The 69,638-nt window shown below is 42.6% G+C and overlaps 7 protein-coding genes and 1 non-coding gene across 10 annotated transcripts; 2 read left to right on the top strand and 6 right to left on the bottom strand.

The window, feature by feature from the left end:
* Positions 1-787: 787 nt before the first annotated feature.
* pygo2 (pygopus homolog 2 (Drosophila)) lies at positions 788-5,476 on the bottom strand. 3 transcript variants are annotated; one of them, XM_030789016.1, is made up of 4 exons: positions 5,404-5,476; positions 4,487-4,552; positions 3,649-3,701; positions 788-3,320 (listed from the first exon to the last, which is right to left on the bottom strand). In XM_030789016.1, exons 2-4 carry the CDS (start codon positions 4,542-4,544, stop codon positions 1,674-1,676), a joined length of 1,758 nt encoding a protein of 585 aa, XP_030644876.1. In that variant the 5' UTR covers positions 4,545-4,552; positions 5,404-5,476; the 3' UTR covers positions 788-1,673. The 3 variants fall into 3 exon arrangements, with proteins under 3 accessions (XP_030644876.1, XP_030644878.1, XP_030644877.1); XM_030789018.1 differs by lacking the exon at positions 4,487-4,552 and having other exon boundaries at positions 5,404-5,461; XM_030789017.1 differs by lacking the exon at positions 5,404-5,476 and having other exon boundaries at positions 4,487-4,554.
* Positions 5,477-28,445: 22,969 nt separating this feature from the next.
* On the bottom strand, positions 28,446-30,257 carry s100s (S100 calcium binding protein S). The gene is made up of 3 exons (XM_030788585.1): positions 30,235-30,257; positions 29,739-29,892; positions 28,446-28,655 (listed from the first exon to the last, which is right to left on the bottom strand). The coding sequence occupies exons 1-3, from the start codon at positions 30,255-30,257 to the stop codon at positions 28,446-28,448; spliced, it is 387 nt and encodes a 128-aa protein (XP_030644445.1).
* Positions 30,258-36,367: 6,110 nt separating this feature from the next.
* Positions 36,368-43,835, bottom strand: s100u (S100 calcium binding protein U). The gene is made up of 3 exons (XM_030789244.1): positions 43,732-43,835; positions 37,593-37,724; positions 36,368-36,778 (listed from the first exon to the last, which is right to left on the bottom strand). Exons 2-3 carry the CDS (start codon positions 37,710-37,712, stop codon positions 36,395-36,397), a joined length of 504 nt encoding a protein of 167 aa, XP_030645104.1. The 5' UTR covers positions 37,713-37,724; positions 43,732-43,835; the 3' UTR covers positions 36,368-36,394.
* Positions 43,836-45,281: 1,446 nt separating this feature from the next.
* Positions 45,282-46,204, bottom strand: s100a11 (S100 calcium binding protein A11). Its single transcript, XM_030788584.1, has 2 exons — positions 46,076-46,204; positions 45,282-45,416 (listed from the first exon to the last, which is right to left on the bottom strand). Exons 1-2 carry the CDS (start codon positions 46,202-46,204, stop codon positions 45,282-45,284), a joined length of 264 nt encoding a protein of 87 aa, XP_030644444.1.
* A 5,625-nt stretch (positions 46,205-51,829) lies between these two features.
* pbxip1a (pre-B-cell leukemia homeobox interacting protein 1a) lies at positions 51,830-58,347 on the bottom strand. The gene is made up of 6 exons (XM_030789364.1): positions 58,091-58,347; positions 57,750-57,980; positions 55,521-55,552; positions 55,033-55,095; positions 53,728-53,890; positions 51,830-53,154 (listed from the first exon to the last, which is right to left on the bottom strand). Exons 1-6 carry the CDS (start codon positions 58,338-58,340, stop codon positions 52,094-52,096), a joined length of 1,800 nt encoding a protein of 599 aa, XP_030645224.1. The 5' UTR covers positions 58,341-58,347; the 3' UTR covers positions 51,830-52,093.
* Positions 58,348-58,366: 19 nt separating this feature from the next.
* On the bottom strand, positions 58,367-62,454 carry LOC115824855 (fibrous sheath CABYR-binding protein-like). The gene is made up of 6 exons (XM_030788583.1): positions 62,374-62,454; positions 60,528-60,642; positions 60,217-60,301; positions 59,589-59,692; positions 58,434-58,988; positions 58,367-58,372 (listed from the first exon to the last, which is right to left on the bottom strand). The coding sequence occupies exons 2-6, from the start codon at positions 60,591-60,593 to the stop codon at positions 58,367-58,369; spliced, it is 816 nt and encodes a 271-aa protein (XP_030644443.1). The 5' UTR covers positions 60,594-60,642; positions 62,374-62,454.
* Positions 62,455-63,652: 1,198 nt separating this feature from the next.
* On the top strand, positions 63,653-63,724 carry trnah-gug (transfer RNA histidin (anticodon GUG)). The gene has a single exon. It is a non-coding gene; the product is annotated as a tRNA-His (tRNA).
* A 1,690-nt stretch (positions 63,725-65,414) lies between these two features.
* Positions 65,415-67,606, top strand: cks1b (CDC28 protein kinase regulatory subunit 1B). Its single transcript, XM_030789404.1, has 3 exons — positions 65,415-65,494; positions 65,610-65,737; positions 67,554-67,606. Exons 1-3 carry the CDS (start codon positions 65,436-65,438, stop codon positions 67,604-67,606), a joined length of 240 nt encoding a protein of 79 aa, XP_030645264.1. The 5' UTR covers positions 65,415-65,435.
* Positions 67,607-69,638: the final 2,032 nt, after the last annotated feature.

Below are 69,638 nucleotides of genomic sequence, written 5' to 3'. Positions count from 1 at the left end.
TACTCACCTCTATCACACCATTTATTCACCTCTATCACACCATTTATTCACCTCTATTACACCATTTATTATCCTCTGTGTTGTGTCGAGTAACAGAGATGGCAGGGGCTCGTCTTGTTTGGGAAAAGTAAGGCATTCAGGTCAAGCAGAGTTCTGGGCTCTACAGTCGTTCGCACACAGAAAACGCATTTCTTTTGGACGTGTTTCAGACTGGATCTTTGGACATGACATAGTTTCCGATAATTAAAAAAAACCTACTTTGTCATTTTGAAAAGAAATTGTTACCAACTTCAGCATGACTGTTTGGTAATTCTAGCTTCAAAGCTGTAGAATAAATGCCAGGGAAACCCTGGGAGAATAAAAATTATGGAAAGAATATAAAATATTTAATGAAAATAAAAGTGATTTGGCTTCTGAGGCCAACTTAAAAATGTCTTCACTTGAACAACACGGAATCTCACTGCTGCCTGTTTCAGATGTCATTGCATCATTCCTCCAAAAGATGGCGCCACCACAAATACATTGAGCAACACAAAACCAATTGGAAGAAATGACTGGCAACGTAAACAGTGCTGTGGGATGGACAGTGGAAAAAACGAACACTCATTTCATTCCACCACCTTATTTGGTCCAGTTTGCAGTCTTTCTACAGAGGCTAAAAACAAACAAAATGTCTGATTTCACATGCAATGCCACACTTTCACTTCTCTCAGTATAAATACAGAGATCACGTGTCTCCATGTATGTACTTTATTATAAAACGGGTGAAAGTGTATAGACTCGACAACAAAACGGCGGGCACATCTCTGGGCACTAGAGCTTTTGCATTCCTAGGTGGACAGACATATCATTCAAGTACAAATTTTTTTTTTTTCCACATATGTACAAGTCCATCCGCCAGTCCTTTGTTTATTTTTCTCTTTCTTTTTTTAACAGGAGCGGATAAGTTCCATTTGGAATCACCTGCAATGAGATGGCACCATTCAGAGGAGGAAACGTTAACACACACACATACGCACGCACGCACGCGCGCACGTAGTACGGTTCAGGATGGCCGTCTTCTGTCAGCCGGTCAGTGGGAACGTCAGTGCTGAAGCCTCTGTGTCGTTCGGTGTTGAGGTAGTGAACTGGTATCAGTGCTTTGCTGGCCGATGAGTCAGTTTCTGTACGTGTGGGGGAAGCCTGAGTTGACCGACTTCCTGGGCCAATAACAATGAAGTTCTGATCAGCACGTTAGCATGATAGCATTGTGACACACTCAAGGCTGACACAATCACAGGCATCAAGTTTTGAGCTCTTCTTCAGAGAGGATGGTGGGCTTATGCAGAATTTTTAACTGTCTAAAAATCACATCACAGAATAATAATTACACAAACTTTACTTGGCCACGAAGTATGCAAGCATGCGACGGTATCGAAGAAGTACGCCTAAAACGTCCTCTGCACTCAGCTCTGAGAGAGCAACCTGCTGAGAAAAGAAAAGGACCACTGAAAATGTTTACATGGAGTACGACTTCTCCAGAAACAAGTCCATTTCTGTCCATGTTGTGTGAGAGTCAAAGTCTTCCATTCTTTCTCTGTCATCCATATGTATCAGTCCTCAAAGCTACCTAGATCCTGAAGCATCTGTCCGTCAGTTTTTTTTTTTGTTTTTTTTGTCCCCTGTCCGGTTTCTCAGCCGTCATTGGCTGCCACTAACTGTCCAAGTCCCTGGCGTATGTACACCGGCTGGATCTCCTTGGTCTTAAGGCAGAAGTCGCAGGCCCAGACGGCGGCGCTCTCCCTGGTCAGCAGTCCGTACGCGGGCTCGGTCAGGCCGCTGCAGTCTCTGTGGAACCAGCGCTGGCACGACGCTTCACACAAAATCGCCTCTTGATCGTCGTGCACCTCTGAGAGGCAGAGGCCGCACGGGAACACCATCCCTCCGCCCAGCTTCTGCGGGCCAGGGGCCGGGCCGGCGCCGGGCGGAGGGGCGGGGCCGGGCGGCAGCGGGGACTGGGTGTTGGGCGTGGCGGTGGAGTTGGACGGAGGATTGGGGTTGTTCCCGGGGGTGTTCCCTCCACTGCTGTTGTTCATGTTGTTCTGATTTGAATTGGGCGGTTGGTTGGGCAGTGGGCCTGCACCAGGGGCATTGCCTTGCTGGTTGTAGGGCGTGGACCCCAGGGCGGAGTTGGGTGGTGTTGGCTGCTGTTGATTGGATGAGCTGTTGGAGGCGGGACCGCCGGTTGCATTGGGCGGCTGATGCTGATTGGGTGGCACCTGCTGAGGCTGTGGACCATTCAGAGGGCCAGTAGGGGAAGAGTTTGGGTTGGGGGGTGGGGGGACAGACGGTGGCTGACTGGGTGTGTTGGGGTTGGGCTGTTGGACGTCGGGGTGGCCGGGAAAACCTCCGACAGGCTGAGGGGGTCCTGAGGCTGGGGACGGACCCGGGGTGGCGTTATTGGAAGGGGGACCGGAGGGATTCATGTTAGCCGGCTGCTGCTGAGGAGGCCCAGGCTGTTGGCTGCCTGAACCTCCCCCAAAGTTCTTGCCGTCCTCGCTGCCTGGAGGGCTCGACCCAGGGTAGGGACCATCCTGGGGAGGGAACTGTCCCTGTGGGGGCACGCCTGGATGGCCACCGACCATGTTTCCACCACCTCCACCCGCTCCCAGACCTCCCATCATCCCACCTGGCATGCCCCCCATAGGGTTCATGGGGCCGTGGGGGGGGCCGCGTGGACCTGGGCCGCCGGGCAGGGGGGGGCTGTTAAATGGGTGACCACCCTGCCCATGCTGAGGATGCTGCTGGTGCATCCCAAATCGCGGGTGGGGAGGACCTCCTCCTCCTCCGGGTCCACCGGGTCCCCCCATCCCACCAGGCGACAGCATGGGGTTGAAGCCTTGTCCTGGGTGCATAGAAGGGCTGAAATTCGGACCCATGTTAAAGTGTGACGGCCCGCCTGGAGGAAACCCACCGCCACCACCCCCTCCGCCCCCGCCTCCAAATCCTGGCATTCCCCCAAAGCCCAGCGGATTGTGTGGTCCGGCGTTGGGGGGCGGGGCTACAAAAGGAGGTCTCCGACCGGCCTGAGGACCACCTGGTCCTCCAGGCCCACCCATAAACCCCATTCCTCCTCCAATACGACCACCTCCTCCATATCCTCCTCCTCCTCCTCCACTGCTGGCTCCTGGGCTGGGCAGGAAAGGGGTTCCCGGGCCACCTGCCCCACTAGGACGTGATGGAGGGCCAAAGTCATCGTCAAATGGGTTGGAGGCCACCAGGTGGTCTACCATAGGAGTTGGAGGGGGCGCAAATTCTGACAGATGGGAGAATGCAGTCCCCTGAAATAGAGAGATCACAGTAGAGAAGGGGAGAAAAGGAGACGACAACAAAGAACCCAGGGAGCTGACATTCCATAAAAATAATTAGTTATCAAAAAATGAACAAACTGTACGATACTTTGGTCTACAGTATAGGGGCATTCTATGTGGCGGTGTAATCCGAGGTGAGATGACCTGAACCTCAGTGTTCACATCAACTGCTGTACGTATATGCATAGGGAGAAGATGCTGGATGACATTCTCAACACTGATGCTCTTCCTCCAGAGGAAGAAAAGTGAGCCAATGCGTAGAGGCTGTGTGGGATGAGTGCACCTCTCTGGTCCTTACCTGTGCATTAGATTTCCTCTTCTTTTTCTCTGGACTGGACTTCATTTGGGAACCTAGACATGGTAAGAGAGAGAGAGAGAGAGAGAGAGAGAGAGAGAGAGAGAGAGAGAGAGAGAGTAATAAAATGATTCATGGCTCACCACACAAATTTAGCCTAACTGGCACAAGTCTTGTCATGTCTTATCTTGTCTAAGTAACTTTTTTTTTTTTTAAATTTCAGACATGGTTCACAACCATGGTCTGTGTGATCCGGATTATTGGCTATGACAAGAATGACTCATCAAACCTCTCTGCTGATGCACAGAAATGATCTGCTGAGGGAACAAGGCAAACTATAGCTATATGGAACAACAAATACAGCTGAAATGAATTCACCATTGCTTAGTACAACATGCTCTATTGCCAAGCTCAAACTTGTCTGTATCGGTCCTTGATTAAAAACAACTGGGGACATTTGAAGAGTAGAACAAAGGGTGACAGAATCACGATACAAATAGCTCGACATGTATTTACAGTTGCAACCTTGCACAGTTGTGGACTGACTGAACAGTGATGCAGCAGTATCGCAACCCGAACGTGTTCATCAGGGACAACAAAACGACGCACCAGGATGAGGTTCGTTTAGAGTTAGGTGACAGGTGAGAGGCGGAGGAGGGGGTAGACAGAATACTTGAGAGAGCGCTCTTATGAACCACGCAGAAAGCACAGGACAGATTCTCCGAAAGCAAGACCACCGAACATTCAGGGGCGTGCGGACAGGAAAAGGTAAAATCTTGCAGCAATAATTTACTGTGGGTTCCGCTCGGACACAAAAATGCGTCGACGGACATATGCCTACCTTTGCCTCGTTTTCCTTGACCTTGTCCAGCCAGTAGTCTCCCCGGTTCGGCAGCCATTAAAATGACTGTCAGTGCGTTGCCATGTCACCGTTCATATGCAAAGAAAAAGTGTACAATTGACGAATACTCTTATATGTCCATTACTACCAGTCATTGATTGTAGAATACCGAAATAGCGATCGATTTACTTTGGGTACCGCTCTTTCTAACTGGCAACCGTAACGTTACCATTTAATTCATATTACTGACGTTTTGACTTGACAAGCATTGTTAATAACAAACGGCAGTTAACATATTGATATAGAAACGTGGATCTTGCAGATCTAGCCCAGGGTCCACCTAACGTGAGATGCGTATATTATGAACGGACAACTGTCTAGGATAAGTCGTGAAAAGACGGCAAGCGTACACCTATTGGTTCGGGGTAATTCGAATGAGAGCTGAGGCAGCCCAAGCCTGCAACACACACAACGGTTCCCTCTTTTTTTTTCCTCCATATGATATGATTACTTGCAGCTGTGTCAGAGGTTTGAAAGCTAGCCGTATCGCTACCTGGACACCGTCTAATAAAGCCCAGGCTTTTGTTTTTAGGTGTAGTATTTCTATTTTATTATAAGAATTACTTTTCGATCGCTTGAGCTTAACAGTTGAACTGCTCAAGGTTTATTTTCGTAGCAGATAAGTAGTCGCACTTAACACAAAGGTACTTTATAAAGGAACTACTGAATTAGCTAGCAAATCTAACGTTAGCGATGTAAAGCGAGTTTGCTAACCAGCTAACGTTAGCTATCCTAGCTTAGTCAATGGCTGTTCACTATCTCTGTTGGACACTCAAGTATTCAGGAAACCTTACGCTTTCCTCGTTAAAAACAATCAGTTCATTACAAGATAAGCAATCAAAGTCAAATACACTTACAATCAGATTTAGTCCAAAAGCACGAAATTGGCCATGTTAATTACGACCTACTGTCGCTACCCGCACAAAGAGGGGCAGATGGGGTTCACGCGCACCCGGGATGGTTAAAAAATAGGGGTGTCTTTGTGTAATCGACATTATTTAGATGTGTATATACAGTATTTAAGTCATGACAACATGATCAGTTTGCTTTCACAATTGTTAGGTCTACAGTTAATCGAAAAAATGTCTATATTTACTTATGCGAGTTTATTGTTTTCAGCTTGGCCCTATTTTTTCGAGAGTGGTGCAGTCGAGATCGGACCACTTGTAATTCTCTGTATAGGGACTTGTTCGCGGGCATCAGTACTTGCGCAAATTCTGCCATGAACTCGTCCAACAGAAGGGGCCAGGCGCTGTCCGCACGCAATACAAAACTGACACTTTTTAAATCGCAAGATAGTTAGAACCTCTGTGAGTGAGATTCATATGGTTAACTGCTGGTAAGAACAGAGGAACTCGATGAAGCAGAGGAAAGATGACCATATTAAGAGAGTAAGGAAAGGCGGCCACTTTTGCATTGCCAACACTGAAGAAAAAAGTTACCGTTTGTGAAAAGCTACTTTGTGAAAGTTTCTGTTCATACAACCTTTATCTATCTCAACAAAAATTCAGCCAAATGTATATGCACAATGCCATTATTTAAATAAGTGACTGCGGAAATAAGTGAGTAAGTAAATAAATAAATAAGTAAATAAATTAAGCACAGTTTCAGCAGGTAGGCATTTCCAAAGAGGGGAAATTACCTTTCCTGTTCAAGTAATGCATCGTATTCAATGCAAATACAGAAAGGGTCCAATCAGTGCAGCTTCCAGGTTCCATTTTTAAAACAAACAAACACACAAACAAACAAAATACTTCTTTTGGAAAACGTTACAGCTTAGCTTGCTACGTATATATGTGTGGATGTTTTAACCGTGGATGTATGCTGTATGGATGTATCTCCGTTGGGTGTATATCGTGTATATTTATGTATATTTATTCATGTTAAATGTTAGGTGTATACCGTGTTTTTGTGGGGTACATCGTGTTTACATAATCATGTGTGAGGCTCTGTACAAACCGGGGCGATAAATTTCCTTGCAAAAGGACAATAAAGAATCTATCTATATATCTGGTCTGAGTACAGTCTCTTGCTTGTGTTAGTTTAGCTATTAATATGGGCTAAACAGATATTAATTAACTTCTCTACGTGCTTATATGATGCTTATTTCAGCTACTTAAAATCATTATTATTTTCACAAATGTTGTATGAAACTTCCCACCTTCGGAGTCTTACTATCCATATTTAACTAACCACCTATATCTTAAGTCTGTGTGACTCTTTTTCAGACTTATTAATTGGTTTAGCGTGTCAAAGTGATAAAATTCATTACATTTACACACCACCTTGTACAATCTATCATCACAACAGTCAAGAAACACATAACAGCTTGCCTTTATAAATTTGTCTTTCAGTATTTCTGACCTTTTTAGCCTTAATAATTGCAAAGAATGAAGGTAATTACAATTATGCTATGTGTTAGCATTAATTCAACCAGTTTTCTAACGCTGTCATACTTTAATGCAGTTTTGTACTGGAACACTGTAATTATTGTTTGTTTGATAGGATGTGTGTGTGTGTGTGTGTGTGTGTGTGTGTGTGTGTGTTTGGGGGAGGGGGGGGGGGGTTAGCTGCAGTTAGCTACAACAGACCCAAATAGTTTTGACATAAATCACATTTTTTAGTATTTGTGTGCATTTCCAGTCCTACACAGATTCTCATTTCTGATTGTCTAAACTGAAGCAGCTATGTGTTTTTTTTGGGAGGAGGAATCATAACAATGAGGCCATGTCTTCCTGGAGGGGTCAGTCTTAAACTAAAAAGGTGTCAGTTTTTTAGTCTTACACAGCTATCTGTTATTATGGCCAAGTATTCCATTCTGAATCCAAACATCTCAGATTTTAGTTGCCAGTAAGCTCTAATGAGTCACAAGTCAGGTCATATTAATGAGGCTTATGCAGTGTTTTAAAACACTGTAAGTTCTTGCAGGGTAAGAACAGTGTAACTATTGATCCCTTGAGTTTTCAATAAATTTCCTGCAGATATTACCCAGATATTGGGCCGTAAAACAACCCAGGTGACCTTGCGTTTTGTAATGACTTTCCTGCTCCCTCTGTATGATTAGCCATACTCCGTGTACCAGTGAGTATTTATGTGAAACTACTAGTTTTTAACTCTGTGGCAGTAATTGACATATGCCTGGACTGAGTCCCTGGAGGTTTTCTACATTGGTCTATATCTATGCAGCCTACAAGTACTTAAATGAAGAGTCTACAGACAAGCATCTTTGTAAACGTTCTGTAGCTGTTCTACTACATGTTCTGCACTCTGGAACCTGATAGTAATCTGTATCCAGACAAGAATGGACCTGTATGCAGTACATCACCCTTCTGTAAGTCTTTTGTAAGGAAGCCTGGAAGAACTGCAGGTAGTATACTGAAGGCCACAGATTTCCTCTGAAGTCAGCTACACCAGGAGGCTGCTGAAGAAACTGTGAATGAATGCACTTTGTACAATATTGTGCCACCCTGAGGGTTACTATTCATTTACCTATTGATAATCATATTACCTGTTGGTAGTGAGATTACATATTACATAACATGACATAATATACTATAGTCCTGGTTATGTTTTTTCATGTAATTGCTTTAACTTAATAACCTTAACTCTCACATTAAATTTAAAATGATCCATGAAAAGTTTAGTGGAGAGGGTCGTAAAAGTGACGAGAAGATATCCTCAGTGTGTGTATGGATTTTTTTTTTTCTTGCTTACCCATCAGTTTACTGAGGATGAATTGTTGTAACAGTGCCAAATCCTGGAGTTCCACTTCCTCAGGCTTTCCCGCTGTATAACGACATGGTGAACATCCTCACGGAAAGCCACAATCACAGATTCTCAAAGACAATTTTCCGTAAAATCCATCCAACCCATCCTTACACTGAAAGTGTACAATTCCATCCAGTCTTCAGGAAACTTCAGGAAATCAACAGAGACTAAATTGATTTGTATGCATTACTTTATTAATCTTTTAAAGAATTTATTTAAATATTATTTTAGAGAAATTTTATTGCTTGGTCTCCAGTGAATGCTGCTCCTGTCAGCTAAGATACATATAGTATGTGAAAAGATCCAAATGGAAGCTGTCATGGGATAAGATGGACTATCAAAGCAGTGTAATAATTCCACAGTGAACAAAAACGAATCATGTTCTCAGAGATGCTCTTTAAGGGTCTTTCATTTAAGCGTTCTTGGCAGGAATCATGTTCTACAGTAGCAGTCTAATGTTGTAGCTGTTGGGTAAAAAAACAGAAACTACAAAGCGATGATATCACTCTTTGGAGTGATGAATGGAAAGAGCTGAGTTTCTTTTGGGCGCACCCCTAAGACGTTTCACCTGTTTTGTCTGATTATATGAAAGGAAAGAAGTTGACATTTTACATTCACAGTGAAAGTGTGATAGTAGTATTATTTCATGAGACCTGCATTGGAAACTACAGTTATTCTTTTCAAACAGAGCCTCAGAGGAACTACAGCAGAACAAAATGTTGGTGGTGACACATCTGTTTTTCAAGAAAATGAAGCAGTGATTACAAGCTTAATAACGTAATAACGTCATAACAGTTACTACGCAGGCAATGAGAAATTTAAATGTAAAAATTTAAACAAATCTTGAATATGAAGCTTAAATGAGTATTCTAAGTGGTGCAGCGAAATAAACAAATCCAACCATTCACAGTGAGTACGAAATTAAAACTAGTATTCTTGTCACCATGTTCTCTTTGACTGTGACTCAAAAAATCCAAAAGACTCTTGAGTTATTCTCTCTCTCTCTCTCTCTCTCTCTCTCTCCCCCTCTCTCTCACTCCCTCATTCTCTCTCTCTCTCTCTCTCTCTCCCCCTCTCTCTCACTCCCTCGTTCTCTCTCTCTCTCTCTCTCTCTCTCTCTCTCTCTCTCCCTCTCTCTCTCTCTCTCCCTCACTCTCACTCCCTTGTTCTCTCTCTCTCTCTCCACTGTGGACAGTGCTTCCCCTCCTCTCCCATCCACCAGATGAAAAGAACAGAATAATGTCTCACAGTTCCTTCTGCACTCTAAATACTGAACCACAGATCCAACACCTTTGGGCAAGGTGTGACACCACGGTTTTCACAAGATTAAATCTTCCACAATGAGAGAATTATGGATATGTCCTGAAAAAAGCAAGCTTTCTGGGTTCTTTTCATTCACTCTAAAGGTAATACAAAAAGGCCCAGGGTTAGTATTTTTGAGCAAGTATGCAGACATGACTAGCATAACTTTATTATTATTAACACTATCATTATCATCAGTATTATCATCATCAATATTATCATTATTCATGAACCATTCCTATCTCTGTGATTTACTCTGGATGATCAAACTTGCTCCTGCCCAGGATTTGTTACTTCAGAGTATAATCTCTTCAAAGTATAACCTCATCAGTGCTTGATTTGACTCATGCGTCATGGGAGTGATGCCCAAATTATGGTAGTGGTGTGTGTGTGTGTGTGCGCGCGCGCGCATGTGTGTGTTATGTAAGGCAGTATAAAGTATAAAGATCAAGAATGTCAATCAAAACCACAGTTAAAACAAAGTGCACCTAATTTTATAAACTCAAACATAAATATGTGCACACACACTTTTCCAATTTTCCAACACATAACAGACCACAACAGTTTTTCTGGGTTTGCCTGTTCTTCCCTGTCTGTCTTCTTGGCAGCTGACATCTGATGACCCTCTTTCAGCCAGGAAAGTACAAAGCATTTTGGGCCAAACTACTCCAGTGGAGGGTCATTGATGTCAATGAACAGGACAGATGATAGGCGTTTGGGCCTAAAGCAATTTCCACTCATGTCTGTGGTGTGCCGCTGCTGCTGGACTGGACTAAACTGGCCTTAGTTGAGCTCCTCTTTGACTCTGCTCTGTATGATGCAACAGTTTGCTTTGCGTACATTCTTAGAAAAATGAAACTGAAACATAGGGAAATAAAAAAACCCAAAAGACATTTCACAATATAAATTTATGCTGAGGAGAATAGCATAAATTCAGTTATCAGAGACCAAAATAGCATTTAGCTATGTGGAGCTCATTCATTCATTCATTCATTCATTCATTCAGCATAGACCCAAACAACAAGTTCATCATCAGTGAGATTACCCTCTTTTGTTTGATCCATTTCTTAGAAGACTGTTTATAAACTTTAATGAATAACACCGCTGCAGCTACTGAAGATCGCGGTCATGCTTTGGTCATCTTACTGAATTTGACTATACAATTTACGACACACACCTTCGTCATTTCTGATCTAAGTTACCACTGGAGATGACACTTCACTGCCAACAGCCAGCAGTGTCATTGCTTCATTTGAAGATAACACATTCATAAACCTAATTAAAGATTATGTGCATAATTTTACTGTACAATTTAATCTAATTTTGCACAGAGAAAACAATAGTAAAAACAATGCTGAAGGTATATTGTGGTTATATTTGGCGATTTTACTGAATGCTCTACACAGCGGATGTAAAATTAACAAACGTAAAATGAACTCTGACCGTTTATGTGGGTGTACTCACAGCACTGTGACCACATGTAGACTGAAAAAGAATAAACTCTTTGTTTTAGTGAACTCATCTATCTCAGCCATTAGTCTGGTGTTTATTACAATCTCCTGAATGTAGAGGATCTGTTCTCCTACAGAGGGCGCTAAAGCACCTCAAAGAATATATGACAAACTCTCACACTTGATTTAACTGTAACAGTGCAACAAATGTAACAGTGAATTTCGCATACAAGTCTAGATTAAGCAGTAACAGACCTGTTCAAAACTTTAGCATGGCTCAGTAGAACAACACTGAATCTCAAAGGTTTTGACATAGGATTAGGTTAAGGTAGCATTGATATGGTAATAGCCAGCAAAAATGCTGCTGATTGTTGGTAAATCATGTGGAATCCCCTGGAAATGATCTGTACAAATCTGTATAAGCTTAACTTTATTTTACCTCCTCTGCATGCCCGAGAAGGGATGACTTGTTATGAGGAGGAAACTTAAATTTAGGTAACAAGACGCTTTGGAATATCTAGGATGACCTCAAAAGGAACAAAAGAGGCAGGGGTACTTAAACAGAACAAATCAGGGCTTGATTAACACAAACAATCAATAATTCACTGAATGAATCAAAGAGGTATGATGGGTCTCCTTTGAAATACTACAACAAGTTCCTCACCAGTTTGCTCCATTTTTGAACCCCTGCTAGACCGTACGGCGGAGGAATCTGAGATGAGGTGGGAGAATTGCATCGCCTGACGGGTCCAGGACAGCAGTATTTCACCAGGATCAGCAGAAAAAACACTGTCAGAGACGACAAATGAAGATCAACCAAAAACGCTTAAACTCACTGTTGCTTCCTGTCATCCCAGAGGTTCCAGTCCCTGTTCCCATTACTTCAGGGACTCCACATCTAGTTCCTGCTCCTGACCCAGTTGCAGCAGGGGCTTCTGTCACTGGGGGGTCTGGCTCCAGATTGTTGTGCTAGTCATGATGTGTGCTCTGGACCTGGTCATGGCAGGGGAATTTTGCTATGATGGGGGGGCCAAGCTACAGATCCAGTCACCACAGGAACACCAACCTCAGATGTGGAGACTCTGGATACCCACATCTGTCGCCTCTTCAGTTCAGTGGGGTAAAACCAGAGTTCCATAAACTTAGGCTGGTTTGTGGCCCCCTTGTTTGGTGAAGTCTTCCGTCATGAACTGGTTGGGAGACTGGACAGGCTAGAGAAACACAGGGTGAACCAGGAAACAGAGGCAGAGGAGCGTAAAACAGGAACAGTCCGGATAAGGACAGTATTCCAAACAGCTTTCGGAATGACGAGCCTTACTAGTGCCACTCAGCTATATCAAAGTGGTGTCACAGTAAGACCTCAAAAAGATGCAAAGAAAAGGTAGGGGGTATTTATACAGAACAGAAAACAGGATTTGATTAACAGACACAGGTGGGCAGAGTGGTTGAATAACTACTCGAATGAGCAAGGTCGTGACTCAAAGGCAAACTCAAAACGGTCACCGGTGTGAATCTGAGGGCCTGACATTAAATGAAATCATGATGAGTAAACTATGACTGGCCAAATGAAATAGCTTAGAAAACAACAACAAACATAAATTGTCTTAATGGGTTGTTGGGCCAATAAAAGTTCTCTCAGTGCAGGAAGATTAGGTCGCAGGTGGAATGCAAGAATGAAAAAGTTACAATATTGATTGTGTTCAAAACAAACCAAGAGGGAAGAATTGGTTTTCAGGTCCTAGATACCTGTAGATAGCTGGGAAGCTTCATTTGTTGCCAAAGGTAACTACAAGTCGCCACAAGCAATTAGCTTACTTTAGCTCCACTGCTTTAGATACTGTAGTTTAGTCTTAAACCAGTTCATTACAAAGACAGGCCAAGTATTAGTAACAGTATACTTGAATTTACGCTAGTCTCGTTGGGAACAGAGCCGTGATGACCAACCAGAATATAAAGTTGTCTTATGTAATGATGGTCTCTCCTTACAGTTATTATGAGTAATTTAGGATTAGCGACTAACCATGTGTCTGACACCTGTCTTTCCAGGTGACCTGCAAGGCCTTGGAGGAAAGACACCCCTCTCCTCTGTTACCTGACCAACAAGCCAGACAAACTAACGAGCTCACAAACGTTTCCTCCAAAATGGAGAGTGGCTCTTGTTCATAAAAAGTTCCTTAGATACGTCCCTGTCTACGCTATGAAAGACAGAGAAGCTACCAGTTAAGAAGATGCCAATTAAGCTACCTTTTTAGTCTGCAACCAGAAAAAAACGTAACCAGAAAAAGGTAACTAACTAGCTAGGTACTGAACATAAGCCCCATATTTCAGCTGCATAACTTGGTTTGAATTGCTTTTTATAGACAGAATGGACATTGTAAAAAGGAACATCTTTTGAGATGTAGATGGACAGACCAAACCTGTCATAAAATGTTCCCCCCACCAGTTCTGTGTTTTGAGGAGGGATGAAGCAAGCTATGATTTTTATGCCAATTTACCCAGTAATCCTACAGAAGCTACAATATTCTAATGTCTAGGGGGTTCGCACACTGATATTTTCTGAGTGGAAAGTAGTGTTTTTTAAGTAGTTAACCGAATGTGTGTTTTTTTCTTTGTTAATGAGATGGGTAGTTCATCCCAACCATCAGAAAATATATACTTTGGCATGCATTTCATGTCACACCCGGTGATGGACTAGTAAATATGGGCTCACAATAATCATCAAAAACTGTTTTGTGTATTTTTTGGTCTGTTTTGGTCTGTTTTGTGTATTTTTTGGTCTGTTTTGTGTATTTTTTGGTCTGTTTTGGTCTGTTTTCTGTTCTGTTTTGTGTATTTTTTGGGTCTGTTTTATGTATTTTTTGGTCTGTTTTGTGTATTTTTTGGTCTGTTTTGGTCTGTTTTGTGTATTTTCTGGTCTGTTTTGGTCTGTTTTGTGTATGTTTTGTGTATTTTTTGGTCTGTTTTGGTCTGTTTTGTGTATTTTTTGGTCTGTTTTGGTCTGTTTTGTGTATTTTTTGTGTATTCCATACTCGGGAGCAGCCACTGAAGGGATGGCAAATCTCTTACTTCACCTCTTGATTGATAAAGACTTCTGAATAAATAAATAAATGTCTGCAAAATTGTACTTACATGATAAAAGTTTGACTTTCTTACAAAAATGGACCTGTTGTGTTTACAACAACATAAACAATTAAATCAAAGGTAAATTGTATTATCAGTAGGTGACCATAGCAGACATGCTGTAAATCAGTAACACAATTTTTTTTTTATCTCCACAAATAAACATTAAGTATAGTTCAGATAGAGTTCAATATATGTAACTGTTAAAGTCTCTTCCTTGATCACTGTGAGGGTACTCAGGGAAACCATAGTGAACAAGAATGTGCTCCCACAGACATAAAGCAATGCTGCTGGCTTATTGATCTTTTGTGGAGATGACAATAACATAATTCGTGAAGTGGTCCATAAAAACATGAATGACCTTGGTGTTCAAGCTGTCTGGCTCCAACGAAGGGAAATCCATGCACATCGTTTTCATAGGCGTTGTGGTATGAATCTTAACAAGAGGGACAGCCTTCTTTTCCGCTGAAAACGTCTATTGTACGGTTTCACTCTTTTCTCCAGATCCACAACCATCCTTGGCCTTTAAAATCTGGACATGATGAGTTCAAAGGTATGTTCCATTCCTCAGTGCCCCATATCATTAAGGAGGTTCTGGGGCACTATGGCCTGCAAAATGTCTGGAAGTGCAAATACTATTTAGCCTCCACAAAATCATGTTTTGTACACGAGGCCATCATTAACCATTCCTCTCCTTCAGGATCAAGCGAAGACCAGGGTGGTATTCCAGAAGGCAGGTTTAAGGAAAACTCTGAGCTGGTTAACTCAAAGCAAGTAGTAAAGTAAGAGCTCTATGATTTTGTTTTGCTAGGAGAATGAAGCCATAGGGCTCTTCTGTCAGGAGGCTTACTACTTACTCTGAGTTAACGAACTCAGAGTTTTCACTAAAACCTGCTTTCTGGAATACCCCCCAGGAGAGTGAACATTAAGATCTGCAGGTAACTGTTCCCCAGGTGACTCCATTAGACTGATGACCTGGTTAATAACAGAATCTCCCCTTTACAGGTAACCCCCTTTTGAGATTTGCTTCACTTTACTTCGGTAGGGACACTGCTCTGGAATTCTCTCTGTTCAAAGAGAGCAGGAACAGAGGTTGACATTAATGTCTGAGATTCAAAATGCCCACATGAAGTAAAATCTTCTTGAACTTGACTGAACATGTCTTTGACAGGATACTAGGACTGTTTCTACAGTGATATTTTACAGAGGGTAAGAAATGTGAAGTGACCTGCTTACTCATCTGGCTTTCATCTGGTGAAATACAATCATCTTCCAGCACATCATGAGGCCTTCTTGATAACCCATCAGAGTCAATGTTATGCTTACCAGCTCATTTTTTGATGCTGAAAGTAAAAGTGAACAATGCAGCTATTCAGTGATAACTTTCTGCATCCATCTTAGTGGTGCTATGCAAGCAGGTCAATGGGTTGTTGTCAGTGACCACAGTGAAGGAATTTCAATACAGATAGTCATGAAATTTGTCCACTGTAGGCCATTTAAGTGCAACAAATTCAGGTTTGTTGTCTGTGTATCGTGCCACATTGTGAGTTACACCTCTGCTTGCGACTGCAATATCATCTTTTATCCTTTCTGTCCTTGATAGAGGGCCACTCGCAACCCAGTTATGCTGACGTCTTTATACAGAATGAGGGGCAACATTAGTTCTGCATAGCCAAGAAGAGGAAATGAGGTTAACTTATCAATGATCTCTTTAAATGCTTGCTAACAAGCTGGGCCTCAGCATTCTGTAAAAGGTTCTCCTGGACTAAGGTACTTGGCATCATTTACCCTGACCTTACTTCATTTCAGCTGAGGTGAACACCAAGCAGGAAAGATAGTTTAAAGGCTTGACAGTCCTTGACTAGATTTTCATAAATCTTTGGTAATAACCAGAGAACCCAAGAAAAGATCCGAGCTCCCTTAGTTTCTAGTATCCCGGGCATGTTTTTAAAGCTTGAACCTTTTCATGGTTGGTCTGTACTGCATCCCTAGACCCAATGTTTCCCAGGCACCACACTCATGTCTAAACGAATTTGGATTGATGACGTAACAGCTTCAGGCCATATTCTCTCATTTTCCTCCAGTTTAACTGAGAAAACAGTCAAATCATGCATCATTCCTTTAAGTGTATGTCCCCAGTGCACCTCTCCATAAAGTACACTGGAAAGTACTGGGAGCATTTGTGACTCCCTGAGGCCCTCGATTGAATTCCCAGAATCCCAAGGGGCATAAAAAAACGGTCTTAGTCTTTTCATCTTCATCCACGTCAATCTGGCAGTAATCCAGATTCCAGATTCAGTTCTAGGAACCACTGTGACTTAGCAAGAGCAGAAAATGACTCCTTAAGACTTGTCAGTGCATATATATCTCATATGGTCTGCATGTTCAACTTCCTGTGATCTATGCACAGACGTGTGTCCCCATTTTGGTTGCAGACTACCAAATCAGAGACTCCGATTTTCCAGCGATGTCTGCATCAAGAGGAATTTGCAGACGTTTCCTCGTGGCCTTAATCTTGCGGGCGGATTGGATGTTCTCTCTGTCTGAATGGTGTTTCACTCTTCATTTTTGCGAAGCACTTTAACTTTGTTGCATGACCGAAGTCAAGGTCATGATGCGAGGTGATGTCAGCAAAAGAATTCCACTTTTGAGTTATGCTTTCCTTCCACTCCTCTGGCCGTGAAGAGTCTTCCTCAAGCTAGAGCCTTTTTGCTCTCTCCCGACGACTGGAGCAGTTATCAGTAATTCTGCTCTTCCTCACTCATACAAGTATCTTGAATCAACTGACGTGGAACTCTAAGATCAGCAAAGACAGAGCTATCGGGGTGAATAGTGTCGTGGTCGGTTTCATTCCTTTACAGGACAGGTATTTTGAAGGGGCTGTATTTTTGTAATCAAACAGTTATCCACAAACACTTCACCAGGCGAAACGGAAACAGATGGTTGCTTCAGCAAAGGCCATCTCTCATCGCCAACCGGGCTGACGTTAACGAATCCTTCAAGCAAGAATCTTTTGACCAACGAGGAGAATTTGTCTTGCGGCGGTCTCCCACTTACTGCTCATTTCTCCCTCGGATCAGACGTTCTCCAGACTTGACCGTAGCCATAACATGGAGATTTTCTGTGAAATGAAAGCATGTGGCTACACTGCTAATTCCTTTCATCCAGTGAGTTAGTGCCAGTTAACAGTGGAACATCACTGTTCGATCTGATACCTGCGACAACCCAGATGGCTAGAAAGAGTCGTAGTGGTATATTTTTGTTGTTCTTCTTGTTGTTTTTTTAATATGCTTACACTTGTTATTAAAATTGAATAGATGTGTGTGGGCATGAAGATCTGTAGACTAAAGTTTTTTTTTTATGGTCAGACCAAATAATGAACTGTACGTCACTACGTAATAATTGTTTTTATGACTGATCCTCATATGTTGTCAAGGGATATGTGCAAGTCGTGAAACAGAGAATTAATTGCGGCTTTAACAGCGATGAAGAGACCTCAATAACAAAATGGTGTTAAAGTCATGATGTAAATAATAAAGTACTATACTTATTTCTGCATAACATGTTGTGCTCTCATAAGCTATTAGTGTTTATGTAGGTGTGTGATCACAAAAATAACAAGGTATTGAAAAAACGTTACTGAATGATTTTCTAATGTCTTCTTCGCCATTTATTATTATCATACTCTCCACCACCCTACATAACAACCCGACATAATTCCAGCTTGTTGTAGTAGCTGGAATAAACTGCCCTAATTCTGTCTAACTTCCTGTCTTAACTGTAAAACCCTACCCTTTTTAAATCATGAGTGACTTTCCCTGATTATAATCACCGTCATGACATCGTCCAATGCCCAAGTCATTTTTTTTTCAATTATTGAAGCCAACCAACTTCCTGTAACCCTAAATTAAGCCTGATGGTGATATCACTTCAGATGCCTTTCCACATCCTAAACAATTTCACAAAATTACGTTTTTACGAAAAAGTTTTCGAATTTCATTTTACTTCCACACCGGCGTTCTAAAGTGCAATTCCTTAGACTGAGATAAAATGTTAATAACTAGGCGCTGCCCTGGCTAGGGTTAAGATCACAGGTAGTCTAGCAGTATGGGGAAGGGTGAAGGTGGCAGATAAGGTGAACGACCTTGGGCTGATCAAATGTACCCGACTGTTTATGGGACCCAGGATTGAGGTTAAGGGAGCAGCAACGGGCGTTCTGCAGAAAGGGTAAACGTGTTGGTAAGAATAGCCAAAATGCGGCCGTATTATCATGTCACCGACATTAGAGACACTTAACACAAAGAGGGGGAAAAAGCAGGAATGGACACTGACGCTCGGCGTCGTTGTGTATTTTTGACCCGTCTCTTTTTACCTCTCTTGCTCCATCATTCTGATAGCTAAAACCGATAAGCAGTCTCTTGTGACTGAACTGATCTCATTTAGTTTCAGGGATCTTCTGCTTCCCGCTTCATACGATAGTGATAGGAAACTAAGCAAGTATGAGATATTTTTTTTTTTGTTTTTGTAAGTTAATTCGAACGTGTGATATATATACAAGGCTTTTGACTCACTTTCTCAGGTTTTCTCCCCACACTTGCAGTTGATTTGAAGAATGTTGCAGGGTAAATGTTTTAAGTTAGGTCTGCTATTCTGTCTCGTAATAGGCCAAAACCAGCGCTGGGTATGAGTTTTTGTGTTTACATTTTATCTAACAGCAGACATCATGTCATATGGTGTAAAGTGCGTGCATGAATAAATTTATGAAGTCGCACAGGCTATTACGGTGGTAAAATGGTAGAGAATAGTTCAGATTACCCTGCCATAAATGATCAGTGAATCTCTTGTGCTCTGTCCGCACAGCCGAAGTGAGGATGTTTGTTTCCACACGTCAGGGGAAAAGCTCTTCTGTGACAACATGTCAACACTTGTTAATTTACCTGATGCTCCAGAGTGTCTTAAGAACACTGGTATTTTTTAGCTAGACCTCCCCAGAGAAACAGCGTTCTCCTCTCGCCTGTCTTTTGTCTCTAAATCGATATCACCAGAGAGACTTTGTCCTCAGAGTGGCATCCTACAATTCTCTGGTTACCTTTATCTCCAAAAACCACGACTGTGCCATGACATTGCCCCCCACTGCACACAAACACTGCTACTTAACACACGTTCTCCGTTGTGTTTCTGAAGTATAACACACCTTATTTATGTGACACTTGGGATTTAGAAAGTCTTATAACCACATTTATCCAATGGAATGGGATCATTTCTCTATACTATATTATCCAGAGGGACAGCATAGACCCCATTACGACTTAGCACTTTGATCATATTGAGCAAGAGGATACGTCAGGCCTGAGGAAAAAGTGTATTCACTTGACACTAATATTTTCACATAAATGACTGAGTTGCAATAAATGAGGTGCTGTGTGGAAATGGGTGTATTTTGGGTTAAAACTGTGTTGAATCAGCTGAAGAAAGAGTACAGTAGTCATTATGTGACCCATATGTGTGTACCATGGCTCTTCTAGCAGCCGTGCGTTTGTTTTTATTACAATTAGAATTTTTAATGCATCAAAAATAACTTTGACTATTCATAATACTCAACAAGTATTTGAAAAGTGTTTTAAGTTGTAGAAACACCTTCTGCAGAAGTTATAACCCAAAGAGTCTCCCGGGATATTTCTTTGTCAAATTTGCACATCTGGATTTTTTCCCTCTTGTTCTTTGTTGGAGATGTTCTGAAACTGTGTTAAGTCATATGGAATGTGTTAATGAGTTCTTCAAGTCTCACCACAGACTCCCCACGGGATTCAGGTTTGGACACAAGTATTTTTCACACCACTGTTCTGCAGCTATTCCAGTGTCTTGTCATGATGAATGTCTTACACTGAATCAGATTTTCCTAAATGCTTTTTTTTTTTCTGAATTTGGCTCCATTGTTCCCTACAAGGTGCCCAAGTCTCTGCTGGAGAAGAAACATTCCCACAGCACACTTGCTTTACAAGAAGGACAGTATTTGACGGATATTTGGTCTATAGCACATTACATTCAGGTCATAAAGTTCGATTTGTGTCTCATCAGAGCGAGGTAACTGTTTGTCTCAGCACATTATGGCATGTGCCCTTTATTTTAAATCTCCGGACACTCAGCTCATGGGGATTTTTCTCAAATGTGGTTTCCATCTGGGCATTTTCACCCAAAGCTTTCTTCTGTGCAGAGCTGTGGAGAACAGTTATCTCCGGATTTCAACGGTTCATTGGGCGTTTGGTGACTTCTCTGATTAAATACCTTCTTACCTGCTTTCCTAGTTTGAGCAGACAGCTTTGACTAGGGACAGCCTTGGTGGTTCCTTATTCTTCATCCTGTGATGATGACATACACTGCAATACTGTGGGACTTTGTACCCTGAGATAGGTTTTACTAGATCAACGTTAATAAACATGAATGTGCAGTATGTATGTATGTACAGTGTGTGTGTGTGTGAGAGAGAGCAGGTTTCAGTGCTCAGAGTATGCACATGTGGATATGAGTGTATATGTATTTATGTGACTGTGTATGAGCATGACTGTATATTAGTTATGTGATGTTTTTGTGACACCAGGGTGATATAACTTGATGTGAATGCTTCAGAATGCTTTAGGGCTGTGTATGTCTTAGTTTGTCTCTCTCTCTGTCTGTGTGTGTGTGTGTGTGTGTGTGTGCGTGTACACATGCATTTATTTGTGTGTAATCCTCTCTGTGTTTATGTGTTGTCTCGTTTGAGTGCATGAATGTATGTGTGTGTGCGTGTGCGTGTGCGTGTGTGTGTGTGTCTATCTGCTGTCTTGGTTTTGTGTGTGTCATGTGTTTATGTGTTGTCTTGCTTGTCGGTGATATTGTCTATGTATATACGTGTGTATGTGTGTGTGTGTATGTATATATGTGTGTATGTGCATGTGCATGTGCGTGTGTGAGTGTATCTCTCTGCTGTCTTGGTTTTGTGTGTGTCATCCTATCTGTGTTCATGTGTTGTCTTGCTTGTCTGTGCGATTGTGTGTGTATATACATATATGTGTGTGTGTGCGTGTGCGTGTATGCGAGTGTGTATGTATATATGTGTGTGTGTGTATATATGTGGTAGTGTGCACACCAGTGTGTATGCATGCATGTGTGTATGTATATGTGTTAGTGTGAACACCAGTGTGTATGTATATATGTGTGTGTGTATGTGGTAGTGTGCACACGAGTGTGTATGCGAGTGTGTATGTATATATGTGTGTGTATATATGTGTTAGCGTGCACACCAGTGTGTATGCGAGTGTGTATGTATATATGTGTGTATGTATATGTGTTAGTGTGCACACCAGTGTGTATGCGAGTGTGTATGTATATATGTGTGTGTGTGTATGTATATGTGTTAGTGTGCACACCAGTGTGTATGCGAGTGTGTATGTATATATGTGTGTGTGTGTATGTATATGTGGTAGTGTGCACACCAGTGTGTATGCGAGTGTGTATGTATATATGTGTGTGTGTGTATGTATATGTGGTAGTGTGCACACCAGTGTGTATGCGAGTGTGTATGTATATATGTGTGTGTGTGTATGTATATGTGGTAGTGTGCACACCAGTGTGTATGCATGCATGTGTTATCTCGTCTGTGGCGTCTTTGTCCCTGCGGTCTCTGAGGTGCTGGGGGTGTGCGTGACAGGGGGAGCCGATATGCCAGGTGTAGCCGTGGTGATGGTGTGACACACGCTGGTGTCGGCTGACCAGGCTGTCGGTAACCATAGTCTTCCTGTCGGTGTTATCTGGCCAGACGGACTGCGCCAACCTGCCAGATTTAGAACGTGAAACCCACCTTAGCTTACTGCTTACTCTGTCCAGTCCAGGTGCCTATCTGTCCTTCACAGGGCAGGATCCAGCTCCACACTCACGTCTGACAGAGGACTCAGGCTACGCACTCTTTTTCCCCTTTGGCTTTTCCCCTTCACTCTCTCTCTCTGCATGCTCTGTATGTCATGCTGTACACATGGCTCTGCTGGAGTAAATTTTGTCATGACAGAACAGTGAGGAGTGTGAAACCTGAAGTTTGAGAGTCTTTGAGATTCTGAATGAATACGCTGAACAAACAGAGGCTCTCTTAAACACGCACGCACACACACACAGTAAACAAACAGACTCTAAACACATACACACAGACAAAGACTCTCTTAAACACACACACCCACACACAAACACACCCACACACAAACACACACCCACTAGAGGTTAATGTCCTTGACTAAGACAGAATAGAATAAACCACTCAGTCCAGGAGGTAATTAAGGAGTGCGAAACCAGAATACAGAGACCATAAAAGTTATTTATCTATTGATGTGCACTTAATCATGATTATGTATAATTAAGCAAACTATAAGCGATCATGCAGGGCTGTAAATGATATTGGTTGGTTTTCCCCTGGCAGGGTTTTTTTTCCCTGTCAGAGTGACAGGACCTCGTGTGTTATCAGCTTCACTCTTTACAGGTGTGAACACAGGACATAAACCCACCTTTCTTCCCTTTGTAACCCTTAAATCCACCTGCCTGCCTGGTGGGCCGTAGCTTTTTTCAGTTCCTCTCTCATAAGTTCTAAGAGTTTCTTCTGTAATGACTCATGTAGTTTGTGAAAGATTTGAAACTGGATTAATGTGCCCTAACACACAACTCCTACAATTATTCACTGGCAATCCACACCTCGACAGGATTTTCTTCCATTCCTCATTTATTGCACTGCAGTTTTGGCTTTCTGATTTTCAGAGTGATTATACTGTGAGCAAAATCTGTTCCCATAAGGGTAGTTTTAACTTTAAGTTACTAAATGAAAGTGGTTCTGCTGTGAAGTTGTTGGTAGATTTGTGAATTTGGCTTTCTGTTTTTCAGAGTGATTATACTGTGAGCAAAATCTGTTCCTATAAGAGTAGTTTTAACTTTAAGTTACTAAATGAAAGTAGTTCTGCTGTGAAGTTGTTGGTAGATTTGTGAATTTGACTGTAGATTATAATTAAGTTACACAAGTCTGATAAATTATAATGAAATTAGAGTAAAATACAATTTCAATGATCAAAGACACAATGAACGTAGAAACCAATTAGTTCGGTCCAAAAAGACAGCAAAGTTTAAAGCTCTGCTCTGTAAAAGTCAGTGTCAGTTTTGGGTCAACTGTAAAGTCTGTACATCACATTCACTGTGATTAAAGAGTCGGGCCTAGATGGCAAGAGGCTGAGTCTCCACAGAGGTGAATACCAGCAGAGGATTCACCAAATGTCTCCGACGTCAGAACTTCACCAGTCACAACTCACCCACACAGACCTTCAGCCAACTCACCCACACAGACCCTCAACCAACTCACCCACACAAACCCTCAACCAACTCACCCACACAGACCTTCAGCCAACTCACCCACACAGACCCTCAACCAACTCACCCACACAGACCTTCAGTCAACTCACCCACACAGACCTCCATCCAACTCACCCACACAAACCCTCAACCAACTCACCCACACAAACCCTCAACCAACTCACACACCCAGACCTTCAACCAACTCACCAACACAGACTTTCAACCAACTCACCCACACAGACTTTCAACCAACTCACCCACACAGACCTCCAACCAACTCACCCACACAGACCTCCAACCAACTCACCCACAAAGACCCTCAACCAACTCACCCACAAAGACCTTCAACTATCTCACCCACAAAGACCATCAGTCAACTCACCCACATAGACCGTCAACCAACTCTGACCACACTATACAGAGCTTTTACAATACCCCATGTGATCATCATCTCTCCCTGGGGACTCAACTCCTCATCAGGGACTCTAAACAACACATCTGAGTTTAAATGAGCTATTCCAGACCAATACTTGAATATGACATCATGTGTCACAGGTTGATCTGTTCACCACGACACCACAGTCCCCAGATTGGCTATTCAGAGATCAGCTGTTGGAATTTGCCAGTGTTCTTCAGCTGTTTAAATGCTGCCTCACCACTCCAGTTCTATCATAGGTAGACACTGACGTGGCTTTTACACGCAGACATTATTAGATCAGCTCCAGATGCTGTGAAAGAAGTCACCGTCAATGACATCATCTAAAAAGATCAAAACAGACTGGAAGCTGTGGTTCTTAGTTCTTGGGTCTTGGTGAAGGATTCCATGGGCCTTTGAAATGTTGTAGGAGCACAAAGCTTGGACTAAATGACATATGTAAGAACGAGTGAAGGTTAACCTTTGACTGGGCTAAAGGTGGACTACTCAGAATCAGCCATGAACCATGCACCACGATGAGTGAGGAGAAATATCTGGCTTGAAAAAACACTCCTTATTACAAGGCAACGGAGAAGCAAGTGTGAGAGTAATACTGTTTGATCCTTCCTCTAGACCAGTGCTGGTGGTGAGGCCCTGGGACTGGTGCTTCTGGAGATGATTCTGGTCTCCAGTACATCCAGTAGGACAGCTGGAATCTGTTGGTAAATGTTTTGATGAAGTACTTTTCTTTCCCCCGGGGCCAGACTGACGTTTTCACTGTAATGATCTCAACAAAACGTTGGTTTTCATTTTCCCCATTGTTCTAGCATTCTCTCTGACACCGGTTTCACGCACATGAGTGATGAAGTCATATGTACATTACTGGACTAACTAAACACTAACTTGTTTGACATTACACGTTTGATATTGCCCTTCTTTAAACGACTGCCCTTTTGTTCATAAAAGAATATTTGCCAGATGGTTTGGGAAAGATGTGCTATCCTGTGCCTTTGCACAGGGTACTTTGTTCCTGCCACTTCTGGGCAGAGCAGGGCATTCCATGAAGGCAGCCTGTATTTGAGAACTCCTAAAGTACTCATATCTAATGTTGTTGTTGTTTTTGTTGTTGTTGTTGTTGTTTTTGGATGCTTGACAACAGGAGAATGACAGGGGACTACGTTCAGGAAGCTGCTCAGACTGCAGAGGACTTGGACTTCCTGTTGGGAAGGGAGGCACTGCTTATTACTAAATAGTACGCACGGCTCTGAAAAGTCGTGGCCGCTATGAAACGACCGTCTGTACCCTTGACATTTCAGGGTGTATCGTCAGAGTAAGTGTCTATGGGAAAGAGTGGTCCTAAGGTGGGAACACATGGGTTAGGCCCTGTCACCCGGTGTACCCTAAGTACAGTCATGGGCTGCACAGTTATGACCCTGTGTGTGTTTTATTTTAAAACATTAGCAGTGTACGACACTGTCAGTGATTATACTGTAATCTTTCTGGTAGTGTTTTTTTTTTTTCCTATTCAGGCTGCAATGTTCGAAGCCTTTGGGTTCTACTAATGTACTGGGAACACAACTTTTTCCAAATCAACATATCGACATGTGAAACTCTCGTGCGAACACAGTAGTGGGACATCATTAGGTGACCAGATACTTTATTCTTAGCTTATCAAATGTGATGAGAAATCCCTTCTTATGTGTCCTGAGTGAAAAAATGCTGTTGCTACAGTAAGTAGATTTGGCAGCGCCTATCACCGGGTAAAGGATTTTGTGCCAGTTCTTGCTGTAATAACTGACTGCCTCAGGGAACGAGTTGTCAGTCAGTCCCTGTGTGTTTAATGAATGTTGCTTAGTTTCCTCGCATCAAATCCAATAATCCTGCCTTGTGATTCTTTGTGGCTTTTGACAGTGTAAAGACAGGTAAACCACACTCTACGAGTGAAACGCATCGGTGTGGTTTCCTTGTTTGATTGAAGTACTGATTGAATAACTCTCTGTTAAAAAAAGAAAATTAAAATTTTTGTGGCTGAAAAAAAGGGGGAAAGGAAAAACACAACAGACCCCCAACTGTCTGGAGCCAGATAAAAGAGATTGCAGACAAATTGAAGTCTGACCCATTTGAAGTCAGAGAAGATGTCAGTCAGCTATGACTTCTGGATTGACTTTACGGTCAAATCGTAAAAGACTATCTGGTACCGCTGTGTGAATCTGGGCTGTGAAATGTAGAGCCCTGTACCATAGGCAGGTTACTGTGAGAAACTCTAATCATCACCAGGAGGAGAACGCCACAACCGACCACATATATTTTGACCTAACGGTAGACACTACTGCCATTGCTGCTGTTGTTTTGCAACTCACACATAACTGCAGCACAAAAGTCCATGTCTAATGAAACAAATTGTTCCGTCTGATGTCGCTCACAACAAAATTTTCCTTTATTCTGTTATTTCTCTTCCTGCCATGTGGTTCGGGTGTAGCTACCTACACAATTAGATAGCTCCACAATTAAGAGAAGAGCTTGAGAGAGGATACGTTCTAACATTACAGTTTTCTACTGAAGCAGCTGTTAGATGAGCCAATGATATTGTATTTCCTCAGCGTATGAGAAAAAGAAAAATGATAATGTAACTTTTTTTTTTTTCGGTATAAGTCAAGTTCAGATTTACTGCATGGTGACTGGTCTCATCCAGAGACATTTGAGGGGGTGGCGGATGAGTCTGGATGTCAGTTAGCGGTTTGATCAAAAGGCCAGGCAGGACAGCAGAGCCTCTCCTCTCCAGGCCCAGTGTGATCTCTTCTGTAGAAATGTGTCATGTTGAAAGCAATAACTCTTCAAAACATGATCTTGTGTTTTATCTCTGGGGATCTGGGCCTCGCCCTTGCAATGTCCCATTCCTTTAGCTTCGGAAGGCAGCGCAGAGCGAATTCACCAGGGTTGAATTACCACTAAGAGTGTCTGCGTGATTCAGTATGGACTCAAATATACACCTTCAGTGTTAATTTGACACTCCCAGTGTTAATCTAGTGCTGGTGAATTTGTAATGTAGAAAAATGCACACGTTAAAAAAAAAACAAAACAAAACAAAACAAAACAAAAAAAAACCCTCTGTCACTTGAAGATGAATTAGACATGTTTATTTTGATGGAGATACATACAAGACAAATTAACAAAAAGAAAATAAATAAACATGTTACAAAATAGGGACGAAGAAACAGGCAGGAACACAGTCACATGTATGGTACAGTGGTATTAATATAATTATTATAGGTATACTATAATGATGATACTGTATATGGACAACTCACTCAGTCATTTTTCAACAGCAGATTCTATTGTGGGTGTGGTAGCTCCTCCTTCCAACATTCCTATGGTTTAAATATGGTCTTTCAAAAATTTTGGTAGATTGCAGTACAGTTCCCGGAGGAAAAAAAAAAAAAAAGATATTTTCGCTAGGTGCTAATGACTGCATCCTATGTGCGATAACACAGAGGGCTGAGTGTGATATTTTTACATGAGAGGTCAAGTTTTAAGGATTTTACAGCAGATTAAAGGTGTCGATTGTGCTTTTTTTTTTTTCTTGAGCTAACTGTTACTGTTTCAAGTTATCCAAACCCGCCAAGGACTCTCCAAAACCAGGGCAAAAGTCCAGTTTAAACCCCATCAGTGCCAAACTGAATCCCACAGTCTCATGGTTAATTTCTCATTCTCAGTCAGTCAATTTAGTTGCATTTTTCTGTCACCTCCTGAATAAGTGAAGATGTGTGTGAATCGCTTTTGTTTGACATAAAAAGCCTGTTTTGGTCCTCAGGTCTCTGTTACTCCTATCTTAAATCCTACATCAGACAGTCTATATAGGCAGTCCTCTGATTTACAGTGCAGTGCAGTCTGTGGTTTTAAGCCATGTTGTAAAGGACTCTTGTGTCCTGGTTTGAAATGGAAGACTCAGTGCCTCTAGCTCTACACCTTAATGGAGTGTCTCTCTTTGACTGAGCATCCATACAACGTGCTCCCTGCCTCCTGCTCTCCCCCCGAGTCTCTCTCTCTCTGATGGGCTCTCCACCCAGGATCAGTTACACTTTTGCTGGAGACCCTGCCGTCATATGAATTCTGACTTCTCTCTCTCTCTCTGTCTCTCTCTCTCCCTCTCTGTCTCTTTCTCTCTCTCTCTTCTCTTTCTGTCTCTTTCTCTCTCTCTCTCTGTCTCTCTCTGTCTCTCTCTCTCCCTCTCTCTCTCTCTCTCTCTCTCTCTCTCTCTCCCTCTCTCTCTGTTGGTGTAATACTAGGTTCCTTTGACGTATGTGTTTTGTTTTTTGTTTTTTTATAGGTAGTAACGAATGGTTTTGAGGTGGAACTGAAAGATAGAAGCACCTCCCTCACCCCCTAGGAAGTAAGTGTTGTTCCCCATGATTGATTTTTTTTTTTTTCTCTCCCTTCGACCCTTCTTCTACCACTCAACCCACTCATCCGGTTCTCCCTTCCTCTACTCCTTTTTCTCCCCCTCCGGCGTGTCTCCGTCCGCCTTGGGCTTGTCGGCTTTGCCCTTGGGGGGCGGGCTGTCGAGGAAGAAGTCATTGCAGGCGACGGTGAGGGCGCCCATGAGGATGATGAACTCCGTGAAGTCCACCTCTCCGTCGTTATTGGCATCCAGGTCGTTCATCACTCGTTCCACCGCGTCTTTATCTTGCGCGTTCTGCGAGGAGAAAACGAGGGGGACGGGGTGAGGTGAGGGAGGGAGGGAGGGAGGTGAAAGCCAATGGAGTGAACACACAGGTTTATATGTGGAGTTTACCTGTCTGAATGAAGGTATCTATATTTTATTGAGTTTACGTCCCTGAAGCATCTGTCTGTTTCAGCTTAAAATGTATTAGATATTTTGTGTGCGTGTGTGTGTGAAAGAGTGAGAGACAGAGAGAGTGCTCAAGTGAGGAAAAGTAACAACACATCAGTTGTACGGTTCGGCACATACGGTGGTTTCGGAGGTTTTAATACGAGGTGAAAGTACATTTAAACGTATGGTTTTTTTGGCAGACAGACAACGTGACACAGTTCAGTTAGCCCATGGGAGAAGAATTTTAAAAATCTCATTTGTCAGGTCAGCTGCTTTAGCTTGGTTCCACAGTCGTCCATATGAAAAACGTAGGACCACTGGTGTGGTGTGGGAAAGCTGCTCTGTTTGAAATCCATAGCAAAGTGTGAGTCAGGCACCAAACAGTCCGGTGCAGTTACATGTACTGTTACACTACTGAACAGACTGGTGCATAAAGTCACAATGTGATTGTAGTAGCCAGCGTTGCCAGTGCTGTGATGGTGATACTGGGGCCTGCACGTGGAACATAAATGTAAATCTGCCTGAGGACTGGAAGCTCTTGTGAGAAAGGAGAAGAGGAAGGAGAGCAAGACGGCTTTAAAGAGAACAGTTAAGAAAGTAAATCTCTGTGCATTCGCAGGCTGTCCTGACATGTTTCCACATGCCTCAAACCACAATGTATGTCTATAAGTGTGAAAACATTCAGGTCTATGGACCTGTTTTTTTTTTTTCCCACCTACCTCTTCATCTTATGTCCAGTTTTTCTGTCAGCAGTGTGTGTGTGTGTGTGTGTGTGTGTGTGTGTGTGTGTGTGCGAGCGTGCACATGTGAGTGTGTGTGTGTGCATGCGCGCGCATGTGTGTGTGTGTGTGTGTGTGTGTGTGAGTGTGTGTGTGTATGTGTGTGTGTGTGTGCGTGTGAGTGTGTGTGCGAGAGTGTGTGTGTGTGTATGTGTGCTCTCCTCACCCCCAGATAGTTCCCCAGTTCCTCTGTCAGTAGCTCTCTCAGTTCGCCCCTGCTGAGGGTGTACTTGTCGCCCTCCTTGCCGGAGTACTTGTGGAAGGTCTTAATTAGCATCTGCATGGCGCTCTCCAAGTTGGAGCTTGGTTCCTTAGACATGCTGTCAGCCGAAGGAGAAGGAGGACACAGTCAGACATCTAGCGGTAAGTGCTCCCTCCGTCCATGAGCCCAGCTGTGTGAGGGTCACACACCTGGCCATGGACAGAGCTGACCAGTTTAAATGGGGAAAAGTAAAATAAAAAAAAGAAGGAAAGAAAAAACAGTAAATATGGGAAAAAAAGGAGCCCCCCCCCCACCCCATCTCCCACTAAACTCATAACCTTATTTTAACCTTATTTTAGCAAAAGAAAAAAAAACATATTATGAAGAAAGAGTAAAAAGCAAAACAAACAAACAAAGAAATAAACAAACTGAAGGGCCACTCAAAAAGCAACATTCTTACATGTCACATTTTGAGCCCGCCATCTTGGATCTTCAGCGTTCAGGCTTTTCCAATATACTGTGCATACACAGACACAGACACAATCATTCACCAAAGGTCAAAGGTTACAGTACAGGACCACAGAGCACGGGCAAAAACTCCGACTCCACCAGCTGGAAGGGATGAGAGACAACATGATTGAAAAAACTTCACTTGGTTTCCTTTCGCCTTTAATTCGATGGCTACTTTATTTCCATTTTAGCACAAGAAGAACCCCTAAAAAACAAAAAAACAAAACAAAACCATGAACGTGTTTTTCCAGGGCTCTTTAGACTGGCTGTGTGTTGAACAGAGCTGCAAAATCTCAGATGGTTTGAGATCTGGATGTTCTGATCGTTTGAGTCTGGGTTTCCCAAATCTATTTTTGGAAACTTGCAGTTCTGACACAGCTGGTTCAATTCATCTGCCAGTGTTTCAAGCCTGAAGATTGTACTGGACCCAGTTGGTTAACTGGGGTTTGGAACTATAGTACACTCTGCGGTTCCCAGGATGGATTTGTGCTGTAAGCTATGAATTTGGATTCCCGTAACTCTAAAGGTTTCTGTGTTTGAGCAGCGTGATGTGTGTGTGTGATGAACATATCGGGCTCCCTGGCTGCTAAGCAGGACAGAGCTGCTTAGTGTCCACAGCAGCAATGAAAACACAAAACTAGCAGTGAAAATGGACAAGCTTCCCTGAGCAACTGTGGAAAATTCATCTGAGGCAACCATGAAAGTATAAAAATACTCTCTCACACACACACACACACACTTATCTCCATTCATATAGGCATTTGAATTAATATGAGAAATCAAACTGTTCAGGCTTGGCAGACATCATGAAACCAAAGAGAAAGCTAGTGAATAACTCAAGAGTAAAGAATTAAGCATCCACCTCAAATAAAGTATCTATCTATCTATCTATCTATCTATCTATCTATCTATCTGTCTATCTATCTGTCTATCTATCTGTCTGTCTGTCTGTCTGTCTGTCTATCTATCTATCTATCTATCTGTCTATCACATTCAGTGTTTTATTTGCTGTTGTCAGTTTATTTCCTTTCTTCCTCTTCTATCGTTCTTTATACGTTTCGCTGATGAAAAGGGTTTAAATATTCTGGAGAAGTAAAGTCAGTTGGCATTTCAGTGTTACTTACAATTTATAACAGTTTTCAAAATGACAATGTACAAAAGCAGTGAGAGACAGCAAAAATACAACACATATATTAAGCCAACAGGAAAGGCCAACACAAACTGGGCACCGTAGCAACCAAAATGGACACCATAGCAACTAAAGTGTGGACTGTACTGTGTGGCTGTAACCGAGTGACACGGCAGAAATGGACGTTTCTTGGAAAAGGTAGAAAAACTGGACACAACCTGTTCTGCATAAGAGCATGGCTTCCTGTTGACAGGAGTCATTATCTCAAGGATAAAAGACGACTGAAACGCCATGTCTGAAAGATTACCTCTTTTACGGGTTTAGACAAACTCAGATTACTCCCTTTACATGTTTAAAGATACATGTGATGGTAACATTACCATCTTAAGACACACATTTTTCCACGGTCCGCTGAAGAACTAAAGTATTAAGAGTCTTACTTTTTTCTCTAAAAACTTCTACTTCTTTCTGTTAATAGCTTAAAAAGTGAACTTTTCTTTTCTTTTACCTTTCATCCTCTTTAATTTCTACTCTTCCTTAAGTGACATGAATGAAATTGACCACAGAGTGATTTCAGCTCCTGTCATGCTACAGTAAAATGAACAGCTTGATAAGAGGTGAATCTACATTCAGTCACAAAGTCATCAGAGCGAGAGAAAGGAGCTGTATCAGAGCAAGAGAAAGGAGCTGTATCTCCCTCTCTCCCGAGCTGTCCATCTTACCTGAGAGCCGATGGAGAGAGGCCTTTGTCTGCGCTGAGGAGTCAGAGATAGTGATAGGTATCTTAAGAGAGAAGGAGAGTGAGAGAAGGAGATGAATGGACAAGGAGAGAGTACACCTGGGTTTAAATATCAGTAACACCCCCTCCGCCCCCCTCAACGAGTTCCCCCACCCCCACCCCCCCCCAGCTTCTGTTTCCCTATGTCCACCTGCTCTCTCTCTCTCTCTCTCTCTCTCTCTCTCTCTCTGCCTCAGTTCACCTGCAAGTAGAAGTGTCATTTACCTTCTGCTGGCAAATAGCCTCTAAATAAACTCAAATCACTGACTGTGAAAGTTAACGTTCGCAGTCCTTTCTGGAGAGAAAATGTGAGCATATAGACAGTAATGTAAAATTAAAGTGACACCATCACAAGATGCTGGCACATCATCATTCGCCTTGAATGTTTTCTGTCGTTAGGTCCTGTGGCCAGTGTTGGTGCAGGGCTATCCTTGGAGAGAGAAAAAAAACCCAACCAAACAAAAACACGACGATTATGTACAATCAGCTGGTAATGCTCCATTAATACTGTATTAATCTGATACCAGCGGTCGAGCGACGCACAATGACAGAGTCACTTGGCAGTGTTTCAAGTCATATTACCGTTGTCATTAAGCGACTGTGGACAGAAATACACACTTTCATCACACAACTTTCAGCGTGGTTTGGAGTCAAAACAGTTCAGATTTTTATCCCTCGGGTTAAAGTGACAAAACATCATCAGCTAGTACCTCCCTGAGCCTGAATGATGCTACAGCTAGCAAAGGACACACAGCCCACTCACTGTGGCAGCACAACATGGTTTTCTTAACATCTGTTTTTCCAACTCCTTCGTAATGTGAATACAGACTCTACAAGTACTTTACAAGCGCCATGCGAGATGGGTTTGTGCGTGTCGGATTCTCCGCCGCCCGGCCGGCCGGTCGGATGCAGTTTACACCTAATTGCCTCACCACTGTTACACCTGCTAATTTGGGGAGTGTGAAAACGTACCTGGCTAATTTGCAGGGGATTAAAAGAAAAAAAAAAAAAAAAAAAAGGAAAATACTGTGTTCTTTTTAAGACTGGGTGTCCACCGTCAGTTTGGCGTGGGAGGAGGAGCTATGATGGCCACTGGGCTAATAAGGCCTTGCATTATTAACACTGTGGGCCAATGTGGTCAAACAAAAGGTTTGTTTTGAATTGTGCATATTGTTTCATGTAGTGGACTGCGTTTAGAGGCAGATAAAAAAAATAAATAAATAAAACGTTTTAGCCGTGCAAAGTGGTGAAAAATAGCCCTGGGGTGCTAGCTGTATTTAATGCGCGTCTGTAAAACGCGCTGGAATGTGAGAGGTTGCCTGCACATAATCATTGCGTCTGTTGACGTGTTTTACAGCTGTGGAAGTTGAGAGTTCCATTCTCGAAGACTAAATCTAGTCGGAGAGAGTGAATAGTGCGGAGAAGCGCGTGCCGCGTTCCTCTGGACGGCACTCAGCGTATGTGTTCGTTCACACCACCCACACGTGTGCGAGGTTTGCGGTTCCTGTGCACACACGGCACTCTGATAAGGACCGTCAGAGGGACTACTTCAGGAGATGATAACCCTGGACGATATCAGGTTTCACCGAGTGACGGAGCACGGAGGATGCGAACGTAATGGAGACAGGCGTCACTGGACAAGCCTCCGCACAATTAGGAAAAACGCAGAGGAAGTGGTTCCACACACACGGAAAAAATAAACCACGTTTTTTACCTGAAGACCAAATGTGTTCCTCCATGCACGTGTGGAATGACCAGTGCATAGACTGACGAAAACTATTAAGTTATTTTATGTTAACTCGGCAAACGGACAGTAGAGCAGTTTCTAGCGTAGGTCTTAAGTGTGCGTTGAATGTAATAGTAGAATTACTCGTACAACGAAGACTAATCTTGGAATAAACTTTTAAATTGAGTAATCTCAATCAAAAACCGAGATTAATACTTGCGAATTAATACCTGAGAAAACTGCGTCTTAAATTCCTCTTCTACTCCTTAACTTGATCTCCTTCTTAAAGTACTAACAGCAACAATAACTGAAATGGCAGATTTGATGATAACACCTCATGTTTATTTGATGAGAAAACAAAAAACAATGACCAAACTTTTTTTTTTCACTTTATTAACTTGTGAAGGGCTCAGTTCATGCTTTGGTTACGTCATTAGGGGTACTATTAAACAATTTAACAAAGACTGAAAAAGAGACAGCGAAAGCTAATATGTGTTAAGAAGGATAATTCATTTACATATATGTTGTTAGTCACTTTTCATATGGGTGTACATACATACATATATACCAAAAATACATAATGATAAAAAGGCCTGGGCACAGGTTGGGCCTCTATTATGAACAATGACCTGTCCACATGATCTGTAAGACAAACACACTGGACCTCCGACGGCTGTCAGACTGGAGCGACTGGTACGTACGTTTACGAGTGTACACATACAGCACAGCCCCTGTGTGCCATTACACTTTACACACACACACGCTCTGTTGAAAAGAGGAAGCGGTTGTCCTCGTAGTATGTGTGTGTTTAGCACCTTAGGGCTCGTAACGAGGATCTGATAACAGGTCAAACCAGGTCCCAAGACTGTGTCTGACTGATTCTGCTTTACCGCGCACACACACACACACACACACACACACACACACACACACACACTCTAATTTTAAAACCTCAGCTGGAAAACACAAACACCCTCCCCAAATGCAAACCAGCCGACAGAGAAAGAACCACGCTCCCAATGGAGAGCAGTTTCCACACAGGACACTTAAGGAAGCCTTGGGAGGAAGAGGTGTGAGAAGTGTGTGTGTGTGTGTGTTTGCTTAATTAAGTGTATGTATGCGGTTGTGTGTATGTCTTAAGGGTTTTTTTTTCTCCTCTTCCTTCCAGTGCTGGCTGGTTGTGGATCGTGTTCCACAGAGGGCTGTCGGTTGCCGGTGAGCCTCCCCGGGTCACTGGCACTGATTCTGTGGGCTTATTTTGGGCTCTCAAAGGGCCACAAGGGTCCCTTGGTGTCTGTTACATTCCAAAGCCTCTTAATTATTAACCTAGGGCCATTATTAGGACAACAAGCACTTGATATACACTCGCAAGACATCACCCAAAGATACCAAGTGTGTGTGTGTGTGTGTGGGCGGGGGGGGGGGGGGGGGGGGGTGAACATAGATGCACAAAAATGGGAGAACAAGATGCAGGTTGATGATAAAAGACATATTCTCTATAAAGAAGTATGCTGTGTTTCTCTCCCCCTCTCTCTCTGTGTTTGTGTGTATGAGATAGAGACAGACAAAAAGAGAAAGAGAAAGAGAAAGAGAGAGAGAGAGTAAAAGAAATTCAGACTAAACTATTAAAACCACTGTAATTGACTGGAGGGCATTTTGTCTAGCTGCTATGCAGAGTCTGTTTTATGTAAATCTGGCAGTGGAGCAGGAGACTCGAAACACGTGAACTTTCATAACATGAGCAACGAGCTGGGGTTTGAAAACTCCACGGTGCACCAGACTGGAGCCGGACCGTCCGGTGTGCGTCGCGGTGCGGCCTTACGTTTGACCCCTGTAACACGGCATTTGGAAACAGAGAGGGAGAGAAAAAAAAAAAGCAACAGCGGGACAGATGTTCTGGGTTTTAATCTGTTTCTGTGTTTGTGTGGGTGGGGTATGTGAATGTGGCACTTCACAGGCTATTGTATGATCATAGGATTTCTGTTAGAAGGATCCAGAACATGTACAGAAAACACTAAACGTAAAGACAAAAGCTGACTGCAGTATGTTTTATAATTTGACACTGATATCAGGTACAGTGCAGCATGCTATTGCACACCGTAACAGAGCCTCTGGTTGTCTGACAGTATTCAAACGCTTACGTATGCCTGGCACAGCGGTGTATGTTTTACGGGACGGCGAGAGAACGGGGGGGGGTAATCTGAAGTTTTGATTGGGTAATAAGATGACTGGTTTACGCTTACATGACGTGCCGAACGTTGTAACGTGCCGGGTGATTGTATTGAGTGTGATGGTGTCTAATGCCTGGTGGAGAACAGCTGTCATGTTTGACCGAACCTAGTGTATACAGCGAATTTAGTGGAGGAGAGTAAAACAATTAAAAAAAAACAAAAAAAAACATTTAAAAAAAAACAAAACAAATTTTTTTTTTTAAAAAAAGCGACGTTTGACATGTTAGCAGATTCTGTGTGGCTCCCCTAAGACGCCTCCTCTGTTTTTTCCTCCTCTGCCTCCGCTTTCTCTTCTCCTTCCTCTTGCGTCACTTTATTCGCCTCCTCCGACTTCTCCCCCTCTTCGGTCGCTGGCTTCTCCTCCGCTGGCTTCTCTTCCGCTGGCTTCTCCTCTTTCTCCTCCTCTTTCGCCGCTGCCTCAGGCTCGGAGTTCACCGCCGCCGGCGTCTCGGCCTGAGTCTCCGCAGCCGAACTCTCGGCCTGAGTTTCCTTGGCGCCACTGCGCTGTTGGCTCAGAGCCTGGGCCAGGTAGCCCACCAGAGTCATGTACTCCTGGAAGCTGACTTTGCCGTCGTTATTGCTGTCGAGGCCCTCGCGCATCTGCTTTACTGCATCAGAGCTGTCTGTGTCCTGAACACACACACAAACACGTACACACACACAAACACACACACACACGTACACATGCATACACACACACATGTACACATGCATACACACACACACACACACACACACACACACACGTACACATGCATACACACACACACACACACACACACACACACACACAAACACACACACACAAACACACACGCACACATGCATACACACACACACACGTACACATGCATACACACACACACACACACACACACACAAAAGATCTTTCATTGAAAAAGTAACAGATCAAAGACTTTGAGGACACACCGAGACTCTGGGTCAGTATGAGTGCTCTGAGCCGGCGGCTAACTCTAAAATGACATTCATTCATTTAACTGTCTGCCCTCTCCGAGAGTGACTCCTCTGACAACTCTGTTTATCAGACGTCACGCGGCTCTCGGGTGACCCTGGGGTTAAGTGTCTTGCCGAGGACCGCGTGGGGTAAACAGATCTCAGGGTACTTTTCAGCACTGAGCGCAGTGTATGCGACCTCGAGCCGGTTAGGTCAGTTTGGTTTAGGTTAGACCCTGACATTTGACCTCTGATGGAGAAAACTATTAGTCTCTCTGGATAAAATCACCAGAACAATGCAAATCATGAGACGTGTAGTAGTGGCCCCCCAGACGGCTTGTGCTCCTGGACCCTTGTTAATGTGACTATCAGAATATAGTTCTGTTGTAAAGGGTGGGAGAGAACATCTGGGTCACAGCCAATAGGATCAGTGTTTAGACTGACAGAGGCAGAGGGTTATTTTAAAAAAAAGAGAAGAACAGGTTCCAACCGTCATTATGTTCTTCAGATTGTTCTGCACCAGCGTCTTAAAGTCCTTGTCCCCCAGGGTCTCCTTCCCCCTCGCAGACTTCAGGTACACCCCCACCACAGTCTTAATGGCCGTCTCCATGGTCCCCTCTTTCTGTAGGAGAGAGAGAGAGAGAGAGAGAGAGAGACAGAGTGAAAGAGAGAGAGAGGGAGAGAGATAGAGAGACAGCGCAAAAGAGAGAGAGAGAGAAAGAGAGAGGGAAAAAGAGAGAGAGGGAGACGGCAAATGAAGGATGAAATCTTCTTAAACGAGCTGGTTGGCTACATGGACAGAGCAGACACGTTGTAAATTGTAAAGGTCATGTGCGCTTGAAAAACAAAGTCGTCATCTACATACATTGGGAGAATCCCTAATTATGCCTTGTGTTTTCGCCTCGGATGCCGACTTTAACAGATGTAAAAACTCTTAAATGAGTCTTTCCCTCAACTGGAAAGAGAAGTGGTTGCCTTGGGCTGATCTAGTTTTTCCAGCAACCAGCATAATATCATCTCAGTTTTGTCCACTGGCCAGTGTGGGCACAGGCCCACACAGAACTACGGATGTCCAAAGGACAATTCACTCTTAAACAGACTGAAAACACTGCACTGAACGACTTAAAACACTGACACATTCCCATAAGTGGACATCATGGTGATATGGTATGACTGGTTTTGTACTCAGGGCTGGAAGTTATTCTCTTTTCTCATAAAAGGGGTGTTAAAGGAAAAAAGTGTCCACGGTTGGGTGTGTAAGAGAATACAAATGAATGCTGATGACAGTTTTTTAGTCCATTCTTTTAATGCTGTTTTTTTTAATAAAACCACATAAAGTAAAGATATATTTAAATTTACAGTTGATTGTAACAATAATATTATATTCATTATTCATAAAACATGATCAATAATGCGTCAGAAATTTGTTTTTTTTGTTTTTTTCAGGTAAAGACAAGTGCTAGGTAGCCAGGTGCATCCCCACGCATGGTAACATGAGTAGATACAATGTCCACTGACGTTTTAACGTACTGACTGCTGGTATCAGATTCACAAAGCATAAACTGAATAACTGCTGGGTTTTGGTCTCTGGCCCACCTGGCTAATTCACAGTAGCTTCTATCAGCCCAGCCACAATGTGACTGATCCAGTGTGTTTACTGCACTGCACCAAGTTAACCAAGAGCTTTCCAATGTTGAGCAGTACATTCAGAAACGAAGAACAATTCCAAACAAAGCTCTTTACCCTTAAACTCTATTTGTGCATATGGCAGAAATGCCCTGGACCGGCCACAAATACTCAGACTGATGACACAGTCACTGTATCCACTGTTTTAGAACAGCGAGGGAGGTTTCCCCGTGGCACCGTTCTGTCTTAGACCCGCCCATTTCCTGCCACCCCTTCACTCCCCACTCGGGGTCAAGGTACCACCGTCAGTGGGCGAGCCAGCCTCAACCCGAAGGTACCGAGTCAGACAACCGTGGGAGTGAGGTAAAGGTTCGGTCAAGAGCGAGCATAACTGTTCCAGATAGATACGTTTACCTGAGGGCTCCACCCCTGACCGGCACACCTGTATTACTAACAGCATCAATGACTCAGCACCTGACACCGGCACAACATGAGAGCAAATCCATCGTTTTTGGTTGGAGTGGGACATGCGGCGGGTGCTAAATTGCTCCAAATCTGCCACATTTTGACAGCACAAAAACATTTATAAAAAAACACTTAAAATCTATGAGAGAGACTTGGAAGATTTTAGTGTCACAGTTTATGAGCATCATAAAAAGTGGATGGATCTCTGTGGTTATAGTAACTGGCCCTGGCCTTTCTCCAGTCTGACTCTACCTCTTAACTGCCAGCATTCAGCTGCTACTGACGGCGGTGGCAAACTCACTATGTTTTTAAGGTGGAGCCATTTAAGTTGATGGTTACGATATCTCTTAGCACCACAGTTCTTAGAAGTAACTTCCTTATCACCTTAAATAAATGCCGCTATGCCAGTTTGAAAAATATGCCGTCTAATACGCTGGTTACACTTTTGTTTGTTTTGTTTTTGTTTTTTTATCTGTAAGATTCTAACTGCGGATCTTACTTGTTCTTAAATCTTAAGAGGAAGATTTCATTTCCCTCTCAGAGTGTAAAGGCAGAAAATTAAGTATCGGCAGATTATCAGGTTAACCCCTCTCCCTGAAAAAAAAAAAAAAAAAAAAAAAAAGGAAAAGGATTCTCCAAGAATATTAGTATCCTTGGGCCTCCAAACGCTGTAATCTATATCTGGGCCAATGACCAAACACTGGACCCTCCCTTAAGAGTTGGATCTCCAGAGCCAAGCACCATGTTCTACTGCACGGTCTGAGTTCTCGGTCAGAGTTCTGAGTGCTCATCATGAACACGGGTCCTCATAACTACATCGCATACTCGTGTAGGAAAAATTCATGCCTTGTTTTGCTGGGCATCCAGTTTTGGTTTAGAGCGTTTCATTCAGGTCAAGGAGTCATGCAATTACACTCTTTAATAATGGAAGAGCTGGTCTTGAGTTGAGTATCAGAACTTCATTTGAAATGTAAAGAGTTCCAAAGTGAGTTTTGGAGAGCGAAAAGTGCGCCAAACATGACAAACACTGGGTGATGACTGACTGCGAATCAACACAGTATCTCAGAGGTCAGAGAACAGGGCTGTCAACCAGTCAGGGTGCCTTTGAGCAACCCCGAATGACCCCAGGGCTGCAGAGCCATGACCAACCCAATGCTTTGATCTTTCACAAAGAAGATCTCTTCAGAAGAAGACTTCCTACAGGTCTTCTTCTGTTGTCAGAGAAGACGCCAGGGACCCAAACTTCTGTTATAAAACTGATCATAGTGTTGTATCGTAACCGAACACCTCGATTAAATGATGGCGTGGAGTAGCCTGTGAGGAGAAAGTGCGTTGAGTGTGAGCGCTGTGGAGAGAGCCTGGTAATCCTGAGCCCAGAACAGACAGTCCGCGGGCGATAAGGAGAGGAGAAGAGAGGAGAGGTGAGTCGTTCTGACTGACAAGTCTCCGGACACAATAGCCATCCTGATCTCTGATAGGTCATTTGATCTCCTGATGCCTAAACAGCAGCAGCGGCTTCAGGTTACCTGAAGGATTGCCCATGCTCCAACTGTTACTCTCTCTCTCTCTCTCGCTCGCTCAATCCTCAGGCATTTCAAATATTCTGATTAGCATTTATGAATGGCTAACGTGATTTGAATTCTTTTCTTAAGGTTTGAAATGTGACTCTCCTTCACACAGGCATGCTGTGTTGTGAAGTCATAGATGTTGAATGTTGCGTAAAAGACAGACTTGGAAGATAGCATAGAGAAGTACAGTTTGGAAAAAAAAAATATAAAAACATTCCAGCCATTCCAAAACCTCAAACGTCGATCGTTCATTCTCTGTGAAATGCATTCCGTGAGAAACAGTGGTCTCAAGGTCGCAGCCATTCCAATAAATACTTGTCAGAGGCTTTTTGTTGTATATGAAAACAACTTTTTGTCTTACATTAAACAATGCATTCATTACACGGTGCTGTCTATTACCTTACACTCTAACAATGTTTTGGGGTTTTTTTGAGCCTCAGTGAGTGCGTAGAGATCTGACTAGATATGCATGAATACCGTAGTGAAAATACAGTTAACACTGGTGACAGACAAGGTACCACAAATATGATGATAGCATTACCAGAAACACAGAGCCACACACACATGCATGCATGCATGCACACACACCCACACACACACACAAACCCACACACCAATGAATCTTTAGGGTGGAAATTCCATGCATTGCTGTCTACGAGAGTCACTCAAACTCGGCTGGAATGCTTAAGCATGATTTGGCCTAGTTTACCTCTGGACATGTCAAATGAGGTAGGCAAACACAGCAGCCAACTGGGGTAAATCTACATTTGTGTGCTGGTTGGACACACACACAAGTAGCCAATTAGGAAATAACTATTAGCCTAATTAGTGAGAGAGAGAGAGAAAGAGAGTGAGAGAGAGAGAGAAAGAGAGAGAGAGAGGAGACGCAACAGCATATTAAAGTATTTGGTTTCATAGTCTTCCGGTCTGGATACTTTTATACTGAAAAGACACAGAGGCACTGCTCTCTGCTCTCTGCATATTGTGGCTCTACCAGTAAAATGGTGTCAGTGCTGCTCCCCTGGCCTGTCTTACACAGCCTGCTCTCTGAGTCACTCGCTGCTGGATTAACCATGTAGTTTATGTGTGTACCTTTTAAACTTCCAGACTCCTGTTTACGACAGTCCCTAAAACTGAGTCGGTTAATGCTTTCCTGCCCAATAAAAATGTTTGTTATTCTATTTATACAGAAGCACCCCGACTAATTTCTAATAAAGACGGCATTTTCAGTGCTATTAGGTTTTGTTCTGAATGATTTTTAAATCAAAAACTTAAAATCAATTTCCAGATTATTTCTCTAAGTATCTAAGAGACTGTTTTATTCATAGTTCCGTTAAAGAATGTGAATTGCGACTGTACTGCTTCAGAAGGCCTGAGGTGTAAAGACAATGATTTCTGATTAGTCGTCAGGACGTAACTGCAAAAACTGAACAGCACTTATGCGTGATCTATTAGTTTCTATAATGATACAACAACGTTTTCCAGTTGCCAAACCCTAAATGTACAGCTAAAGAGCTGTAGCCAGATATATCCGTTTTAATGACAGCACTGCACAAACGGAATAACTGCACGGCTTCGGCCTCTCCTTTGAAAATACGCGTAGCGAAGAGATTACGTAGCCTATACTCCAGCGGCTAGTCTGTAAATGAATAGCGGGCCATACCTGTCTTATTTTAAGAAGGAAACGAAGTACACTGTGTACAGCATGAGATGCTTTCTTAAGAATCTCAAAGCTGTATCAGCAAATGTCGGTATAGCCTATTACATTGTCCACTGCGCTTTGTTCACTGATCTTGGTGACTCTTTGAACTTAGCACCCTAAACGCAACAACCCTCTCCACTGTCATTTCAGTCGTAAACGTACATTACTTATTCATACTTAGGCCTATAACCCGGCTACTCCATCATGCTGCGGCTAAATCTAGAAGTTCACCAGACAGTACGTGTGCTGCAAGAATCTCAAGACTACTTAATGAAGACGGTGCTTCCATTACTTGAGTAACGTCAGCGCAGCGGCTCTGTCCTCGACACCAGTCCAGCTAATCTCTATTAATGGTCGCAAAGGGCAAAAACACAACTACGCCTATAATTAAATAAGTAATCCTAATGGTCTCTCGTTTCTCTCCAATGCGCAAAAGAGATTGAGTGTTGCGTTTCCAAATAGGCGAACGTGATATGCACCACTATCTGAGTAACGACAATACCACCGCCCGTGTGTCATGAAAAATTAACGGAGGAACAAGTTAGGCTGTGCATATAAACCGCGACGGACGTTCTAACGGCGTTTCTTTTTCATATCTTTAACACGCGTCGTTACCGACAACACCCATTTTCACGTTAATGCAGACTCACAATGGTGCGAAGTCTGACAACTTATACGATGGTGTCTGACAGTGCCAGCAGGCGGACTGCCTCTAGCACGCGAAGCGGGCTCTTGATCAAGTGGTCCGGCTTCACCACGTATCTGATATGGGGTGCTAGCAATCTCCGAAACAAGCTGTCGTACTTTACCAAACTTGCCTATTCGCCCACTTGCGATAAAATGACGGCTACGAGCAATGCAGTCTCATTTTAATCTGTTCTTTTATGCGCGCGTATGTTAGCCATCCTGTACAGACTTCAATAACTTCACTTTCAGATTAAAAAAAAAGCTTTATATGGCGAAGCAGCGTGGCATCGAGAATTTACCCAAAAGATATTTGGTTATCATTCCAAGGGCATAACAGTGTGTATGCAACTTGTTTATTCAGCAAAAAAATAACATCTGTTCAATCAAACATGCTTTTGAAATTAAAGTCAGGACACCAAAAACAGTCAAACTGAATCAAGACAAGAAGTTGCGTAGACGCTGTCTAGTCAAAGTTCTAGGGTGGTATTCGCATAAGTGGGGTGTATCTAAAACGTGGCGTTAACATCTCTTTCAAACAAGCCTGTACAAAATTGTCGAAAGAAGTTTTTTTACACACTCACCGTAAAACGGACAGGACAGATTGTCTGTTGAGAAAAGCTTTAAAAGTTTATGCCGCGTTTATCCTTTCTCTTCTCTTTGCACACTAGACGGTGACAAAAAAACTAGTCAGACTAGAAAGGCTGCAGATTCTCTTCCGTGATTTATTATTTTTTTTCCTCCTAAACTTTTTTCTCTCTCTGACAAGTCAAAGGGCGTGTACCTGGGAGAGGGACAGGGAGGGGGGAACTAAGCTTGTAGGATAGCTCATGAGAACACTTTGAACATGTAAAACCAGCGTTTCCTTTCTCTTGGGACGAGGAAGTTTTCGTGGCAGATACTAGTTTCACGTCAATATTTCGGGTTTTCGGTTGGATTGGGTCTCGAGCAGTCTGCGCAGGCAGAACAGGGAGGGATTTGACTGGGCCTTTAGTGGGAATGACAGCGAGAGTGTTAACCCCTAAAGCTCTGTGATACCCGCGTGCCGACGGGCCTTCAGCGCCGCTGCAAAATGTACCCAAGGCACTTCGATGTTCAGTCAGAGCTCTATGTTTCGGTGAGGTATAGAGCTGCTTTGCATGTTAGAGATTGCTTTCAGAATACAGTAAAAAACGATCTTCCACGACAGGACAGTGAGTTAAGGTTGTGTGTGTGTGTGTGTGTCCGTATGTATGTTTTTGTGTGTGTGTGTGTTTAGTGGGTGCTGCCCTCAAAAGTGTGTGTGACTCTAGAGGTTTGTAACCCTCTACGTGTGTGTTGAGTGTAAACGACAGTTATTCTTCAGTCACACCTACCACTGTGTTTGATTAAGCTTACAAAGTCAACACTCCTCACCAACACTGCCAAGGGGCTCTTTGTATGTCAGTTAATGCTCCCAGACAAAGCAGAGTCCACAGACCCATACTGTGATACTGCACTGTGCTGGTGGAGGTTTGTTGAACAGAAGTGGATCATTGGGCCCGGTCCTTTGGCATGGGTCATGATCAGGGACCAGTGTTTCAGTGGTCATACAAAACAGGCAGGAAAAAAGCAGTTTGATTTTAAGCCATTTTTGACACAAAACCAAGAGCTACAAACATCTTAACGTCATTGCAGGATTTTTGTGTTCATGCCCCCAAGGTTCACTCTGAACTACTTTTTTTTTCTTTTTCTTTTTTAAACAAAGCAACCAGTAAACACAATGTAGAGTAAGGTTTTTCTCTCTTTTCACCTGCAAATCTGTCTATGGCACCTACTCTGCTTCAATGCAACATAATAGGAGTACCCTCTGTCAGTGAATAAGGTGTTTTATTGCAGTGTAATGATTATATTAAATTAAGGTTGATCAACAGTGTCTTACCGTGAGAAAATGTGTGAGTCAATGTGTATCAGAGATAGAAAAAAACCCCATTATGGTGCAATCAATAAAGAGATTAAGACAATGTAGTATATGGAATAAAACAATAGTCCCTTTTATTTGGAATCACATGCCTTGGAAATGGTTAACCACAGTGTACAGCGTCAATATTTTTACGACCATAAGAACGGTATTGCGGTTAAACTTGGCGTTACTGTTTGATAAGCGTCTGGTCTCTCAGAGACTGAAGTTGCCGCGCTTGCTCGCTAGTTTGCCGATAAGTTGCCAGAATTCCAAGAAATTTAGCTCGCCATCGTTGTTCTCGTCCAGCGAGCCCATCAGCTGGTCAATGACGGCAGGATCAGCGGCGTTCTGTGGGTAATCAACAAGACAGAGAGAGCTATTCATATTCAGTATGAATGAGAGAGAGAGAGAGAGAGAGAGAGAGAGAGAAACGAACAGCAGCAGCGGCAGCAGCGACCTCTAGCGGCGCTTTTATGGCAAATGCTTCACATTCTTTTCAGTTGATCGAAAAATCTGGGGAAATACAGGCCGGAACCACATTCCTGAGTTTCGTCTCGCGTCTTTCTCTCCCCTGATTTGACGCGTGGATAAAATATTTTCGTACACAGTGCTGCATCTGTACCGTTTATGGTGCTACCCATCCGGTTAAGGTGTTACCAGTTGAAAGGGGAAATCTTAGTTCTGAATGTGAAACAAACAATGGTCAAATATGAAATACTGCAAGACTTTTTTGGGGGGAGGGGAGAAGATAAATGAAAATTAAAAAAAAAAAAATGCACCAAAATATTTTTAGTGTCTTAAAACCAAGCAATAGCTTGATAAACCGAGTCCAATAATAAGTCGCTAGATAATATCTGCAATGTTATAAGCACACATGCTTTTACATCACTCACAGATTCCTGACATTTGCCAAGACAATGTCTCATTCCTGACATCTCTTAATCCTGACAAAAAGGTCAGACCTGTGATGTGTCATTCATGCGTGAAGATTATGAAGAGTAACTGACCTTGACTAGATTAGGGAGCTGGGATACCACCAGGCTCTGAAACTCTTCTTTGCTCAGGGTTTGAGAAGAACCATCTTTTCCCGCGTAGGTCTTAAAGTGAGTGACCAGTGTGTCTATAGCAGCCTCCATGGTGTGGTGAAGAGATTCTAGCAGCTGGAAACCAAGACAAGAGAGTTGTGTGTGAATGTCCATTTGTGGACTGAATTAAACACAACATCTGGACTGACAAGCACACTTTGTGTTTTCAGGGTAACCCTCTGTCATAAGAAAGCAGTTTTCTGAGGTGCATACTGAAAAAAAAGACAGAATGAACGAGAGAGAGAGAGAGTGTAAAAACCACGTACCTGGGAGAAGAGTTAGGCTAAGTGCAGCAGGTGTGTGTGGAACCTTGTTTTCTCTCTCTGTTCTTCTCTTCCCTTTTTATTTACACCATTGAAGCACGGAGCTCAGCGGAAAACACAGAACCCTCATCCTCTATACACAAACACACACACACACACACACACACACACACACACACACACACAGACCCCCCATCAACTGTCAGAATTTTCCTAACAAAAACCTCCAGCGGCTCTCTCTCTCTCTTTCTCTCTCTCTCTCTCTCTCTCTCTCTCTCTCTCTCTCTCTCTCTGTCTTCCTCCCTCTGTCTGTCTGTCTGTCTGTCTGTCTCGTTCTCTCTCTAAGACAGACACGCACATACAGAATTTCACACAGAAGAACACGTAAGTGTTTTATGAGTTATGACAATAGAAACAGAACAACAGAATTCTACATGGAAATGAAGAGTGTGATATACAGGATTGTTGACTGATGACAATGCAACTTTAGATCCAGTTGGTTAAACCACAGTGTTGTAGATGCAAACAGTCTTTATCAGGAAATGATTAGGATAACATGATAAAACAGTCTGATAACACGACATAAAACTGACACAGCAACATTACGTCATCCTTAACAGTCTGAATCATCACTATATACAACCCTCACGTTTCTCTCACATTTCTCCTCTTTTACTAAAACAGTCTGAATACAACCTCACATTTCTCCTCTTTTACTAAAACAGACTGAATACAACATCACATTTCTCCTCTTTTACTAAAACAGTCTGAATACAACCTCACATTTCTCCTCTTTTACTAAAACAGTCTGAATACAACCTCACATTTCTCCTCTTTTACTAAAACAGTCTGAATACAACATCACATTTCTCCTCTTTTACTAAAACAGTCTCTGAACACAACCTCACATTTCTCCTCTTTTACTAAAACAGTCTGAACACAACCTCACATTTCTCCTCTTTTACTAAAACAGTCTCTGAATACAACCTCACATCTCTCCTCTTTTACTAAAACAGTCTGAATACAACCTCACATCTCTCCTCTTTTACTACAACAGACTCTGAATACAACCTCACATTTCTCCTCTTTTACTAAAACAGTCTGAATACAACCTCACATTTCTCCTCTTTTACTAAAACAGTCTGAATACAACCTCACATTTCTCCTCTTTTACTAAAACAGTCTCTGAATACAACCTCACATTTCTCCTCTTTTACTAAAACAGTCTGAATACAACCTCACATTTCTCCTCTTTTACTAAAACAGTCTGAACACAACCTCACATTTCTCCTCTTTTACTAAAACAGTCTGAATACAACCTCACATTTCTCCTCTTTTACTAAAACAGTCTGAACACAACCTCACATTTCTCCTCTTTTACTAAAACAGTCTGAACACAACCTCACATTTCGCCTCTTTTACTAAAACAGTCTGAACATAACCTCACATTTCTCCTCTTTTACTAAAACAGTCTGAACACAACCTCACATTTCTCCTCTTTTACTAAAACAGTCTGAATACAACCTCACATTTCTCCTCTTTTACTAAAACAGTCTGAACACAACCTCACATTTCTCCTCTTTTACTAAAACAGTCTGAACACAACCTCACATTTCTCCTCTTTTACTAAAACAGACTGAATACAACATCACATTTCTCCTCTTTTACTAAAACAGTCTGAATACAACCTCACATTTCTCCTCTTTTACTAAAACAGTCTGAATACAACCTCACATTTCTCCTCTTTTACTAAAACAGTCTGAACATAACCTCACATTTCTCCTCTTTTACTAAAACAGTCTGAATACAACCTCACATTTCTCCTCTTTTACTAAAACAGTCTGAATACAACCTCACATTTCTCCTCTTCTACTAAAACAGTCTGAACACAACCTCACATTTCTCCTCTTTTACTAAAACAGTCTGAACACAACCTCACATTTCTCCTCTTTTACTAAAACAGTCTGAACACAACCTCACATTTCTCCTCTTTTACTAAAACAGTCTGAACACAACCTCACATTTCTCCTCTTTTACTAAAACAGTCTGAATACAACCTCACATTTCTCCTCTTTTACTAAAACAGTCTGAATACAACCTCACATTTCTCCTCTTTTACTAAAACAGTCTCTGAACACAACCTCACATTTCTCCTCTTTTACTAAAACAGTCTCTGAATACAACCTCACATTTCTCCTCTTTTACTAAAACAGACTGAATACGGCCCTCACATTTCTCCTGCCAGTCTGAATACATTTATCCTTTCTAAGACGGTCCAAATACAGCTTTATGTCAAACAAAAAAAGAAAGCACACTCCCAGATATGTTCAGTAAGAATGTGCTGTACCAACATGTCAGAGCTGATCAGCTGTGTGGTCTGACAGATGCGCAGAACGATCTGCTAGTTTACAGTTTTCTCTTACCCGCATTCTTGATTGTCTGATTTATTGTCATAGATTTGTTCCTCCACAAGTGACAGTAATAGAGAGAAGGGCACTGACTGAGGCCTTGAAGTTGTTTTTAAAAATACTCTGTGTTTGAGTTGACAGTGCGGTACACAAACCAGCAAGGAGAAAGTGGCCTTACAGTCATCTAAAAAGATATTAATTGCTCCCATTTCTGTGAAATTTCCCCATCATGAACTACTGTGTGCTGCACAACATCGGAAAAAAACTGTATGGTAATAATCACATAGTATTAACACACAAACAAACAACATATTTATCATTTCCTGACGTGTGTGTGTGTGTGTGTGTGTGTGTCTTTTCAATGTATTGATAGGTAGTACTGATCCAAATATCAGTGTGGTTGAACTAAAGCAGTCTTGTTAGCTAGCCAGCTGTGACCTGACTACACACTGAATGTGCTTGTGCTAGAATTACAGCTATGACTGAATTTGAGTCAGACAACGGGAGAGAGAGAAACCACTGTAGGTGCAATGCAGCTCAGATGTTCCAACAACCCAGTGTGTGGGTGCGTGTGACTGAATGTTAGCATTTGAATTGGAGACGGGGTAAATTAGAAAAGAGAGGGGGGAGAGAGAGAGAGAGAGAGAGAGAGAGAGAGAGAGAGAGAGAGAGAAAGAGAAAGAGAAAGAGAGAACTTTGAGTGAGAGTTAAAAAAAAAACAGAGTTAAGAAAAATCATGAACTGTGATTATTTTCACAAATTCAACAAAGTTTATTCTGACATTTTTGTCATTTATTTTATTTTCTCCAGCAGTTCTCCTTTGACTCTGAAAACAGGAGAGTATTACACAATCGTTCTGTGAAATTAAAGCACAGCTCATTTCTTCCTCAGAAAATATGGCATCAACTACATCTCATCTTACATTAACCACCAGGAGTGGGCTTTTAAAAAGGCCAGTATAATCTGCTCACAGTGTGCTTTCTTCCTGTCTTTCCTTCAACACACACAAACAGGGAGAGAAAAAAAAATGATTTCATCTAGTACAGACAGATACAACAACTTAACTTACACTTGTTCTTTTGTTTGTTTGCTTCTTTGTTGTTTTTTTTTGTTTTAGTTTTTTTTTTTTTTTTTTTTTTGCTCGCTAAGACAATATGAATTTAACTTCACCTCAACAGCAAAACAGCAAAATCCTTCTGAAATCACTGTTTTCTTTTTTTCTTTTTTTTTTCTACACAAATATTTATAGGACATTAAAAAGAAAACTCTTTACAGATGACACAAAAATGACTTGGAAACCCGGACAACAAAACTGAACAGTTTGCTCCCGGCGAATAAGGACACAAACCCAAGTGACTGCTCACCTCATACATCCGGTACCTTCCAATTACTGGCCCGTACACAATCACACACACATGATACGGGTACCGCAGCCGGTTCTGTTTGGAGAGGAGTGGACAGAGAGGAGAGGGAGGGGTCACATGCGTTCAGATTTCATCAGTAAGACTATGCTATATGAATAACTCCTGTGAGATACTGATAAAGAAACAAAAAATGCAGCCTGGTACACAGCATAGAACGATTCCATTGTGCGCGTTTAGATTTCAGATTTGATTGTGTAGCATGGTTGTTTTTTTGGTTTGTTTGTTTGTTTGTTTGTTTTAAAGCTTATGGCAAAGTCTTGTCTGTCCGAGAATCTCCCACTACTGCTGGATTTGATTCAGGATTCCGGAACCTCTGAATTCACTCCAGAGAAAAAAAAGCTTTTCCGCCAAGTGTTTTTCCGCTGATGAAGGAAATGTTCCATAAGACGCAGACTGGAGAATGTGAACACAGCTGCCTTCAAAACGGAGAAATATTCTCTCAGCTATTTTTATAAGTACCGTCGAAAAACCAACCAACCAACACTTTATAAATACTCCATGTTGTTATGGCTACATGTCATTCTGAAGATGATCTTCACTAAATGACCATTCATCACACGTTTAATTTGTTACACATTTTTTATGTGCATTTTAAGTGACTCTCTGCCGTCTGAACCTAAAGCTGACCACTCTGAGAAGGCGTGTTTGTGTTTCGGGGATTGGACTGATAGTAGCTTTTGAGATGTGGATGCTGCAGGAAGTGAAGTTCTCAAACGAGGGAGAAAAACTGAAATGTTTTAGAATTTAAAAAAAAAATCATTTGTTTCCTTCATTCCCCTACATGAAACGGCACATCAGCAAACTCAAACAGTGTCCCCATAACGCACAAACACCGAGACCACACACACAGATACGAGAACTGTCTGCTTCTACCTAGAAATAGGGGCTGAAATGGAACATATACATAGTTCATTGCGGTTCAGAACTGTTCAGTTAAGTTTACCTACCAGCTTGATCAAATGAACGTGTTCAACACTGCATTCCCCTACACAGTCAAAACACAATGCCATCTGTCAGTCAGTGGCTCTCCTGGGCGGTCACAGTCACTGTCATACTAATAACACTAGCTGAAATGATGATAATCTCACCTGTGGTGTCCGTCGTCTAGAAATATATCAATGTTGTAAGTGCTGTGAAAATGTATTGCAGGGCAGTCAGAAAGAAAACCCAGTTTTCATTCAGAAAAAAAAAGGCTGGGCCTACTTGTAAACACCACAGTGTTTTGGTTTGAAATGAACCAGTAATTAAAGAGTGTTTTCATTGAGAAAGGGCAGACTCCAAAGCTAATGAAGAAGTTCCTCTGCTTTTCTGTTAAATAAAGGAAATGAACTCTTTGGGAAACGAGGGAGCTCTTTTCTCTGGATGATACTCATAGCCCTGGAGCCACAGAGACCCTCCTTCTGTTCTCCTTAATGAAACCCAGAAGTGTCACTCAAAACAGTCAGATCAGGTTCACTCCCTGCTCGACTCCTCTGGCCCCCAAACCAACACGGTCCAAGACTGAATGACAGTACACAAACGGGTTGATCCAGAACCACTGTGGGAACACCCCCCCCCCCCCCCCCCCCCCCCCCCCGAGACACCACTGGACAGTCGACTCTCTCGGTTATTTAGGCGACACACAGCAGGACAGGCGAGCACAGCATTTTGGGAAAGAAAAAGAAAAAAAACGGACCAAACAGAGGTAGATCAGACTTCACTGAAGGCAAACACTCTTTTTACACAAATGTTTCACAGGGTGGGACAGATCATTACAATCACATCTGGTTTTTGGATTGTTTTTTTTGATGTTGTTGTTGTTGTTGTTGTTGTTTTTAATTTTCTCTGTAATCCTCTTCCTTTGTTCTAAGCAGTGGCCGCGGCAAACTTCCACAAAACTTCTTTCTCAAACTCCTCCATCTCCTCTTCCAAAGCATCATTACTGCCTCCCCACTCCTCATCCTCCAAAATGTCGGCCAGGTCCTCCAGTACGTCCGCCACATCCTCGGCGAACTCACCGAAGCTCATGCGGTCATGGGCGAAGGTGCCGCCGCTGAAAAACTGGGCGACTAGACGTCGGAGCGCCTCCTCGTTGTCAGAGGGCAGGCCCTGAAGCTTACCCAGGTACTGGTCCAGGACGGGCTGAAATTCAGCCAGTTGCACAGGAACAAACCCTTCCGCTGCGGCACAATTGGCAATACCGCGGCAACCCTCTGGGGGGCGCTGGTTCTTCCTGAGTTTCTCTTCTTGGTGTCTCCAGAAGCTGTGGAGCTTGTTGTTTTGGGCCTTCTGGGACTGTTGATGGCTGTGGTGTTGTTGTTGATGATGATGATGATGATGATGACGGTCGTGCTGGTGATGGGGAGATGTCTGGCGGCGGCTGGCCTGCCAGGGCCTCTCCTTCTTTCTATTCTCTCTCTCCATCCTTCTCTCATCTTTCTTATGCTCCCACTGATCTCGGTATTTCTTCCAGTGCTCCCGAGAGTGGGAGGTCTTGTCATGCTCCTTCCATCCGCCATCGCGCTTGTCTCTGCCGTGTTTCTCGTCTTTCCTCTTCATCATCTCGTCCCGCGTCCAACAGCCGCTCCCCTGTCTCTTCTTCTCCCGCTCGCAGCCGCCCTCTCTCTTTTTTCTCTCGTCCTCCTGGTGTTTCCTCCTCCTTCCCTCCCTCTTGTCCAGCTGCTCCACCTGTTCCGAGAGTCTCCTCTGCATCTCCACCATCTCTCTCACGCCCTTCTTATACGCCCCCTGTTTCTTCATCTCCTCCAGCCTCCTCCTGCTCTGCTCCAAAAGCATCTTCTGTCTCTGGAGTTTCTCCTTCTTATCCTGCCACCTGTCGGGGCGAGGGGGAGTCACAACTGCTTCTCCGGGGCTGTCGGCAGAGGGCTGGGAGGAGCTGGAGGTTGGCTCGGGGGTCTCCTCTTCAGCTACGGACGACAGAGAAAACAACTATGAAAGAAAGCACCACAGACTGTATGACCATGGTACAAATGTAACCACTGACAAAAACAGAAAAATGAAAGAAAGCACCACAGAGTGTATGACCATGGTACAAATGTAACCACTGACAAAAACAGAAAAATGAAAGAAAGCACCACAGAGTGTATGACCATGGTACAAATGTAACCACTGACAAAAACAGAAAAATAACATTTTCAGACAGTCACGCATTGTTCTGTCTCCTCTGTCCCTCTGATTCCAACGCCCCCTTTTCAGAACTCTACCTGTCTGTTGTCTGTCAGCACCTGTCTCTCTGTTAGCACCTGTCTCTCTGTCAGCACCCGTGAGTTGTCACTATCTGTTTCTCTCTCAGTACCTGTGAGCTGTCTGTACCCGTCTGTCAGTATCTGTCTCTCTCTCAGTACCTGTGAGTTGACAGTATCTGTCTATCTGTCTCTTTCTCAGTACCTGTGAGCTGTCTGTACCCGTCTCTCTGTCAGTATCTGTCTCTCTCTCTCAGTACCTGTGAGTTCACAGTATCTGTCTCTCTCTCTCAGTACCTGTGAGCTGTCTTAGCTCGATGACTCGGGACCTCAGTGTCTCTAGCTCCTCCTTCAGGCCGGGTAATGCGGACAGTTGCTCTTTCAGTTTGGTGTTTTCTTTCTCTGCGGTTGCACTGTCTGCAGCCATCTTCAGAGCTTTGTCCAGTTCCTCTCTCTGGGCCTAAGCGTGTAAAGGAACAGATATAAAACAACTGAATTGTCTACTAACAGCTTTTAATGTCATCACCATAACAGATATTCAGATATACTAACGGTACACATGTGGCCAGGAAGCTTTTAACCCCAGACTTTTTCATGTCTCCTGCTATGCTGCATTGCTGAACATTGCGAGTGGATGTAAGATTGTACAGATGTCAGGAGCCAAATCAGATGTGAGAATGCTAAGTGGCAAAGTGACCGGCTACAAAGCTCACAATGTGATTAGTGTCAGGAGTGCTACAGAATACAACGGCAAAGTTAATGTTGACAGGGCAGTCCTGATTAGCTGATTAGTATTTTAGTTATTACATTTATAAAGAGAGCGCTGTCCAGTCAGACACACTTAAGGCTTTGTGTGGCACGTGAACAAGTCTAAGGATGCTCTCACATCAGATACATGTGTTCCCGTTTTATTTTAGCTGATGTGAAAGCTCCACCTGTTATGGACCAAATATTCAGACCCTGGTCTGTCTCTGAGCAGGCTGCATACAGACGATGGGGCTGTGATTTTATCTGAGGAAACACACTGATCTAACCCACGCTAATACTGTGCATAAAAAAACCCCACAAGATATTTGCTCTATTTAATATGATCCCTGTGACATCACGGCTGTCAGAATGACACTAGTCATCTGAAGGAGTGTCTCAACTCTTCCCATTAGCTGATGACAAGCAGCTCCTCAAAACAGGATTTTTCTTCAGAAAATTATTTGAAATGATAAGAGGAAAAAACAGATTTCACAGTGTTTTATGCTGTGAAATTAAGGCTGTCAAAAGTCAACAAACGTAATCAAAGGTAATGAAACCACTTTTTGTGTGTGTGTGTGTGTGTGTGTGTGTGGGAGGGTATCTGAACACATTTCTGATGTATTTTCCCTCTCTAGGCCAGACAGTTTTGACAGCTGACAGAGGACTGAGGAAAAACAAATGATTCCAGAGTTGAATTTTGTACTGCTCAGTGACAAGACTGTCCTCTTGTGTCTCCACACAGTAAAATCACAATATTTCTCATTCAGATAGATACTACGGCGTCTGTGATGGGTCAAATTACAGAAAGAAGTAAATGAATATGGAATGTGGAGAAAGAAAGTGAGAAAGACTGACCTGTAGCTGGGCTTCCAGAACAGCAATCTGTTTCTTTTCCTGGTCAAGTTTACTGAGGACTTCCTGTGAATGGATTGGTGGAGGGAACAAAACTTAGTCCATTTCATACAGAACAAAACAGTTCTGAACTCTTACGCTTCAGCCATGTCGGCAATCCCCCCAAACATCTGCCAAAGATCAAATGGACTAACACAGGCCAAACATCAGCCAAAGATCAAATGGACTAACACAGGCCAAACATCAGCCAAAGATCAAATGGACTAACACAGGCCAAACATCAGCCAAAGATCAAATGGACTAACACAGGCCAAACATCAGCCAAAGTTCAAATGGACTAACACAGGCCAAATATCAGCCAAAGATCAAATGGACTAACACAGGCCAAACATCAGCCAAAGTTCAAATGGACTAACACAGGCCAAATATCAGCCAAAGATCAAATGGACTAACACAGGCGAAAAGATGGAAAGTAGAAGAGAGGGACCTACCTGATCAGTCAGTTCCACACCATCAGAATCATCTGTTAAGAAATGAAAATATATTTTTAGCTTGAAAGAAACTAAGACTAAATAGCTATTAGCACCGCACAAATATATAAGCTTGAATACATTTACATTACATGCCTCTTAATGTAACATCTGTGCTTATACTTATCATTAGTAGATCAGTATTAGTATCTGAGCTGGGATATATGTTTGATTTTCTGTTGTGCATATGTGATGTGTATTGTAATATTCTGTCATATTAGTGCGTCTGTGATGTTATTCCCTAACAGTAGAGGGCAGTGTGGGAGAGTGATTTATCCTGGGACCACAATTTTGTTCACGATCAGAAGTTTCCTCTCGTAACTGCGAGGACTTGGTGTATGTGATTCACGTCAGCCTGTCTCACTGTTTCTGTCCTATGGTTCAGGACGGTACGGTGCGAAACGCGTGTGATCTATGCTAAATAAAACGGCTTGTGTGAACTTGAGTAAAAGGTTTTGGTCTTAACTAAGCAGGAGTAGTTAAACGCTCTTTATAGCATGACGTTGGCGATCTGCACTGTACAGCCTGTTGTTGTAGGTTGGTACTCATAGACCGCACCGGACGGCACCTCACGTCTAGGACTGTCTGGTGTCTGTTTAGCTGTGTACGTGTTGTTTGTTTGCATGTTGTACGTCACTTTGGATAAAAGAATAAATGAAGAAATGTGAAGGTCAATGATAGAAAAAGTAGATTTCTCAGTCTGTTGATATAAACAAACAAACAAAAAACAAAACAAAAACATTAAGATACCAAAACCTCAGCACAATCTCCACAACAGCAAAACATTCCCACCACGACCCAAACACGACTCCGTCACATTCCCACCACAACCCAAACACGACGCCGTCACATTCCCACCACGACCCAAACACGACTCCGTCACATTCCCACCACGACCCAAACACGACTCCGTCACATTCCCACCACGACCCAAACGAGACTCCTTCACATTCCCACCACGACCCAAATGAGACTCCGTCACATTCCCACCACGACCCAAACACGACGCAGTCACATTCCCACCACGATCCAAACACGACTCCGTGGTTTGCGGTGGGACCTGTTGCTGTTGGGAGTTGGGAGACGCGGTGTCAGCGGGACTGACGTGGCACTTCAGTTTGCTAGTGTAACAGGAAGTGAAGTTAATCACTTTCATTTGGACATCAACTCAGTTCCTGTTATTAGGTCGGAGTCTAAATTGAACAGAACAATTTGGAACCAATTTCTTCAACTACGACTTACATAAAAAAAATGATGTAAAGGCCTGCAGAATGGAGCAGCGAATTTCAAGAAAATATTGAACGTTGGAATATTTATTACGCTATGTAATCAGTAAAGCTAAACCATAAGATATGAACGAGTTGTACTCCTCAAAAATAAGTGGGTGTATAACAAACCTGGTCACAGGAAGCCGTCAAACATTTACACAGCTGGCTACGAACTTAAATTTAATATACATTTATGCACTTAAAACCAGGATAAAGACATTACCATACACTTATAAATCCACTCAAAGGAAAATAATTTTATTTCAAGTAAAGAGTTGATGCATGTACTCTCTTATTTTTAGACTTTTTTCTTTTTTCTAACACTACAGCAGACGAGGCACAGGTGGTGTGTTTGGTGAAAAGATGCACAGCACTCTGATGAGAGGGGCCAGGAAGAGTCGTGACATTCTTTGTTAAACAAAGAAAAAAGTGCCGCTTTTGAAAAGTGTTGTTTTGATGCATCCACGTAAAGTATTATTCACTTTTAGGACTATAATGTTGTTTTGTACTTAGCCCTAGGCTTTTGTGTTCACCTTTATCATTGTGAGTCATTCTGGAGAGCCTTTTAAACGACTGATGGGGTGTGTGCGTGCGTGTGTGTTTGTGTGTGTGTGTGTGTGTGTGCGTGCGTGTATGTTTGTGTGTGAGTATGTGTGTGCGCGCGTGTGCGTGCGTGCATGCATGAGCGTGTGTGTGCGTGTGTGTGTCTGTGTGCGTGCGTGCATGCGTGAGCGTATGTGTGTGTGTGAGTGTGTGTTTGTGTGTGCGTGTGCATGCATGCATGCATGAGCGTGTGTGTGTGAGTATGTGTGTGTGTGTGTGTGTGTGTGAGTTAGTGTGTGTGTGTGCGTGTGTGTGAGTGCGCGTGCGTGTGTGTGCGTCAGACTGGCAGTGGGTGGGTGTATTATCTTGTTACACTGACCAGAGAAGAAAAGGGAGCCGAGACAGAGGAGGACCAGAGCACCGATAATCAGCTGATTCAGAGAGAAGCTTCGTTTCTCCTCTTTTCTCTTGGGAGGGACAAACACCTCCTCCTCCTCTTCGTCCTCCTCGTCTGAGGTTCTCCTCAGAGCAACAGCGGGCGTCGCATGTCGAAGCCTTAACCCGTCATCCACGGCAGGCCTGTCCACCCCAAAATCTGCACCTAAAGATTCTGCCAGGAAAAAAAAAACCAAAAAAACATTACATCTGTTCCATAATCTACACCATCTCTGAAATCCAGTAAGGAAAAAGAATCCTTTCAGTTTTCCTTTCCTTTCATACCTGGCTCCTTGACCACCTCTGTCAGCTTTTCAGCTAGTTCAGTCTCCTCCCTCTCGCGCTCCTCTGCAGGAGCCGTGCCTGTGGTCTCTGGGTACAGGGTTTCAGGGGCTGGACTCTCTCGTGTGGAGCCAAAGTCAAAGGGGGAGTCAGAGGGTGAGGGAACTAGGGGTGGACTTTCAGGGATAGGGCTTACATCTGAATGAATGTCAAGGGAAGGGCAAACTTCAGGGGCTGGTTTAATGTCAGTCATGACTTCAGGGGCTGGGTTAATGTCAGTCATGACTTCAGGGGCTGGGTTAATGTCAGTCATGACTTCAGGGGCTGGGTTAATGTCAGTCATGACTTCAGGGGCTGGGTTAATGTCAGTCATGACTTCAGGGGCTGGGCTTTGAGGGAAGGAATTTCCTTCAGCACTTGCCTCAGCAGTAGGGCTCTCAGGAGGAGAACTCTCTTCAGCAGTTATTTCAGGGGCGGGGCTTTGAACAACAGAACTTTCTTCAGCAGAGACTTGGTGGGCGGGTAAAGAAGTCACTTCAGTGGTAACTTCAGGGGCGTGGCTCTCGGGGGAGGAGCTTTCTTCAATGGTAGCTTCAGGCCCAGGGCTCTGGTGAATCAGGCTTTCTGGGGCGGGGCTCTGGTGAACCAAGCTATCAGGGGCGGGGCTGCCAGCGAGCTCCTCTGTGAGAGGCTGAGAAAGGGCTGGCTCCTCTGTGAGGAGGAGGGCTGATTCAGTGATGGCGAAAGGGGTGGCTCCCAGCAGGTCGTCATTATCGGGAGGAGAGGAGGTGATGGTGTCGTGGATGACAGGGGGGCGGATCTCTGGGTCTGAGGTGAGGACAGCCTGGGCGGATGCAGAGGGGCCCTCCTCATAAATGTCTGGTGACGTTTCCTGGCAGACCTGGAGAAGAGAGGACAGTGGGATTTAGTTCAGCAACACTGAGATGAATGAAAAGGTACTGATTGAATCAAAGGGTTTTGTGACCATTTCTGTGGTCACATTTGCAAGATTTATGTACCAATAAGGTGACTAAACATCAGACCCTTAACTTCCCGATTCCCCTCACGTTGGAGTGAAAACACTGAATGTTTGAATATGGATTGAGAACATTTGATGAACTGAAATTGAACTTTCGGTAATTACTTTTAGGAAGTCGTACACCGTGATAGTGAAGTGTTGCTTGTTTTGTACTCAGTCTTGACTGCTCTTCTCACGAGAGCATCTGCCAAATGACCACAATTGCAGTTGCAAAGTTGCACAAATACACTGAAACAAGTTAATTACCAAGATCTCTTTAACAGTATTCACCACTGAAGAAGTGCAATTCTTCAAATCAGCTCTGAACTCCTCAAAATTTGAGTAAATTTTATACTTAAGACAGGTAATAATGAGTAACTAACTAGATAAACAGATGGCTAGATAGGACAGCTCTGATAATGGTCTTGAATGGTGTTGTGTAAATGTCTGTGTCAGTGTGTACTGTGGAGGAGCTGGACTGACCTGGTGACCCTCCTCTGACAGCACCGTCTCCACTGGGAGTTCCTCTGACAGCACCGTCTCCACTGGGAGTTCATGCTCCCTCAGTCTCGCGTCCACTGACATCCCTGTTAATAAAACAATACAACACCACACAATTACTGTAGTACTAATTACATATATACAAATACACACACACACACACACACACATATATATATATATATATATATATATATATATATATATATATATATATATATATATACACACACACACACACATATATACATACATACATACACATACACATACACATATACATATATATATATATACACACACACACACACACACACACACGCACACAAACATATATGTATGTATGTACAGTGATGCATGTCCCTCCTGATCACAGTTTCCATCAGAAACTTCTGACTCTCTGGCATTTGTCTTTTTACATGTATTTTTCCATGCCGAGTATAAGCCTGTATTTATTTGGTAGTGTTTGTTCAGTCAGAGAAGGAAGAGAAACAGCCTGGAGAATCCAACAGCGTATTTGTAAAATCCACTCGGACCCGACGGTCAGGGCTCATAAAGACGCTTTTGGTTTCGTTCACCTAATCGACTGTGTGTGGAGATCGGGAGATACCTGCCAGGTCCTCTGACAAGCTCGGAGCATCACTAAGGCTCTCTGTCCCATCATCACCTGGGCCAAGTGCATCGACGGCGCCAACCTAAAATAAACCATGCAATTCCTACGTGAGCATTGTCGAACTTAATGTCTACATTACAATATACCAAAATCAGACGAAGAACATTTTGTGGTTACATTTCTAATTATTAAAAAATAGTTAAGATCATCAACACATCAGTAGGTAGTCTAGTATCAACACATGTGTTTTAGTTGAGTCAAAAAAGTTTGTTGTTCGTATGGTGGCCTTGGTTTGTTTGTTTGTTTACCTCTGGAGAGAGGATGGTCCAGCTGTTGGTGGACGAGGCACTGCTGCTGGTGCTGTGATCAGACATCGCCCTCTTGTGGCCTGGTACAGCACCTTCAGGAATTACACAGGAGTCTCTGCAGATGCATGGAACAACAAAGCTTGTCAAAATATTACAGTAACTAAGAGATCAGCACTATGTTTACTGCTGAATGTTGTGTGCTAACATAGCCTATTTCTCTCTCTCTCTCTCTCTCTCTTTTTTTTTGGATGAAATGGCAAAGATTAATCTGGGATTCTAAAGTTTACTGGCTTCAGATCACTGGATGACAGACTATGAGATATGTTGGTGCCACGGTAACTGTTTTGAGATCAGTTCAGCCAGGCAACTGAAACAAGTACAAATGTCCCTGCTTCAGATGGAGAATAACGCCCGTGAAATGGATGAAAATAAAACGGATGTGCAAGAATTTCCCTTAAACAAAAAAGTCTGTTTATAAAGGTTTATGTAGCGTAAAATGCATAAACTTAAATAAAAAAGGACAGCATTAAACAAAGCCATTTATTTATGTCTTTGTGTAAACAGCTGTTACTATTTTCATAGTCAATTGCGCTCAGTAAATAATCTTCGTTTCTAAGACAGCTTCGCCAAGTGGGCGTGTCCAAAGGAACAGTCATACATGTAATTCCTTATTGTGCAAGCACAAATATAAACAGTCCAGTCGTTGCGGCGTTCAGAATCCTCCCCTTTGATCGACCACGCCCACCAAGTGTCGTAGGTTTCTTTTCTCACAATCTGTGCAGTTACTGTGGTCACTCGCGGAGCAACATTGTCCCCTTGTTACAACGGTACAGAAATGACCAATCAGTGCGGCGATCTTAAATTCTAAACGAAGTACTTAACAATATGTTTCATCATTTATTAAAGCGGGTGTCTACAACAGAAACAGTGCGCAATAAAGGCAGACAGAAGCCGAGATGACTGGGGGTGTAAGTTTGTCACAGAATAACAACGACAGGTGTTGAGACACACTAGCCCTGATGTCCATTAAACCCCTGAATTGTTTCATGTATAATTTGTGCATGAAATTTTTCTCTTTCACTTTATATGTAATATTGCCAATTCTTATCTGCGCCCTGCTTGCTGTCAGTAATGCTGAACGTATCGTATTTAAAGTTATCTTCCATCCCCAGTAATAACAGGTGAGTGATAATATCGTCATTATAAGCTGGACGAAATTATCCAGATGTATAAATATCCCAGAGCGAGGCTACAATTTTCAAAACAATCTAATCTAACCAAACCTCGGGTTATTTATAATTTTTTATAGCAAACAATCCGAAGTGTTGCTGTATTTAGTGACAAGGCTATGACATCCTGCGCTGTCCCCTTAGCAACCACTGAAGTCACCATATCATCAAAAAACGACAGCAGACCACTTTCTGTCAGATATAGGGGAGGGGTCTGATAGGAGTTAAACCTTCTCCCTTGTGTGTACCATCTGTACAGAGCGTGACGGCCTTGTCTAGTGTCCAAAATAGTCAGACCGTTTTTGAGTTTGCTGGCTAATGTAGCCTTTCCACACAACGACGACATTCAACGATACAAGCTGTACGTCCATAATCCATTTTTCTTATACATGCGTACGAGTTCGCAAAGACGACATGTCACAAAGCGGCTCAAACTTGAGGATAAAGGCATCTTAACTTGCTTTGTCTAATGTTGACAAAGAACTATGCACAAGCGTTTTTCAGCTCTCACCCACACACAACATAACACTGCGCCTCCGTCCGCCATCTACACACAAAAAGACACGACTGCTATTGGAGCACCTCCGTTTTGAGATTAATTCGTGTCACACTCTTACCCTGTTAGGTCAAAACTTCGTGACAATTTGCTGGAAAAGGTTCGTGCGTGCTCCTTGTTGTCTGACGCGTCTCTCCAGCGAACTCCGGAACTTTGAGAATTCTACGCTGCAGTTACACTGAGCTCTCGTTTCCAATGGGATCGCAAAGCCCTGATGTACGACACCTCCCTCAATCCCTAGATATCCAATGAAAACGGAGTGTCATAAAGGCGAAACAGTGCATTTTCTAAGGGATTGACAGACCCAGGTGAAAGTGACCAGCTATATACGAAGGCTTCTTGTCTTACAATTGACGAGAGAAACTCAACACTGGTGATCTCCGACAACCCATATATATATATAAACGTGTACATAGCTTCTTCAGGAGGGGTAGAAGCATGTCGTCCAGCAGTATACTGACACGTCGACATAATAAGGGCTATATTTGTAGGGGCTTCCCAATGGACAGTCCCTGTGTTACTCTTACGTTGCAGCACGCGCTCCTGTTTCTTGTTCGGCCATTGGCAGACCCCCAAAATTTGGTTTGGCCCGTCTGTATACTAACACGTTTAAACACACGGTTATAACATCTTAATTACGCTTCAAAGCATTTCAGACTTGTGACTGGATTTGGTACTGATAATTTGGACAGCTGCTGAATACAATTAATATGTAGTAATGGGAAAAATATTGAACTGATTCCAGTTTTCCGATTAATACTCATCAGGAAAGCTCAGAGGGTAATAGGTATGACAGCTGTAGAACAATGATGTTGACAATATTTTGTTTCTTACATTTTGAATTAACTGAATTCCTTTATTTGAACACGTTTGTCTACACCATTACACTAAGAAAGTTCCACTCTTCATTAATATCTACACTGGACCCATCAGCTTGATGAAATGATGGAGAAGGAGAATAGAAATTCGAAAGAGTAATGGAGTGACTGATGGTGCTAACCCATGAAGAATGAAAGAGGAGGAGGAGGACAGAGTGAGAGACAGATTGAGTGACAGCCTCAACCCTGGGGAAGATGGGGCTAATGAGGAGGACGTGAGAGAGAAAAAGCTCCATTTCAACTGTCAATTATAAAAACGGACCTCAGCGGCTAAATGTGAACAGAGGAAGAGATGTAGCATTCATCTCTGGTATCTGAAAGGTACAGATGCGTTCAGCATGCAGAGGCATGCTTTTATAAACTGAACGAATGTGCACTTGGAGCTTTATCCATCACAATAGTGGAATGACAGAGGCTTGTCCAACTGCCAGGTGACACAGTCAATACAGACATCAGTATGGAGCCGTGATCGTATAGAGGTTAGTACTCTGCGTTGTGGCCGCAGCAACCCCGGTTCGAATCCGGGTCACGGCACCTCACTCGCCTATCTTTTATCACTGTACTTATATGCACGTGCTTCTGCTCTTTTGCACTGGCTTTACCTCATGCTGTTCAGAGTACCCTATTTAAACTGTACATACAACCTACTGTAAATATTTTGTCTATTATGTATATTCAACCCATACATATACACTCCTTGTCCTGCTCTGTCAGCTTCACCTCTGTGTATAACATAATTAATATATATATATATATATATACACACACACACACACACACATACATATACACCCACATGTATATATCTGTATATATCGCTCACCACTGTCTATAATGCTGTACATACTGTAAGATATAGCATCACTTATACTGCAGCATTCACTTATACCTGCACTTATCTGTAAATAATACTATGCTTTGGCACTTCTGGTTAGATGCTACTGCATTTCATTGGCTTTGTACCTCTACTCTGCACAATGACAAAGTTGAATCTAATCTAAAAAATCTAATCTAATCATTATCATCAGAATGAGGAGCCAAGCTCAAACAGCTTATTAAAAAATCATTCACTTTTCACAGTTTAATGGTCGGTTCTGATGACCTTGATCCTCTTTTGAAATTTCAGAGATAAATGAGAGGGGAAAATTATTTTTCATACTTTGGGCAGCACAGATGTTGTGTTTTGATTAGCAATTTGGTTCCAAAACAACAACAACAACAACAACAACAACAACAACAACAACAACAAAAAAGCAATTCTAGACCTATAAATGAATAACAGTAAGACTTAAAAATATATATATAGACTCCAGGGCAGGTAGAGCACAGATGCACCAGATCACCACCATGTGTCATTGTAAGCCCTCATGTTTCATTTGTTGTGCTTAGTGGCCCAAGCACCAGGGGCATACGGGTATCCTGCTGCTATCTGTTTTTGTTACAAAAAAAAAAAGATCTGTGACACGCTTACCCATTGCCCAGTTAGTCTATAGCAGACCCATTGTATTTTCATCTGTAAAACCATGATAGTTAAAAGTTGTTGGATCAGTGTGTATTTCAATAATCATTAGTGTCATGGACTAAGGAAACATTCAGCAAGTACAAGAAAGCACCAACTGAATTATTTTCTTAACGTGTTTATCGACTGCAAAAAAATATTTAAACCGCTGATCATTCGAAAGTCTGTTCACCACAAGTCAAGTAGCAAATATATCCCGTTATTTGACCAACCCGCACGAGATTTAATACTCCAGACCAGAGGGTGGCGGTCATGGGCCCGCTTTACTGTCTTGCGAAAAATCGAACAGAAAAAGAATATTCGGCTTGGGAGGGAAATTTGAGGCGAGCAAAGAGAGAAAAAGACGTGGATTTGTTTACAGTTTGTACATTTTTATCATCAAACCGTTTTTCCAATTGTTTTGTCAAACTACCGGGTTCTATTAATTAGGAGTTGTATTTGCAAGTAGCCAAAAATGTATTTTTGGACGTCTGATGCACTATGGTCAATTTTCTAACAAGCAATCTAGCTACTAACAAAGTAGTGTTAACATTGTCTAATAAGTTTAATGATAGTTTATGTTTATCGAGTGTCATTAAATTTCCTCCGTACTCTATGGTTAGGTTTTATTTAAGGTAGATGGTCACCTTAACGTTATTGATTAACCAAACGATTTGTTCAATAACGTAACCGCAACTCACGATTTCTGCCTTGGCTCTGTGTTTTGTCCTTGTCAGGCGATACATCATGTCACAAAAGCAGATTTACTACTCGGATAAATACGATGACGATAAATATGAATACAGGTAAATGACAGAGCTACTGAATCACTCATTTGCTTATGAATGAATGATAACATATTTTTCGTTTGAACCTCAGTTTAAATGACAGAAGTAATTATTTTAACCCACTCTGCCGTAGACACGTCATGCTTCCCAAGGAAATGGCTAAACGCGTACCTAAGACCCACCTTATGTCCGAGACGGAGTGGAGGAATCTGGGCGTTCAGCAAAGCCAGGGCTGGGTACACTACATGATACATCAACCAGGTCAGAAGTGTGTTTCTGTGACGTTGTCATCGCGGAGAAGTTGTTCTATGGATCTCTCCCTCGATCTCTCGTCAATTAACTCGATATTTAAAATGACAAATTAAATTGTCTCTCTCCGAGGACGCGAAAAGATGCGATACGATCTTTAAAGGGTTACTCTTTCTAATTTATATGGTTAGTTAGGACTAGCTTCATGTCCGTACATCATTCCGGACTATTATGAAGTTGTTAGCATTTGCCACGCGTTTAAGGTTTGTACAGCACCAAAGAGAGGAACTTGAAACAGCTGTATAGATGAAGAAAACACATCGGTATTGAAATCAGGTGCGTTCCGACCACTTCCGTTCCTGAGTTCATTAAGCAGTTGTTAGTGTCAGTTAAAACCATATGTAACAATCCTGGACAGGCCCAGTTCACCAGCACTCTTGTGGTCATGTCTAAACAGAAGAGAAGAGATCCCAGCACCTTGACAAGAGAAGGCAGGTGTTTTAGTGATTAGGGCTGTTTCCGCTTGCTGCCGTTTCAGGAGGAACAGTGGCACAGGTGATGTTTGCTTTGAAGTGTCAGGGGAAAAGCATTATCAGCTGTGGTCAGAAACACATACTCGCGTGACTGTGAGACCCGTGTGTGCGTTTGAGACAAGCAGTAACAGATGAGCGGCTCTGAGTCATTTCACTGTCAATATTTGTGTAGAACTTTGGTAAACAGCAAACAGAACAAAAGCAGTCTGTTCAGTGCTGTATTTCATTCACGGCTTGTAGGGGCTGATGGTGGGGGTGTCACTGAATAAACTCTTTGGTTACTCCTACACATGCAGGTCTGTACTGAAAGTGAGGCAGAGAATACATGCAGTGGATATATGTGTCTTATGATCAGATGAGTCATCCTTCACCATGTTCTCCTCTAATTGACAAGTACATTTGTGAGACATGACCAGACAAACTTGTAGACCTAGTGTCTTACAGAGAGCGGTTTTGGTGTCCCTGTTATGGCATAAGTTATGGTTTGGTGCAGTGAGCTCCCTCAGAAGGTGAATGAAACGTTAATAAACACAAAGCCACAATGCGAACTGCAGATATTTTACTTTTATCCCCTTTTCCCAATTCAGCTTCTTCCAATTCAGTTCAGCTGAGACTATTTAACGCCACAATACAACTGGTCTCTGCCTGGGAACATGCTGCAACTGACTCTTTGCAAAATAATGATTGGCATGGCAATCTGCCAGTCAGTGCTTAGCAACTGTCGCTAAGCACTGTTTCGTCAGACAAGCTCTGACAAAAACCTCTGCTTAGGTAATTGGAAAGAGTGCTGTTGAAATGGTGCATGGTAACCCAGAAGGTGTTCAGACAGTGGTGATTATCCCGAGTATTTGGACAGAAATGTTGTTTTTACCGCCCTAAAGCCAGTTTGGTGCCCCCTTCCTCAGTGGGGAAATTGTTAAAAAGCAGAGGTAGTTATGTCTGTTCCATTGTAAATGTATTTACTGTGCAGTAATAGTTTTGTGTGGTACTTAAGGACAGTGCTTGGAAATTCGTGATACTAAATAAATCTGCAAAGCTAGCAACCTCCTCTCTCTTGCTAACCTGACTATATTATAAAGTTAAAAGAATTGCTTGTAACCCATAATACAACAGCAAAGGGCTCTGGGGCTTTTTGTTTGTTTGTTTGTTTTCCATGTCCTGTCCCGTCACAGTTTTGTTACGCTTCTCTTTGATCTTCATTCTGTTTTGAGGCTTTTTCCGCGTAAGTTCGTCATTACTCCATGTTTTTGGGGTTTTTTTTCACTCAAATTCTCTCCCTCTTTCCCTCTTTTCAGAACCTCACATTCTGCTGTTTCGGCGTCCATTGCCAGCCACACAGGCCCAGTAACCCCAGAGAGACGAAGAGAGACGACAGACTACTTACCACAAACACTGCCAATGCCGCTTATCTCAGCTTCACGTGCTTTATCAATCTTAATCTGGAAATGGAGTTTTATAATCTGTCTGACGGAATCACACCTGCTTTTAACGTTACTGTCATCAACACAACACAGCGTATTTGTGGCTTAATAAAGTTTGAAGGTGCAATACATAAAATGTCTTGTTGGTCTGTGCTCATGTTTATAAATGACAAGGTTCGTACGGTCATGAAAAAGCTGGAAAAGTCATGGAATTTGAAAATAGCAATTTCCAGGCCTGGAGAAGTTTTGGAAAAATAAATAAATACAGAAAGTTTCGGAAAAGTCATGGAAATCTGCTTACCTGTTTAATGGAGTATATGTGGTTCGGCACGGCTGTACCGAATTTTTGCCAAGCTTTTTCGAACGAATCTTCAAATGTCTCTGACGTGACGTCATCGTTTTGGCCTGTTGTTTCGGAATACTCAGTTATATGAAAAAAGAGACGATGAATATGAGGAACTACAAGTCAGGCTTTTTAAAAAGAAAAAAAAAAGTTCAACTCTCTTTAATGGACATTATTTACATTATCTGATTCAGAGTTCGCTGAGGATGCCTAAACATTCAGAATTAATACAGTGATTATCTGTGCAGTAGGCTAAACTAAACTGAGGCGTAATTAACGATATTGCAGACCTTAATTTACAACGATAGACATTTTGCGAATTCAGAAATACACTTATCTAAGGGTTTCCCGGATTTGTTGTTGAGTGATGGTACACGGGTTTTATCTTACATATCTGGCACTCCGCTTTTTAAAATCATCATCATTAAGCTTAAAATGCTTACAAACCAGGGTGGGTTTTTTTTTTTTTTTTTTTTTTTACATTTTTTTGGTCCTGGACTGAGAATCACGAACAAACGTTATTCCTAGTTTATGCGCGAATTTATGACACCTTAATAGAGAGCAACGCGAGGCTTTCGTTACTGAAATTCAAAAGTGCAAATGTGTTTACTGGCAAAATTGTTAATGTTAAATGATAAGAAAAGTAGGCCACCTGACAATTGACAGTAGATCAATTGACATCTAAATGTCTTGTATGACAGCAGCAGTAACCTTAAAACTGCAACCGAGCACCCATCCTAATCGGCTTAATTTCACAATCAAATGCCCGCTCAGTGGACGAAGCTTCACATTTTTCAGTACAACCCTATGGTACAGTTAAGATCGACTGAGAAAAGTCTGTATTGGTTAAACAATACTTTAATATTCGGGCAGATAAGTCACGTCACGTCCCTTTATGGTGTTCTGTGCGTGGGGTAACGTCAGACTCCAACGTGAGTTGCAGCTTGTACTTTAAAGAAATGTAAATTCGCGCAATGCCAGGAAAATGGCGATTTAATCTTGTCGGGCTTCTAACCACCCAGTTTGTCATTAATTTTAGTTAAATATACTGTGTTAAATTTTGACATGGATTTTTGTTCTTATTTTTCACAGACTTTTCAGAGAATGTAAGGTCATGAAATTTCGCCTAAAAGTCATGGAAAAGTCATGGAAATTTATTGGTAAAAATGTGTATGAACCCTGTAAATAATACAAAACCATTGTGTGTGTGTGTGTGTGTGTGTTTTGTATTTTCATATCTATTACGTGGGGCAGAGGTGCCCAAAGCCAGTCCCGCTGGGCTGCTGCTGTTTTTCATGTCAGCCAAGTACATATGGTCTCCTATTGGCTGAAGAGTACATATGGTCTCCTATTGGCTGAAGAGTACATATGGTCTCCTGTTGGCTGAAGAGTACATATGGTCTCCTGTTGGCTGAAGAGTACATATGGTCTCCTATTGGCTGAAGAGTACATATGGTCTCCTATTGGCTGAAGAATGCACTTACCTGTTTTCTTAGTGAAATCAGCATCAAATTAAGAGATGAGGGACTGCTCTTCTCCCCTGAGGTAATTTGACCTAGTCTGGATTAGGATATCATAAATTTGACAATGACCCCCTGTCATAAAAAAAAATTGCA

Source organism: Chanos chanos, chromosome 12, assembly GCF_902362185.1.
Source record: "Chanos chanos chromosome 12, fChaCha1.1, whole genome shotgun sequence".
NCBI classification, from domain to species: Eukaryota; Metazoa; Chordata; class Actinopteri; order Gonorynchiformes; family Chanidae; genus Chanos; species Chanos chanos.
The sequence above is the reverse complement of the archived record's forward strand: the minus strand, read 5'-3'. Positions and strand labels throughout refer to the sequence as shown.

What these genes read in the sequence shown, in the direction of transcription:
- pygo2 (XM_030789016.1), bottom strand. Translation starts at nt 4,544, where the DNA reads ATGGCTGCCGAACCGGGGAGACTACTGGCTGGACAAGGTCAAGGAAAA. An exon ending in TCAAGGAAAACGAGGCAAAG is followed by an intron (nt 3,702 to 4,486) that starts GTAGGCATATGT and finishes TACCATGTCTAG; the next exon opens with GTTCCCAAATGAAGTCCAGT. An exon ending in AGAGGAAATCTAATGCACAG is followed by an intron (nt 3,321 to 3,648) that starts GTAAGGACCAGA and finishes TCTCTATTTCAG; the next exon opens with GGGACTGCATTCTCCCATCT.
- s100s (XM_030788585.1), bottom strand. Translation starts at nt 30,257, where the DNA reads ATGGCGGGCTCAAAATGTGACAT. An exon ending in GCGGGCTCAAAATGTGACAT is followed by an intron (nt 29,893 to 30,234) that starts GTAAGAATGTTG and finishes TTCGGCTGACAG; the next exon opens with CATGTCTAAGGAACCAAGCT. An exon ending in AACTGGGGAACTATCTGGGG is followed by an intron (nt 28,656 to 29,738) that starts GTGAGGAGAGCA and finishes TTCTCCTCGCAG; the next exon opens with AACGCGCAAGATAAAGACGC.
- s100u (XM_030789244.1), bottom strand. Translation starts at nt 37,712, where the DNA reads ATGGAGACGGCCATTAAGACTGTGGTGGGGGTGTACCTGAAGTCTGCG. An exon ending in ATCTGAAGAACATAATGACG is followed by an intron (nt 36,779 to 37,592) that starts GTTGGAACCTGT and finishes GTGTGTGTTCAG; the next exon opens with GACACAGACAGCTCTGATGC.
- s100a11 (XM_030788584.1), bottom strand. Translation starts at nt 46,204, where the DNA reads ATGGAGGCTGCTATAGACACACTGGTCACTCACTTTAAGACCTACGCG. An exon ending in AGCTCCCTAATCTAGTCAAG is followed by an intron (nt 45,417 to 46,075) that starts GTCAGTTACTCT and finishes GATTACCCACAG; the next exon opens with AACGCCGCTGATCCTGCCGT.
- pbxip1a (XM_030789364.1), bottom strand. Translation starts at nt 58,340, where the DNA reads ATGACTGACATTAAACCAGCCCCTGAAGTTTGCCCTTCCCTTGACATT. An exon ending in AGAGGTGGTCAAGGAGCCAG is followed by an intron (nt 57,981 to 58,090) that starts GTATGAAAGGAA and finishes TTTTCCTGGCAG; the next exon opens with AATCTTTAGGTGCAGATTTT. An exon ending in CGGCTCCCTTTTCTTCTCTG is followed by an intron (nt 55,553 to 57,749) that starts GTCAGTGTAACA and finishes ATTTCTTAACAG; the next exon opens with ATGATTCTGATGGTGTGGAA.
- LOC115824855 (XM_030788583.1), bottom strand. Translation starts at nt 60,593, where the DNA reads ATGTCTGATCACAGCACCAGCAGCAGTGCCTCGTCCACCAACAGCTGG. An exon ending in GGACCATCCTCTCTCCAGAG is followed by an intron (nt 60,302 to 60,527) that starts GTAAACAAACAA and finishes GGTTTATTTTAG; the next exon opens with GTTGGCGCCGTCGATGCACT. An exon ending in CTTGTCAGAGGACCTGGCAG is followed by an intron (nt 59,693 to 60,216) that starts GTATCTCCCGAT and finishes TTTTATTAACAG; the next exon opens with GGATGTCAGTGGACGCGAGA.
- cks1b (XM_030789404.1), top strand. Translation starts at nt 65,436, where the DNA reads ATGTCACAAAAGCAGATTTACTACTCGGATAAATACGATGACGATAAA. An exon ending in GACGATAAATATGAATACAG is followed by an intron (nt 65,495 to 65,609) that starts GTAAATGACAGA and finishes ACTCTGCCGTAG; the next exon opens with ACACGTCATGCTTCCCAAGG. An exon ending in CTACATGATACATCAACCAG is followed by an intron (nt 65,738 to 67,553) that starts GTCAGAAGTGTG and finishes CCCTCTTTTCAG; the next exon opens with AACCTCACATTCTGCTGTTT.